At 39.9% G+C, this 72,089-nt stretch overlaps 3 protein-coding genes across 4 annotated transcripts; 2 read left to right on the top strand and 1 right to left on the bottom strand.

Annotated features, from left to right (window-relative positions):
- The first annotated feature begins 23,490 nt into the window (after positions 1 to 23,490).
- On the top strand, positions 23,491 to 30,712 carry LOC143853278 (putative inactive nicotinamidase At3g16190). 2 transcript variants are annotated; one of them, XM_077362999.1, is made up of 5 exons: positions 23,491 to 23,650; positions 23,821 to 23,934; positions 26,405 to 26,639; positions 26,935 to 27,051; positions 30,421 to 30,712. In XM_077362999.1, exons 1-5 carry the CDS (start codon positions 23,603 to 23,605, stop codon positions 30,492 to 30,494), a joined length of 588 nt encoding a protein of 195 aa, XP_077219114.1. In that variant the 5' UTR covers positions 23,491 to 23,602; the 3' UTR covers positions 30,495 to 30,712. The 2 variants fall into 2 exon arrangements, with proteins under 2 accessions (XP_077219114.1, XP_077219119.1); XM_077363004.1 differs by lacking the exon at positions 26,935 to 27,051.
- Positions 30,713 to 39,259: 8,547 nt separating this feature from the next.
- On the bottom strand, positions 39,260 to 40,462 carry LOC143866589 (uncharacterized). The gene has a single exon (XM_077375998.1). It carries the CDS (start codon positions 40,460 to 40,462, stop codon positions 39,260 to 39,262), a length of 1,203 nt encoding a protein of 400 aa, XP_077232113.1.
- A 2,270-nt stretch (positions 40,463 to 42,732) lies between these two features.
- On the top strand, positions 42,733 to 68,663 carry LOC143853268 (putative inactive nicotinamidase At3g16190). Its single transcript, XM_077362992.1, has 5 exons — positions 42,733 to 42,889; positions 43,074 to 43,187; positions 58,167 to 58,401; positions 58,715 to 58,831; positions 68,389 to 68,663. Exons 1-5 carry the CDS (start codon positions 42,842 to 42,844, stop codon positions 68,445 to 68,447), a joined length of 573 nt encoding a protein of 190 aa, XP_077219107.1. The 5' UTR covers positions 42,733 to 42,841; the 3' UTR covers positions 68,448 to 68,663.
- Positions 68,664 to 72,089: the final 3,426 nt, after the last annotated feature.

Below are 72,089 nucleotides of genomic sequence, written 5' to 3'. Positions count from 1 at the left end.
GAAGTTCATAGATTTTAATGACTATTTACAACCAATTCCGGATTTTACAATTTTCAGACCAGATTTTGAATTAACACTACAGCCCATATGAAAACAGATCCAAAACACTTGAAACTTTTACAGTAACAAGAAATATGGAATATAAGACAACTGTAAAACTTTCAAGAATTTTAATGATGATCTGGTGTCAGTAAAAATTCTCACAAAATCCGGTAATTTTCAAAGAAAATATAAAATAATATACCAAACCGAATCCAACAATTCTCAAAAATTCATGGTAGAATGTGTGAGTATCATAGTATTTGTCCACGAAATTTCATTAATTTTGGAGTCTGTTTAGTATATAATTTATTTTTCTTTGTCAAAAGATGTTTTTTTTGAAGAGTTTTCTATTTTTAAAATACAATTTGCGGAAAAATTCGGAAAAATTGGAAAAAAATCAAAAAACAATGTACCTACCTGTGATGAAGATCTCCGCCCAATCCAAGAGTCAAGAAAAATCGCCGCCGCCGATCTACTCCGCCGTCTTTCGCTTTCTCTTAGAGGGAAGGATTGGGGAGTGATTTAAAGAGATAATGGAAGAAGAATATCTTAGAGAGAGGGATTGGAGGAGTGATTGGAAGAGATAATGAAGGATGAATCTATTTTTTTTTCTCCTCTCTCTTATGGATGGGAAGGGAGATATATATAGGGAGAGAAAGAGAGAGAGAGAGAGATATGTTGGTGGAGAGCTCATCATGTTGTCCCTCTTAGTGGAGAATCCATCATTATTGTTCTTAGTGGAGGGCCCATCATGTTTCTTAGTGGAGAGTCCATCATTATTGCTCTTAGTGGAGGGCCCATCATGTTTCTTAGTGGAGAGTCCATCATTATTGCTCTTAGTGGAGGGCCCATCATGTTTCTTAGTGGAGAGTCCATCATTATTGCTCTTAGTGGAGGGCCCATCATGTTTCTTAGTGGAGAGTCCATCATTATTGCTCTTAGTGGAGGGCCCATCATGTTTCTTAGTGGAGAGCTACCATCATTGCTCTTCATAAGAGGCCTCACAAGAGGCCCCACTGAGGCCCCACAACGCGGGCCCCACAATGTGGGCCCTCGGTTGATTCGATTTTAAACAAATGTTCAATGCGGGCCCACCAAACGAGTCCAAATTTAATCAAAATGCATCATGCGGCCCCACCAAATGGGTCCAACTTTCTCGATCCAAATTTAATCGAAGCACCCAATGCGGGCCCACCAAACGGGTCCCAATTCTCTCTGGTTTAGATTTTTCTGAATAATCCTTCTCAACATTTAGCGGGAAAATACGAAACACGACGGAAACGACCAAAAATATTTAGAAAGGTAACAAACGGATGCGGGAAAGAAAGACATTGGAAAACCGACGGAAAACAAACCCTAATTTCTTTATCGATTAAGGTAGAGCAAAATGGGGTGTCTACAGATGCCCCTCTTTGGTAGAGATGACGTAGTCATCGAATACCAAAGTCAAAATGACAGAGCCATTTTGCGTAGCTTTAATCGACAAAAGACTCTACACAAACGGAACTTAGACGCACACATTTACTACCTAATGCAAGGCCCTAAATGAAATCCTAGAATTAGAACATAATAAGAAATCCTGATGCGGTGCCGTTCACAAACGGGCAACGAGAGAATGAGATACCACTTTCGAATGGATTCCGAACAGAAAGAACAAAGATCGTTCTCAAGCGGTTTTTTTTTTTTTTTTTTTTTTTTAAAAAGAAAATGAGACATCTTTCACAAGCGGGCTCAAGGAGGATAAGAGACCATGAAATACCGTATTTGTACGGATTTCAAGGGAATGAGACATCATAGTTGTATGATGTTCAAAGGGGATAAGAGACCATAGTTGTATGGACTCGAAGAGAATGAAAATACCGTATTTGTACGGATTCCAAGGGAATGAGACATCATAGTTGTATGATGTTCAAAGGGGATAAGAGACCATAGTTGTATGGACTCGAAGAGAATGAAATACCGTATTTGTACGGATTCCAAGGGAATGAGACATCATAGTTGTATGATATTCAAAGGGGATAAGAGACCATAGTTGTATGGACTCAAAGAAAAGAGGCACCGTTCTCAAACGGGCTTGAAGAATTTAGAGATTATTCATGAGCTTGAATTTGACGTAGGAAAGGATTTTTTTTTATTTTTTTTTATTTTTTTTTGAATTGGGGATTGGATTTGATGATTTTTTTTTTTTTTTTTTTAATTTTATTTTTGGGAAATGAGACACCATAGTTGTATGATGTTCAAAGGGGATAAGAGACCATAGTTGTATGGACTCGAAGAGAATGAAATACCGTATTTGTACGGATTCCAAGGGAATGAGACATCATAGTTGTATGATATTCAAAGGGGATAAGAGACCATAGTCGTATGGACTCGGAGAGAATGAAATACCGTATTTGTACGGATTCCAAGGAAATGAGACATCACATTTGTGTGATGGTCAAAGGGGATAAGAGACCATAGTTGTATGGACTCGGAGAGAATGAAATACCGTATTTGTACGGATTCTAAGGGAATGAGACATCATAGTTGTATGATGTTCAAAGGGGATAGGAGACCATAGTCGTATGGACTCGGAGAGAATGAAATACCGTATTTGTACGGATTCCAAGGGAATGAGACATCATAGTTGCATGATGTTCAAAGAGGATAAGAGACTATAGTTGTATGGACTCGGAGAGAATGAAATACCGTATTTGTACGGATTCCAAGGAAATGAGACCATAGTTGTATGGACTCGGAGAGAATGAAATACCGTATTTGTACGAATTCCAAGGGAATGAGACATCATAGTTGTATGATGTTCAAAGGGGATAGGAGACCATAGTTGTATGGAATCGAAGAGAATGAAATACCGTATTTGTACGGATTCCAAGGGAATGAGACATCATAGTTGTATGATGTTCAAAGAGGATAAGAGACCATAGTTGTATGAACTCGGAGAGAATGAAATCTCGTATTTGTACGGATTCCAAGGAAATGAGACCATAGTTGTATGGACTCGGAGAGAATGAAATACCGTATTTGTACGAATTCCAAGGGAATGAGACATCATAGTTGTATGATATTCAAAGGGGATAAGAGACCATAGTCGTATGGACTCGGAGAGAATGAAATACCGTATTTGTACGGATTCCAAGGAAATGAGACATCACATTTGTGTGATGGTCAAAGGGGATAAGAGACCATAGTTGTATGGACTCGGAGAGAATGAAATACCGTATTTGTACGGATTCTAAGGGAATGAGACATCATAGTTGTATGATGTTCAAAGGGGATAGGAGACCATAGTCGTATGGACTCGGAGAGAATGAAATACCGTATTTGTACGGATTCCAAGGGAATGAGACATCATAGTTGCATGATGTTCAAAGAGGATAAGAGACCATAGTTGTATGGACTCGGAGAGAATGAAATACCGTATTTGTACGGATTCCAAGGAAATGAGACCATAGTTGTATGGACTCGGAGAGAATGAAATACCGTATTTGTACGAATTCCAAGGGAATGAGACATCATAGTTGTATGATGTTCAAAGGGGATAGGAGACCATAGTTGTATGGAATCGAAGAGAATGAAATACCGTATTTGTACGGATTCCAAGGGAATGAGACATCATAGTTGTATGATGTTCAAAGAGGATAAGAGACCATAGTTGTATGAACTCTGAGAGAATGAAATCTCGTATTTGTACGGATTCCAAGGAAATGAGACATCATAGTTGTATGATGTTCAAAAGGGGATATGAGACCATTCACAAATAGACTCAGAAAATGAAGTACCGTTCACAAACGGGCTTAAGGAGAAGATGGGACCATTTACAAATGGACTCGAGAAATGAGGCACCGTTCACAAACGGGCTCAAAGAAACAAGATAGCTTTGATTGATGAACTCAACAACGAAGAATTTAGAGTTTTTTCATGAACTTGAATTTGACATAGGATTGGATTTGATGAATTTTTGATTTTTCAGAAATAAGGCACCGTCCACAAACGGGCTCAAGGAGGACATGAGACCGTAAATGGACTCAGAAAAATGAGACACCGTTCACAAACGGGTTCAAGGAGAAGACGAGACCATTTACAAATGGACTCGAGAAAAGAGGCACCGTTCACAAACAGGCTCAAAGAAACAAGATAGCTTTGATTGATGAATTCAATAACGAAGAATTTAGAGATTTTTCATGAACTTGAATTTGACATAGGATTGGATTTGATGAATTTTTGATTTTTTTGAACTTAATGAAATCGAGGATGTTATAGATCGTGCCTGACAAAGATATCGGAAACTAGGACTTTGACGAATGATGAAACGGCAAACCGAAGAACCATTACTAACAAGAATGGATTAGAAACACTTTTATGAAACTTCAACAAGATTTTTCTCAAAGAGACTGCTGGTCTTGTCTTTGGGGATTTGGATGACTGAAACCTTGAACAAGACACTTGAAATTGGTAATCTAGAACAACGGCTCTCTTGGATATAATCATGGAAAAGTGGGACTTGCCTCTTGATAGGTGTTTAGATAAACATTTCTTGACCAGGAAAGTATTTAACTAACTGGAAGGAAATTCTGAATTTTAACGGTTCATCTTTCTGAGAAATTGGCTCGACCATCATTGCATCTGAGGCTCTTCCAAGCTTAAGATGCCTTCCTGGGGTATGATCTTTTTACGGAAGCTGGGCTTTCTGATGTTTCTACTTCTGAATTCTTCTGGGTTGATCATCTTTGAAATATAGCTGTTTGACTAGATTCTCGAACTTTTTCAGGTACAATCGCAGGGAGCTGACGAGGCCGGGCCTCCTTCACCGAGACAGTTGCATCATTTGGACATATGGATGACGATTGACTCTTTTTAAATAGAAAACTTAGATAAAAGGCACTACTCAAAGGATTGAGGAGCTCTAAAGGAGTGAACATAGAATAACAACGTTTGATTAACTACACTGACAGACACAGTAATGCTTCTGACTTAGTTAACGTTTTATTTGGTAAGTCTATCCTTTCAAGGAATATTTTTTTCAATTGGTAAACACTGGACTTTTTCCTTAAAACAGTAATGCCTCAATGATTTAATTACAACTCCTAGGATTGCTTAGCTCCAATGCCCCCAGTTTTGAGGATGTCACTTGAATTTGTTTGAACTTCAATTGATCTTCAGTCCTGATACCGGCTGTAACCTTCTTATAAATTTGCTTGAACTTCAGTTGATCTTCAGTCTTGATACTGGCTGTAGCCTTCTTATATCGATTCTCTTACCGTGACCAAGTCACCTCTTCAGGGTTTTTAACTTGGCGGACCGTGGTAGCCTTAACTTTTGCCTGAACCGTCTTTCTAGGTTTTCGATTCAGCAGGCTATCCCCTTAGCTTTTGCCTAAGCCGCCCTTTCGGGTTTTCAACTTAACAGGGGAATGATCTTAAATTTTGCCTAAACCGCCCTTTCAGGTTTTCAGTCTAGCAGATCTTCAAACTCCATTTTTTTTTATTCATCATCATTTTTTTTTTTTTTTCGGGACCTAGATCATTAGTTCTGAACACCGGAAGGACTTTATAGGTAGGATAGGGCTTTTCAAAGAATGGCTTAAGGTTCAACAAAGATTTCGACCGAACCTGTGAATAGGTTGCCTACATATCCCAAGGTAGGAATCAGGTCGTGTATAGTTCAGGGCGAATGCCCCTAGTTTGAAGATAAATTGTTCGAAAGTTTATTGATTTTTCTTTTTTTTTTCTTCTTTCTGGAATAATTGACTTCTCTTCTTTAGGAACTTGTCCCCTTTTTTTTTTCTGAAAGGATTGAATTTCTTTTTTTTTTTGGATTGATTGAATTGCTTTTCTTTTTTGAATTGACCGAACTCAGTTTAACCGAGCTGCCTACGTACCCCAGTGTAGGGATCAGGTCTCGCGTAGTTCGGGGCGAATGCCCCTAGTTTGATGGGTTTTCAAGAAAATTTCATTTAGGCTCGAAGGGTTTGCAAACCAGTATTCTTTTGACGTTGGGTTCTGATTTTGGGATTTATTCGGCCAAAGGAGGCCTTCCGATGTTCAGATTGGGAGTCGATCTAGTTTACTAGAGTCCCTCTGGTACTGATTATTTATTTTTTTATTTTCTTTTTCTTTTTTTTACGGAGTTTGACGGCATTTCCAGGTAAGAGATAATAAATCTTCTTCTTTCAAGATTCTAATACGTGCCTTCGACTTTCATAGAGCGAAACTTGTTCTTCGACATCCTCCATCTATGGATTTGTAACTCTTGATATCTGATGATCACTTTTCAATGCTTGCTCTTGAACTTCTTATCTTGAATTTGATGGCTTCATGTTATGAATTTGAGAACCAAGGTCATTGATTGGAAATATGAAAGTTGTTTCCACTCCATGCCCCTTGCATAGCATATGATATTCACTTCATTCTTTCTTGAACCTTCTATCTGGGTCTTTCTCTTGGCATTAATGGTAACACTTACCGGACCATCTTTTTATCCTCAAAATGGGTTTACCAATTCTTCACACTTTTCAGAGGGTAATGTATTTTCAATCGGCATTTACTGGATCAAGGTTTCAGTGCCAGTGTTTACCACTTTAATTTCATCTTTGAAAGGCTGAGATTGGCGCTCCTCCTCTTGTTCAAGTAATTGTTGTGACTCAAGTGGAGTTTCGCCAATTTTGTCCTCATTTGAGGAGGGAGTCTTACTTTAAGATCAGAAGCATACTTAAGAAACAGACACAAGTGAACTATTGAAACTTGAAATTTTATTTAAAGGAAAGGCTATTACATCTGACGACCTATCCTGAACATGCTCAGGATTCACAACTCTGAATAAAGAGAAAAGCAAACGATAACTTGCCTGGACTAGGCATTAACCTTGAACTGTAAAACCGGACTCAACAATTGTACTGACCATGGTGACTGACTCAACATAAAATAGTAAATGACTAAAACTTTAACTGCTGCAACTGTCTAGCTTTGGAGGCTCGGCGAAAGCTGGCTCATAAATGGTACTTTCAACTTCTGATTCTTTTCATTGCAACCGGACCTGTGCCCCTTTGAGCCTTCAGTTATTTAAGCATTGCGAACGGCTGGCGGCAGTACTGCATGATTCGGTAATAGGTTATTGGTAGCAACGGGACTTGGCTCAAACACAAGGCTTTTATTGTCGAGCAACCTCTGGATTCTGAATTTTAAGGCAATGCAATTATCAGTGAGATGGCCAGAATTTCTATGGTATTCGCAGTGTTGATCTGTTCGCCAATTTGCTGGTAAAGGATTAGGAAGAGCCCTAATGTCGGGTAGGATTATGCGACCTGAGGCTAAACACTCCTTGAGTATCTCAGATGGCGGAAGGGGGAGAGGGGTAAATTCTGTCTGGGCCTGTGGCCGAGGTGTGACAGCAGGTTGGGTATAACCCATCACCATGGGGTTCTGAGGTTTTGAAGGCTGAGGCTTGGAGCGGGAAAGGTTATTAATTTCAGCTGATGGAGGCTTCCTGAATTCTTTGGTATTCGGGTTACTTCGGTTGAACACACCTTGAGCCATAGCCTCCTCTATTTGGGTGCCTGCCACGATAAAGTGTTTGAAGTCCGGATAATACTGCAACGACATGTGATACTGGAGCTGGGGGGAAATATTTTTCATGATTATTTGGACCTGCTCTTCCTCAGAAGGGCGCTCCATCATCTGAGCTGCTATTCTCCTCCATCTTTTCACAAAAATCAGAAAAGATTCCCTTGAATCTTGCTTGGTTCTTTCTAAATCCTTTCTGGTGATTTCTGTCCCATCATCATATGTGAATTGCCTGATGAATTGTTCACCGATATCCCTCCATGTCCTATAATGAGTCTTGTCTAGGACCATGAACCATCTCCTAGCAACCTTGGTTAGGGAAACCGGGAACAATTGAGCCATTTGCTCAGGAGATAAGCCTTGAGGCTGACACATGATGGTGAACATCTGCAAATGAGTGATTGGACAACCCACACCATCATATTTGTCGAAATCTGGCATTTGAAAATTGGCAGGGAGACGGATTTCGGGAAACAGTGTGAGGTCACTTGGATTGAAACCCCCCTGGTCCTGAAACTGAATGTCCTGAACCTTCCTGGTAAGACTTTCTAATTTCTCCATAACTACTTTATCAACCATGGACTGAGAAGGCCTGCTGCGATCTTCGCTGTACTGCTCTTTTTCAAAATCTTCTTCAGTTTTGTCAGGGATAGGAATGAACACTGGCTGGGCAGGTGCGGCTGAAGTAACTGTATGGTGCATGGACCCTTTATCTTTGGACAACGATGGCCCCAACTTTTCAGAAAGCTGGGCCTTGATAACTTGGTTCTCTTCTTTGAGTTCTTGAAGCTGCCGGAGAATCAAGGTGAGAGTATCGGTAATAGCAGCGGGTGGAAGACTACTGTTCTGGTTTTCTGCCATTGGGGAGGATGAGGATGGGAAAGAAGGAGATGCTGGGGTCCTCAGAGAAGGTGGCGGGGAGACAGATTTCCTCTGCAATCGAGAAGAGATCCGAACCCAAGGAATAGTAGGGTTAGCTATGGTGTTTACTGCCCTGTCATGGAAATAATGAACACGAGGTATATGAGCTTGACATTCATGGAGTGTTTCTTCTCAATGACTGAAAAATATTACACATTTAAGCAAGTAATTGGGACAATAGAATGAATCCAAATGATGAGGGGAATGCCATTAGTTCAAGGATTATGAGAGTAAACTCTGAAGGATTTAGCAGAAATATTCTTGAAAAAGGTAGCCCCTAGAGGAGGAAGAGATCAAGGGTACAGGCAAGATTGGATCATCAAGATTGCACGATCAAATGATTGAGACGCAATTTCCGCCAATGAAGACATAATCGAATCCCACAAGAGACGAATGATAGACACATGATCAAAATGTGAGATTGCATAGGATTACTTTCAACGGGTAGATCAAGAATAACTAATCCTATGAGATCTTTAGAAATGATGGGATTTATATCCTAACCCCAAAGGAAAAGTTTTTAGTCTTCGCACATTTTAACAGTGTTACCTGAAGGCATCAACCCTAATCCTAATCTAGCGGAGTGGAGAGAGGATCTCGACTCATGACTTTGTTTGTGTACCTCGGACCGATCGTAGCCATTGGAAGATGGACTACGGCCTAATCTAGACACAAATGGGTAGGATATCCTAAACTAGGTTCACACATGTGGTGCACATGTGTTCGTATACTGCATGCATGTGTGGGTTAATCTAGGGGTAAGGCCAAGAGTCCCCTTAGCGCGAATCCATGTTCGATATACTGTACCAGTGTCCGGCGTATCAGTACGTGAACAAGAGATCCGTTTACGCACCATAAAGGTACTAGGCTAAGGGTGGAATGCTTCTCTAGCACAGAGGCACCAGGTGATGAAATCCCAGTCAACCATGCTAGATAACACTCCGGGTTCCTAAAATAGGATGTGTGTGCATGTGAGATGCAGGGGTTTAGATGAAAGTGATGTAAGTGTGTGCAATAAGTTCGCGCAATCTATGATGCCTTCAGGTTTTGTTAGATTAAGTTTGAGTATATGTGATGAGAAAATAAAGCATACAAACTAATCTAACAAGCATAAAAGAGATAGAGTTTTCATGAGCCAGTTAAAATAGATTCAAATGAGTTATCCTTTGGAATTGTAATGAAGTTAGGTGGTCCCCAGCAGAGTCGCCAGACTGTGGGACATGATCCCGCGAGAGGGGCGTGGGGCGCGAGCCGCCGCGCCTCTCCTTTGGTCTCTCGTTCCCACGCGATTGGCGTGTGCATTTTAATATTGATTTGAATTCGTCTTTCCTGTGGACTTGGGATCACTAAGGCAATCCGAATTCCACACGAAAGAGACTGACAGAGTCGCCACCTAGATGTGGGATCTAGGACCCATAATTAACCAGAAATCTAGACTCGCTACCTGGTTACGAGAATGGAAGGTATGGGGAGTTATCCACCACATGCACCATTCTTGTCCGATAATCGGTCTTCGATTCCAAAAGCTAACTCTTTTAAATTTATTTTAAATGGCTCATTCAACTCTATGTTAATGTGCGAACTAAGTGACATGCATCCTAGAATCTAATTTCAATGTGAATCCTAGATGTGTATCTTGATTTATTAATTTGTCTGGATTCATTCTAAGTGAAAGTTCTCCTAGAATTCTAATTTCATGGAAAACCCTAACTGATTTGATTAAGTATTTACAAGAAAATTAATATACAAAACACCACAATTTGTTGTGGTGCCGACTCGCGGGTGGTATGCCGTCAGACATCCAAGCTGCCTACGTACCCAAGCCTCACTGGGATCAGAGTCGACGTAGTTCGGTGCACCTAAGCTAAGCTACATATGCCTAACTCAACTAGGACACCGACTTAGACGGATTTGACTGTTTCAACAGTTTTAAGAGGAATTATTTAATTCAAGTTGAGGATTTTATTATCTTAGGATTTCATCTAAGATGCTATATGATTCTTATCTGAATGCAAGTTGTCCCTTAGACTAATGCAGGTTTTGCCTACATCCTAGTTTACTAGGCTTGTCCTAGGGAAAGATCGGGTGACTAGTGTAACTAGACCTATGGTACGGTTGCTATTCATAGCAAGCGTCCGTGATGAGGCTGGACTCCTAACTCTAGGACTCCCTAAAACCTAGGACACGGCACGACACCAGTGTTCCTAAATTGGGCTCTAATGGTTCTTAGATTGGAAACCATAATCGAATGGTTCCGGAAGACTTGAGACAAATCGATTCAAATTCTTGAAGTTAACGAATTTCAGATTTTGAGGATTTTCAGTTTCTGGACATTTAAGGAATACCAACGGTTCTAGGGTTCGCCAATTTCGGCTAAGAATGGCATCCAAGGAAGGGAATCATGCTCTCTTTCCTTGTGCAATTTAATACTTAGGTTATAGCATCTTATTGCCTGGCAAATCTCAGGATTTCCGTGGACAGTAACCTCGGAGCCAACAACATGCTATAGCTTAAATATTAAAATTGTCAAAGATCGGTTGCAATTAGGATACGATTAGGGATGCACTGGCCATTTTTCCAGGAAAATCTAAAGACCCTAAAATTTCTGTTTCAATGGATTAAGGAATGAACATGTGACAGAATTTAAGGTTCTTTGGAAATTTTCACAATAATTTTTAATTGATTTCGAATTTTCAATGGATTTTATCAATTTTAAGCATATGAGTGATTTTACAAGTGAAATTATTGCAAACGAATTCGAAATGAGTTGAAATTTCTACAGCAGCAAGATGGGAATGTATGTAGCTTACTGGATGAGTTTTGCAGATTTTTACATTAAATTCACATTTAATCTTGATTAAACAATTAAATGACCAGATTACAACATTAACACAGAAACTACAAGAAATAGAAATTTAAATTCTATGAAATTTCTACAGAAATAAGATATGAATAAAAAAAACATGCTGTGAGAAGTTCATAGATTTTAATGACTATTTACAACCAATTCCGGATTTTACAATTTTCAGACCAGATTTTGAATTAACACTACAGCCCATATGAAAACAGATCCAAAACACTTGAAACTTTTACAGTAACAAGAAATATGGAATATAAGACAACTGTAAAACTTTCAAGAATTTTAATGATGATCTGGTGTCAGTAAAAATTCTCACAAAATCCGGTAATTTTCAAAGAAAATATAAAATAATATACCAAACCGAATCCAACAATTCTCAAAAATTCATGGTAGAATGTGTGAGTATCATAGTATTTGTCCACGAAATTTCATTAATTTTGGAGTCTGTTTAGTATATAATTTATTTTTCTTTGTCAAAAGATGTTTTTTTTGAAGAGTTTTCTATTTTTAAAATACAATTTGCGGAAAAATTCGGAAAAATTGGAAAAAAATCAAAAAACAATGTACCTACCTGTGATGAAGATCTCCGCCCAATCCAAGAGTCAAGAAAAATCGCCGCCGCCGATCTACTCCGCCGTCTTTCGCTTTCTCTTAGAGGGAAGGATTGGGGAGTGATTTAAAGAGATAATGGAAGAAGAATATCTTAGAGAGAGGGATTGGAGGAGTGATTGGAAGAGATAATGAAGGATGAATCTATTTTTTTTTCTCCTCTCTCTTATGGATGGGAAGGGAGATATATATAGGGAGAGAAAGAGAGAGAGAGAGAGATATGTTGGTGGAGAGCTCATCATGTTGTCCCTCTTAGTGGAGAATCCATCATTATTGTTCTTAGTGGAGGGCCCATCATGTTTCTTAGTGGAGAGTCCATCATTATTGCTCTTAGTGGAGGGCCCATCATGTTTCTTAGTGGAGAGTCCATCATTATTGCTCTTAGTGGAGGGCCCATCATGTTTCTTAGTGGAGAGTCCATCATTATTGCTCTTAGTGGAGGGCCCATCATGTTTCTTAGTGGAGAGTCCATCATTATTGCTCTTAGTGGAGGGCCCATCATGTTTCTTAGTGGAGAGCTACCATCATTGCTCTTCATAAGAGGCCTCACAAGAGGCCCCACTGAGGCCCCACAACGCGGGCCCCACAATGTGGGCCCTCGGTTGATTCGATTTTAAACAAATGTTCAATGCGGGCCCACCAAACGAGTCCAAATTTAATCAAAATGCATCATGCGGCCCCACCAAATGGGTCCAACTTTCTCGATCCAAATTTAATCGAAGCACCCAATGCGGGCCCACCAAACGGGTCCCAATTCTCTCTGGTTTAGATTTTTCTGAATAATCCTTCTCAACATTTAGCGGGAAAATACGAAACACGACGGAAACGACCAAAAATATTTAGAAAGGTAACAAACGGATGCGGGAAAGAAAGACATTGGAAAACCGACGGAAAACAAACCCTAATTTCTTTATCGATTAAGGTAGAGCAAAATGGGGTGTCTACAGTACCAAAGACCTCCTTCGTCACAGATCAAGGGACTTACTGCTACCGAGTTATGCCCTTCGGCCTCAAAAATGCCAGAGCTACTTACCAAAGGCTTGTGAACAGACTTTTTCAGAACCAGATCGGCCGTAACATGGAAGTCTATGTAGACGATATGCTGGTCAAAAGTCGGAGTGCGCAGGATCATGCGTCTGATCTCAGAGAAACATTCCAGAACCTGAAGAAGCACAACATGAAACTTAACCCCACCAAGTGCACATTTGGTGTCAGCTCGGGGAAGTTCTTAGGATTCATGGTGAGCCAGCGAGGGATAGAAGCAAACCCAGAAAAGATCAGAGCCGTGATGGAGCTTACTGCTCCAAAAACCATCAGGGAAGTCCAGCGGCTCACGGGAATGATAGCGGCGTTGGGTCGCTTTATCTCCAAATCAGCAGAAAGGTGCCTCCCCTTTTTCAGCGCGGTCAAGGGACTCAAGACTGCGCCCTGGACGGAAGAATGCCAGATCGCATTCGAAGAGCTGAAAAGATATTTGTCCTCTCCGCCATTATTAACAAAGCCGGAGCCGGGCGAGGAGCTATTTTTGTATCTCTCCATCAGCTCCACGGCTCTGGCAGCTGTCCTCGTCCGTGAAGAGCACCGCCAGCAAAAACCTATTTATTATGTCAGCAAGGTTCTTCACGACGCAGAAACAAGGTACCAGCGGGTCGAGAAATTGGCTTACGCGCTGGTAATGGCCGCCAGGAAGTTAAGGCCGTACTTCCAAGCTCACACTGTAAAGGTCTTGACTGATCAGCCACTTCGACAAGTTCTCCATCGACCAGATATCTCCGGGCGACTTGTGAAATGGGCTGTAGAGCTAAGCGAGTTCGATATTCAGTACGCACCCAGGCCAGCTATCAAGGCCCAAGTACTGGCAGATTTTGTAGCCGAGTGCACTATCCCCCAGCAGGTCGCCGACCCTGAAGCATTGCAGCTCCCAGTTATAGAGAAAGTAGTCCCTGAAGAGCGTATGACAGAGGAAATTCGGACGGAAATCAGGCCACCGTCAGCCGGACAGGACTCCATAACCAGCACACCAACTTGGGAAGTATATGTCGACGGATCTTCAAATAAAAACGGCTGTGAAGCTGGCCTCATCCTCACTGGGCCTGATGAGTTCACTGCGGATTACGCCCTGAGATTCGGGTTCCGTGCATCAAATAATGAGGCGGAATATGAGGCCCTCCTTGCCGGAATGAGCCTAGCGATTCAGACTGGCGCCCAAAAATTGAAAGCATACTGCGACTCGCAGCTGGTAGCAAACCAGATCCAAGGGGTCTACGAAGCCCGAGACGAGCGTATGATTAAATACCTCGCCAAGGTTCGCCAACTTTCCAGCCGGTTTGCAAGTTTCGAGGTCATCAGAGTACCAAGAACAGAAAATGCCAAAGCTGACGTGTTGTCAAAACTGGCTGCCTCTGGATATACCACTCTCGGAAGCATACACATGGAGTTTCTACAGAGGTCCATCATCGACAGTAAAGCCATGGATGTCATGCAGGTGGAAGATGAGCCGTGCTGGATGGATGAGATCATGGGTTATCTGCGCGATGCTAGACTCCCGGAGGATAAGAAGGAAGCTCGTAAGGTGATACAGAGAGCTGCCCGATTCTCCCTCAGTGGTGACAATCTATACAAAAGGTCATATACTCTCCCATATCTGAAGTGTCTGAGGCCGAGCGACGCCGCGTATGCACTACAAGAGACTCATGAAGGAATTTGCGGAGAACATCTGGGGGGCAAAGCTCTGGCGATAAAGGTGCTGCTCAGAGGACTGTATTGGCCTACTATCAGGCAGGCTGCCCTGGATCTGGTTAAAAGGTGTGAGAGGTGTCAGAAGTTCTCTCCTACCATCCACCAGCCCGCCGTAGCAAAGGCTCCAATTATTAGTCCGCTCCCCTTCGCAGTATGGGGGATGGACATCCTGGGCCCTTTCCCACCGGCCTCTGGAAAGCGTATGTTCGTGGTAGTGGCAATCGACTATTTCACTAAGTGGGTGGAGGCAGAACCTCTGGCCCAGATCACTGAGCAGAATGTGCAGAACTTCTTCTGGAAGGCAGTAGTCTGTAGATTCGGGATTCCCTGTGTCTTGATCACAGACAACGGCAAACAGTTCGACTGCCGGAACTTTTGAAAGTTCTGCTCGGACCTAAAGATTGAACAGAGATTCACTTCGGTTGCTCACCCCCAGACCAATGGGCAAACGGAAGTAACTAATAGAATCCTGCTTCAGGGGATAAAGAAGAGGCTGGATGAAAAAGCTGGCCGATGGGCAGATGAGCTCTATCATGTTCTGTGGGCTTACCGCACTACTCCTCGCACGACGACTGGTGAATCGCCATTCAACCTCTCCTTTGGTACTGAGGCTGTGATACCAGTCGATATAGGCGCTCCGTCTCCCAGAATCACCAGCTTCAACGAGCAGCTTAACGGCGACGGGCTCCGTGCCGATCTCGACTTACTAGAAGAAATCCGGGAAGAATCTCGAATCCGGGTCGCCGCTTATAAGCAGAGGGTATCAAATTATCACAACTCCAAGATTCGCCCCAGAGAATTCAGGACAGGAGATTTGGTCCTGAGAAAGGCAGCCGTCTCCCAACCGACGAAAGTCGGGAAACTCTCCCCGACTTGGGAAGGGCCATATCGAGTGAAAGAAGTTATCCGGCCAGGAAGCTATAAGCTGGAGACACTGGAGGAGCACTTATTACCTCACGCATGGAACTCCAAAAATCTCAGAAGATATTATCAATAGACAAAATGTACGGCGTAAAAAGGTGACTTTGTAAATTTGTAAATTTGTTGTTATAAATAAATAATCTTTTTTGCAGACTTTGTTTCACTCTTACTCTCTGGAAACCCAGTTCACAAAACTTGGGTACTCATTGGAAACCCAGTTCGCAAAACTTGGGTACTCTCTGGAAACCCAGTTCACAAAACTTGGGTACTCATTGGAAACCCAGTTCACAAAACTCGGGTACTCATTGGAAACCCAGTTCACAAAACTTGGGTACTGACTGGAAACCCAGTTCACAAAACTTGGGTACTCATTGGAAACCCAGTTCGCAAAACTTGGGTACTCATTGGAAACCCAGTTCACAAAACTTGGGTACTCATTGGAAACCCAGTTCGCGAAAATTGGGTACTCATTGGAAACCCAGTTCACAAAACTTGGGTACTCACTGGAAACCCAGTTCTTAAACTTGGGTACTCACTGGAAACCCAGTTCTTAAACTTGGGTAATTGTTGTTCCTAAACTTGGGTACTTGTTGTTCCTAAACTTGGGTACTTGTTAGAAGACCAGCTCGTCACAATTCGACTATCAACAGCCTCAGTCTCAGGTTATCAAAAATAAAAAGACAAGTCGAGCAAATCACTCAGTTGAGAAATATCAGAGACAGAAAGACAAATGTGATTTCATTGATCAGAATATGTGGGGCCTCGAAGGCCATTACAAAATTCATTTTAAAGAGGCTGCTAAGAGCTGTAGGGTCTCAAGGACCATTACAAAATGAGGTCAAAATAAACAAAAAAAAAATAAATACTAAGCATCTGGAAGAGAGGTGATGTCAGCAGAAGCATCAGTAGGAGCATCTGGCTCCTCATCAGTAATCTTCGGCCTGGCAGGGAGAGTCATATTCTGCATCACTAAGTTTGGATTGCAGGCCTGGAGCTCCTGGAGGCAGTCGTAGTATCCAAGACTATAAGCCTCGCTCGACAGGCTGAAAAGTTCAGCCTCCTTCGCCTCTGTGGCCTCCTTCACTGCCGTCTCCTGCCTCTCTTTGGCTCTTCCTCTTTGGGCCTCCATGGCTTCGGCTGCCTTGACCAGTTTCTTCTTCTCTGAGGCCAGATCCTCCATCAACAACCTCTTCTCCTCTTGTACTCGCCCGATGCTCGTTTGAAGCTCCTGCACCTCAGTGGCCAACTTTCCGTTCACCTCTTCAGATGCAGTAATGGCTTCGGAGAACTTCTTACTCTTCTCCTTGAGGTCATTGTAGTAGAGCAAGATCTGCAGAAAGAAACAGGCATCAGTATGGTCAAAGGAAGAAATGGGCAGAAAGTTAGCAAACGGATCACCTCTTCCTTACCTGGTAAGCTGAGGATAACACAGCCTCCTCTCCTGTAGCTGGCGGCTCGTGAAGGACCTGTTGCTTGTCCTTCCGCAGCAGACACTTGCTCATGATCTCTGCTGCTACTCGGCTCTCGCCTAGGGCAGTGTCATCCTTGAGAACGGCCCAATTGGGTCGAAAGACGCGCTCACTAAGCCCCGTAGGAGGACGAGCTCCAGAACCGGTTCCAGTAGAAGCACCACCGGACTTAGAAGAGCCACCGCCCTGGGCAAAGGGGCCTATTAGCTTCACCGTAGTCTTGGCCCTCTGAGATGGGGGTGGAGGAGTGCCCTGTGATGGGGCCGGACTCGCCAGTACAGTCGCCTTTCTCTTCTGGCGCTCCTGTTGTGCCTGTGCAGCACCCTCCTGTGCCCGTGGCTGGGCTCCCTGTCTTATCTTCTCGACAGTCGATTGTTTCTTCATTTCTGCCAGACAAGCGAGCAGTCAGAAGCAAGCATATAAAAGTAAACATATTCTAAAGACAAGTCTAGCTACATACGTTCTGGAGTCGCGGCACTCACGCCCAGTCCAACTAGCACCTCCTCTCCTGAGAACTCTGCACAGCGGATAAGGCCTGATTGCTCAATCTCCTTCCGCATCAAGGCGAAAGTCTCTCTGTCCTCACTCTCGAGGAGCGGCTTTCGACTTAATTTGGAAGTGTCCGGAGTGTCCCACACTAGAGGGACAGGCCAGGGCTCACTGACCTCCTTATCCTCGAAGTAGAAGAACCTATTCTTCCATGAATGTATTGACGAGGGGATGCCGGTAATGATTTTTAGTTCAGGGCGCTGGCTGATGTAGATCCAGCCCCCTTCCTTATGCCTCTTCAGATGTGCACAAGCACGGAATAGCGACAAGCTCACGCTCCTCTCTAACCGGCCGTGGACAAGATACAAGAACCCAGTCAGTAGTCTCCATGAGTTCGGAGCTACTTGAGCTGGGGCCAGTCCGTAGTATCGAAGCACCGCTGCGAAGAATGGGTGCAAAGGAAATCGGAGTCCCGCCCTCATCGACTCCTCATAGATACAGAATTCTCAACTCTCGTTACAGGATCTGTCTCCCTCTATAGCTGCCTTCAGTTCAAATCTTGGAGGCACACAGTACTTATCCCTAATGTCGCCTAGCATGGACCTGGTGAGGTAGTTCTCTTCGACTAGAGCTCGCAGGTTGTATTTTGGGTTGGCATCCATCCGCGCACTAGCGACTACCTCCACCGCCTGACCAGGAAGGAATGTTGTAGACGCCTCAGCAACGTCACTTTCAACACTCCCTTCTGCTCGGGAGAGACTACCAGTGGGGAGTGGAGTGGCGTTCAAGTCTAAAAACACCTCGTCCATGTCCCCTCCGTCGTCGCTATCTACAAGATCTATCCTAGCGGACGTCCTAGCCATTACAGGCTCCTGCGGCGGCCTAAATTCTGAACTACTGCTAGTGGAGGACTCCGTACCGGACTCGGAACTCGAATTACTATCAGACATGTAGTAAAGAGAAGGGCTGAGAGGAATACCGGTGAGTGGAGCTCGTCAAGTCCTTGCGTAACTCGAACTGCGAACTCGAACTGCGAACTGCGAACTGCGAACTGCGAACTGCGAACTGAGAAGTCGGAGCTCCCAGAGCAAGAAAAAGAAGAAAAGATGAAAAGTAAAAAGTAAAAAATGAAAGGGGTAAACCTCCTTTTATAGCTTTTCAGAGGCGGTGGGGCATTAAATGTGATGCACGCATCTCGAGGACACTCGAATGGCGCCACGTGTCCCATATTTATGACGGACACATTCTCCCACTCAAAAATACGATATAGCACGCGCGTGTTCCTACGTGCATGAAAATTCACATCTCCATGCTCCGTACTCCATGCTCCGCACTCCATGCTCCGTACTCCATGCTCCGCACTCCATGCTCCGCACTCCGTACTGGATCTTTAAAGCCGAACTGGATATAACGCGTTTCAACAAAAGGATAAAAATCAGTCCGGTCCGAACCGGACTGGCCGCAAGACGACAAAAATCAGTCCGGCAAAAGCCGAACTGGATATAACGCGTTTCAACAAAACGACAAAAATCAGTCCGGTCCGAACCGGACTGGCCGCAAGACGACAAAAATCAGTCCGGCAAAAGCCGAACTGGATATAACGCGTTTCAACAAAACGACAAAAATCAGTCCAGTCCGAACCGGATTGGCCGCAAGACGACAAAAATCAGTCCGGCAAAAGCCGAACTGGATATAACGCGTTTCAACAAAACGACAAAAATCAGTCCGGTCCGAACCGAACTGGCCGCAAGACGACAAAAATCAGTCCGGCAAAAGCCGAACTGGATATAACGCGTTTCAACAAAACGACAAAAATCAGTCCGGTCCGAACCGGACTGGCCGCAAGACGACAAAAATCAGTCCGGCAAAAGCCGAACTGGATATAACGCGTTTCAACAAAACGACAAAAATCAGTCCGGTCCGAACCGGACTGGCCGCAAGACGACAAAAAATCAGTCCGGCCCGAACCGGACTCAACTTCCAGCCGGACTCCGGACTGGATCTCCGAACTCAACTTCCAGCCGGACTCCGGACTGGATCTCCGAACTCAACTTCCAGCCGGACTCCGGACTGGATCTCCGGACTCCACTTCCAGCCGGACTCCGGACTGGATCTCCGAACTCAACTTCCAGCCGAACTCCGGACTGGATCTCCGGACTCCACTTCCAGCCGGACTCCGGACTGGATCTCCGGACTCAACTTCCAGCCGGACTCCGGCCTGGATCTCCGGACTCAACTTCCAGCCGGACTCCGGACTGGATCTCTGAACTTAGTTTTCTGACTCACTCCCAGACAATGCCTACTCGTTAAGAGAATCGATTGATCACACTTTCCCAAGTCTCTCAATGACTTGGGAAACTAGGGGGCAACTGATGGGGTGTGAAAACACCAGCCTCTCACAGGCCGCCACCTGTCCCAGAGTAGGTGAGTTGCAGCCTCTCACAGGCCGCCACCTGTCCCAGAGTAGGTGAGCTGCAGCCTCTCACAGGTCGCCACCTGTCCCAGAGTAGGTGAGCTGCAGCCTCTCACAGGCCGCCACCTGTCCCAGAGTAGGTGAGCTGCAGCCTCTCACAGGCCGCCACCTGTCCTGGACACCTGTCCAGGACACCTCACCAGATTTTCCTATAAATAGAGGATCAAAGCTCAGACCAATGGGTAATGCGAAAAATCCCTTCTCTCCCTAAAAACTTAGACATCTCCCCTTCACTCCTGCTCATACTGACTTGAGTGTCGAAGGGCCTGTCCGGAGTAAAACCCGGTCTGGTCTTCTGACCTCGCTTGCCTTGTGCAGGACTCAGCCCTCATAGCAGGACTCGTTCTCGACCACCTCACTCCTCGTTCACTCCGGTCCCTCAGGACTCAGCTCCCCTAGTCATCCAGCTCAGCTCTTACATCACTGCTGTACCTGTTACCGATTTTAGGTCTAACAAAATTCAAGCCAATGTATCGAATATATTGGCTAATGAATTGGTGGTTGTTGCCGCTGAAATCTGAACTGGACCTTGGAAATTGAACCTGCTGATCTGGCTATGGAAAGACGACCCGCGACCTGCAACCATGAAGAGCGTCAAAAAGAGGACTGGAGTTCGACTCCGGGGGACTCTCCTATGCCTTAACTTAGACACGACAACAATAAGAGCTGAGCTCTCTCTAAGGACTTAGGAATGTGAAACTAAGATGTTGAATGAGTACCATGGAGTTTGGCTAGAGTCCTCAGCCTTCTCATTACTTGGGACACCAGGTACAGTGTACGGTGGCAATTAGGTCCCTTCTTACGATGTGATGTTGAGCTGCCTCTTTGCAGTCATAGATAAAGCCCACCTGGGTGTTCCAAGTAATGAAAAGGGGCGCATTTATCATTTCCCTTTAGGAATCTTTCCTTTTTGTGACTCTTTTTCCTGATTAAGCTGATTTTTGGTAACGTCAGATTCTGAGTTTATCATCCTGTGGTGGCTGTGAGTTCTAGGGTTTCTAAGGCTTCAGGGAAAGCGAAGAAGTTACCCTTTTACCCTCTCCAGCTTTGAGCCTTTGAGTCTTCAGGTGCTACATGTCGGCTCCTTATTGGTTGATGGATAGTCGATGGCCACTGTCGAGTAGTAGAAAATCAGTTAGGCCACATTTGGATACCCACAAGATTTAGATTTGGATTTAGTTGATATTTTGAATTGGATCAGATCTTTAGATTTCCAAATCAGCTACAACAATGCAAAAAATTCCGATTTTCAAATCTGTTCGGCGAGACATTATTTGGAAATCAATATTTGTGGCAACTTCCTTCACCGTCGTTGCTCTTCGATATTGCTCCGGCAGCAGCGAGACCTCCCTCTCTTTCTCTCTCTCTCCCTCTCTCTCTCTCTCTTAAAACATGATCATGAAGATGATTGACGTATTTTGTATCCAAAACTCAAATCCAAATCAAAATACAAATGCATGAGGTATCCAGATGGGACCTTAATAAATTTCAAAGGGAGATGATAAAATCTCCCCTTTTGCTTTACATGGGACAGACAACGCCAGTGTATGCGGAAGTCAGGCCCATTGAATACTTCCCGCTTAAAGTATAACCAGCCCATCTGTAGTCATAGATACACTGCTGCTGGCTGTCCCAAGTAAAAAAACGGGTGGATTTATCACTTCCCTTCTCAAATTTCCTCGGCTGTAGTACGCCTGGTGGGCAGCCGATGTTGCAATGCACGAGGGCAACCAGCCCACGGTGCAACAATGCCCTAAGCTACAGTGTGCCTAGCCAACCAGCCAGTCGGGCGTGAAACAAGGCCTTAGGGTGCAGTACACCTTGGGTGGCTAGCCCATGGTTCGACGAGCCCTCAGGCCATGGTTTGCCTCGGGAGGGTTGCCCATAGTGTGACTAGGCGCTAGCCCCCGATCAGGCCAAGATGGGGACCAAGTGAGGCAATTTAGTGGTGAAGTTTTTTTAGGGCAGTGATAAATTCATCCCCTGTTACCTATGGTGAAACTCTCTCTCTCTCTCCTCCCCTCCTCCTCTCTCTCTCTCTCCAACATGAGCAGTTGGTGGGCCAACAATTGAATTGTTTAATCTTTCGAGAAGGTAGGCCCCACCCATAATTATTCCTACTACCTTGAATGATTTAGATCTTTGAAGGTAGACACCATAAAGTGTATTTTTAAAAAAGACAAAAAGAAAACCACTTGGCCTCACTTTCTTCGAAGATCCAAACAATTCATTTGTTGCGACCCAACATAAATGGCCTTGCCTCCAAAATATCTCCCTAGGATGATCCTAACTCTTCGATCCATAAATATTCATATATGGTGTCGTCGTATTAGATCGAAGGATTAGGATAATTGAGATGATTTTTGGGACTCTGCTATTTACTTTGAAGCTCAACAATGAACGATTTGGATCTTCGAAAAATAGACGTTATATGATATATGATCCTAAGTGAGGTGGCCCCAATTTATAGAGTGTCTGCTAGTAGGTGAGCATATTTTTTGAAAAATACAATGAAGCTCACCTTGTTCGAACATGTAAACCATTCAATTATTGGGCCCTAGTGTTACTAGACTGTGCCCCCAAAAAAGCTCCATTGGATGATCCTAACCCTCTAATCTATGGATAAATTACACCGTATAGAAATCTCTACAAATCAAAGAGTTAGGTTCATCCAATGAAGAAGATTTTCGTGGTAGGGCCCAGCTGAATGGTTTAGAACTTTGAACAAGGTGGGCCCCACTCTATTTTTAAAAAAAAATGCGTGCCATATAATGCAAAATTATTTGAAAACTCATCCAGTCCCTTACTCCAATATCCAAACTGCTCATTTGATGAGTCCAATGTAAATAGGCTTTTCCCCAAAAATCATCTGTAAGATAATCCTAACTCTCCGATCCTATAAAGGTTGATCGGAGGGTTTGGATCATCCTATGGAGATTATTATATGGGCAGGGCTATTTATGTTAGGGCCCAACAAAAGAATGGTTTGGATCTTCAAATCAGGTTTGCCCAAGTGATTTTTTAAAATACACATTTTATGATACCCACGTTCTTCAAAGATCTAGACCATTCATTGTTGGGTCCTACCAAGGGTTTTGTTCATTCTTGGGCCCCCCTACATTTTGTGCTCAAGGAGGAAAGAGCCCATAGATGTGAGAATAAGTGTAGTTGGAGACTTGGAGCCTAAGTTGTTCAAAGATCTAAATAAGAAGTGATATATCCGCCCCCTTTTTTACTTGGGACAGTCAGCTGCAGTGTATCTAAAGTGTATCTATGACTGCAGGGGCCTGATGACCCTGATGTACTTCAAATGAGAAAGATTCAATCGATGGCTGTCCCATGTAAAGAAAAGGGGTGCATTTATCATTTACTCTCTAAACAATTCACTTGTTAGGGCCCCAACCGGTCAGAGATTATTTTAGATTGGCCGTGACACCCTTTTAGGATAAATTCACCCCCCTTTAGTGGTTTTGGCACAACTTGTACCAACTCTCCCTCTCTCTCTCTCTCTCTTCTGGGCATGGAAGAAAAGTGGAGCCAAACAGCACTGCTCGTCATCGACATGCAGGTTATTTCTTCTTTTCATCAAAATCCCTTTTTCTCCATCTATTTTTTTCTCTACACTTTGCAATCATACAAAGATTCTCAAGCACCCATTAAAGAAAATTTCCCAATTTCTAAAAAAAGACAGACCCATGAAGGAGAATGATCTTTTATTTTTCTGGAATTGCTTTTCAGAACGATTTTATTCTTCCGGGAGCTCCCATGCATGTTGCTGGGGGACCTGCAATCGTCCCTGCCGTCGTAAAAGCAGTGGAAATAGCTAGAGATCATGGTATTTCCATAATTTGGGTGAGTTATGTTACTCTTTTTTGTCACTTTAGTAAGATATTAGTTCTTTTTCATTGTCTTTTTTTTTGTTTCCTTTTTGGTTGTGGGTTATGGTGAGAAGATATATATTTACATGAAATATCACTTCCATTTTATCAGTATGTATTTGCTTGGTAGACTGTACACAGTATTTAATTTTATTAAATTCAATTGATGGAAAAAGGGATATCCATTTTACTAGCAGAATGAAAAAGGTGAAAATTTTTAATTTTTAATTTAAAACTATGTAGGTAAATGATATTTCCAACCCCTTTTCCAGCATTTCTATCAATTGGTCTATGTGCCTTGTTAGCCCATTATGCACATTTCAACTGTTTGATGGTGTGTCTTACCTTGATGCTCAATTGGTCTATGTGCCTAATCAAAAATCAGTTCTGCATACTAAGGCGCTGTTTGTTTTGGACTTTAAGAACGATTATTTATGAGTCCTAAATGTAAATTTGAGTCCAATAATCTGTTTTCGACTCACAATCAGTCCACAAAATCCAAAACAAACAGGGCCTAACATGAATGTCCACACTAGTCTACTCAGCTCCAAACCAAAAGGTTGTCACCGCCACCAGCCTCACATGCTTCTTGAGTTTGTAACAGAATTGACTCATATTGAGCTTGGTCTATCAATGATCTTTGTTCGGCATGTGACGGTATCTATTATTTGTTAAGAGTTCAATTTGATCCATACATTGTGCATCATTCCAATTGAGCCTTAGTGGTATGACAACATGCCTCTCCTGTTTCCTTTGGATAGGAACTTGTATATAGTTGATTCCATTTGAATTTATCGGCATCTGTATGAATGTTCAATTTTATATAAGGATTACTAAATCATTGAAAGCTCGCCGTAGTTAAGTCTAACATTTTTCCAAAGCAAGCTATCGTTCAAAATCATATATCATCAAATATTTCTGAGAATGAGTGTGAGTGAAAACATCCTAATTTTTTTTAGTATGTTGATCCATTGTGCTTGTCATAGTGTTATTTATACTACTGTGTTATGGGTACTAAACCACATCAGTTGTTTGTAAAAGGTTACTCTAATTTCCTATTTGTAAAATGGTAGCTGGTCTTCTTGTTTATCAATTTAGAGTCTGTCAAGATGTACCGTCTTTGGAGCTTTAACCAGTGCCCTAGCTCTTTGTTAGTGTCAAATATTTGTGAGTTATGCTTCCAATTCTGCTCCTAGTTTTCATCTATGATTCTTCAAGACAGTTGTGTGAGTAGTCAAATATTTCTAGAAGTAATGATTTTTCTCTTTTATGTATTTGATGGCCCAATTTCCTTACTTGCTAGCATTTGAAGGGTGTTACCAATGACGATCTTAAGGAGCACAGTTCCATTTTCTGTTGCAGTTATCCAATACATGAATTTAACTTCTGGAAAGTAATGTGGAATTCTTTAGAAATGCTGCATCCTGGCGCCATAATTTGAAATTAGGAGATTCGAGCTCTTGTAATCTGATGTCGACTATCAAGATTGCTTCTTATAACTGCTTCCTTGTTGAAACATCCTTATAACTTCACCATTCTGGCAGCCTTGCCTGGAAGAAGAGAAGAACTTATATATCATTTTTCATGCAATATTTGTTACATATATACTATAACTAACCATGGAAATTATGGATGCAAATGACAATAAAAATGTGTAGTGGTCACAGCTCTCGACAGGCATATGTATAATGCAGAATAGACAACAACACGATGAGCGTAACATTTTTTTAGGAGCTAAACAATTCATTAAAGAAAATAAAACATACATTCCTGAATAACTCGATCTACTCTGGAGAGATCCATTCCCTAATAAAAAAAATGGAGGAAGCTCAATTCCTTGATTTGGCTTTACCAGAAGCTAAAGGGTCGGGTTTTCTATGGGTATGTACAAAATCAACATTGTCTATATTCCCGATAACTTGAAAAATGTCAATAAAAAATCTATCAATGTTTCTTCTGGTTGGGAAGTCAATTGATGGAGACATCTTTGGGATCCACTGCCAATTACATCCGGTCAGCATCTCAAACCAAAATGAAAGAGATAAAGTATCATAAATAGAAAAATCCCTCTCTTCCAATGGACTACATAAATTGCTGGTATGTGACCCATCAATTATGGAATATGCTGCTAAAGACAGGAGTTCCAACATCAGAATTGAATCTTCAAGTCAAATGATTGCAATGTTTCTAACTAGTACAAATATATGGCTTAGCATGCCTTTACAAGGTGATTAATTCCAATTAATTTCCAATGGTTTCACCACTGAATACATTCTTAGTATTGCTTAGAAACTGTCATTGGTTCTCTGTCTTTATCTTTTAAGATGTATAGCATCACCATAACTTTTACGGTCAGGTGACTCTTTTTGTATTGATTAGTTTTGTTTTTTATATTCTAACTTATTGTGTTTGTGCACTGTATTGATAATTACTCATTGGTGTAGGTTGTCCGTGAACATGACCCATTTGGAAGAGATGTCGAACTCTTTCGCAGGCACTTGTATGGTGATGGAAAAGAAAGGCCCACTTCCAAGGGAACAAAAGGTGCAGAGCTAGTTGAGGGCCTTGTCATTGAAGAAGGAGACTATAAAGTGGTAAAGACACGGTTCAGTGCGTTCTTTGCAACAAACCTTCATTCACTTCTTCAAAGCAATGGAATCAAGAATGTTGTTGTTGTTGGTAAGTGAAAACCCTTGATTGGAATCTATTTTACATGTCTCACATATAAGCTATCCAAATCCATTCAAGCATAATTGTTGATCATTACACAAATCATAGCATACTAGTTTTGTCCCGAGTATCTTTTATGTTTCATCTGATCTTTTTGTGCTTAAAATAACAAGTATGTGTTGAACAGGGGAAACAAAAGTGGTTTACTGATGTGATAGAATGTTTTGTTATTTTTATTTCTTGTGATGCATCGACAGTTTTTAATTCTTCTTTGCATCTTATTCCAATATTATCCTTTATTTAGGAGTTCAAACACCAAATTGTATTAGACAGACTGTGTTTGATGCTGTCGCATTGGATTACCAATCTGTAACAGTCATAATTGATGCAACAGCTGCTGCTACTCCGGAAGTACACACTGGTATGTTCTTCTAATGTTGAAAACTGAACCTTTAATATCCTTGTTATGTTTTTTATTGTTTAGTTATGTTTAATTTGATCCTGGGATCTGGATTTTAGCTAACAAAGGCCAGCTTATTTTGTTGTCTTCTATATTTCTTTGGACGTCTGTTAGTGTCAAAAGAAATGAGATGTCAGACTAGTGGTCCTGAAATGCCCAACATGTCAGCACATCCACACAATCATAAAACAATGTTAAAACAAGGCAAAAGGTAAAGAACCATTTATCTTGATAAATAGATATACAGCATCATTATCCAAAGAGAATGCAAGTATTACTGCAAAACAAGACAAAGGTAAATTAAATGTTTTTTCTTATACCTGTGTTGTCCTGTCCGCAAACACATATCACATATCTTTCAGATTACAATTTTTGGAAAACATGTTATATTGACTATAATAAAGTAATAATTGTCTCCCAATGCCCATTCTGCAAGTGATTTATATGGCTATAAATTCTTTTACGTTGTCACTTGATGATACTCATGCCCAACAATTTAACAATGTAAAATACTTGTAGACAACATAAGTTTGGTTTTAGTTCTTTTTTAGTCAACAGAAACTCTTATGGTAAGCTTCATCCTCGTAGAAGTTGGAATCATTACATATTTGGTAACATTGAAGCTTCTCTACATAGATTTTGCTCAGTATGTGACTCATAACATGACCGTGTTTAAACCAATTGATAGATAGGTCTTAATCAATACCGTAATATTTAGTGAAGCCTTTAGCTATTAATCTCGCCTTATACGTTTCCACTGAGCCATAAACATTTTGTTTGACGTTGAACACCCATTTGCATCCGAGAGTCTTCCTTCCCTTTGAAAGAGTCACCAACTCCCAAGTGTTGTTTCTTCCAAGAGATCACATATCCTCTACTATGGCTACCTTCCAATCAGATCCCTCCAGTGCATTCTTCTAAGTTCCAATAGACATAGAACACAAAGAGGATACAATAGCCTGATATGAAGGTGAGAGGGAATGATAGTTCATGGGAATCTTTACAGCTCATTGGTGATATTGATACTCCATTTTGGCGATCTTTCTGTTCAAGGGTTGCGCACGTGCTGTTTGTCATCTTCTTTTCTCTCCGGACACGACGTGATGTTGACGTAGTGTTGACTGTTGCTGCCTTGGGACTGTTCAGACCTTCCAGGTTTCTCCACTACTCTCTTGGGCCTTTGGTATGCGAGATTCGAGGTATGCGAGATTCGAGGTCAATGTGCTAACTTTTTCGGGTGAGATCCTTCCTACCATCATTTAGCCATATTAGACCATATTTGAGCTACCGTGCTCTTAGTATATTGTTACCTTTGCATAATTTGATCCTTGAAGCCTTTTCCTCTTGATTGGTGGTTATTTTTGGCCCTAGATTTCACCTTTTCTGTATTTTCAAATTGTATCCCAACCATACATTTATTGCGTCCTATATTTATCTCGATTGCTATCTTTTGGTGTGGATTGTTTATGGTCTATGTTGTATGGATTCGGATTCACGGGTCGGAATCCGACACGGATTCGAGGCGTCGGATTCGGCAAACCCCAAAAAGTAGGATTCGGATTCGGTAATTTTTGAATAAAATAAAATTTTAAAAAATAAAAATAAAAATTATATATATATATATATATATATATATATATGTATGTGTGTGTGTGTATGTATGTATATGTATATGTATATGTGTATATATTTATGAAAAAATTGAGGATGAAGGGTATTAAGAGAGTCGAAGAAGAAGGAAGGAAGGGGGTCGATGTTCAAGGGTTGAGGCGCTAGGTATTTTATTAAAAGATTACGGGTTGTGCTTTCATATGAAAAAAAAGGTTAAGAAGGAAACATGTTTAAAAAGAAAATATACAGGATTCGCATTTGAAAAGGATTCGCATTTGAAAAGAGGCAATGAAGAATTGGATTTGCCCAAAAAAACAAAATTCGTGCGGGACACTGCTATGCCAAAATCCGGGTGTGTCCCACGTGAATCCATATCCGATTCGCGTGTGGAGACGTGTCAACACGGATTCGGCGTAGGGAAGCAAAGAATCCATGTAACAAGATTTTAAGATCATTGATGAAAAATTCTTTAAAGACTAACTCCAAAGTAAAACCCTAGCGACCAATTGATTAACGTTTTGAAAACTTAATCTGAAATTGGGATTGGTGGTGAGTGTGCTATTTTTTTAACGTTTTGAAAGCTTAATCTGAAATTGGGATTGGTTGTGAGTGTGCTATTTTATGTGAAGATTAACCCATTAAGCTCCAATGCTTCTCTGTAATAACCCCTGGCCCCTGGGTTTGCACGAATTTCTGATTCGCAAACTGCTGCTTCATGACCCTGTGCATCAATTTGAGGGTGAGTGAAGGACATAAGCAACTTATAATACGCCATAATTGGGTGTATAGTAGTTATTGGAAATGTCTAAGTGTATTCCTTTACTTACTGTATTTATTGTTACAAGAGTTTACCACTATTTAACTTCTAAATTGTAATAGGGGTACGTTTGTAATTTTCATTTATTTTACTTATTATATATTGATCAGAGGAGAGAAAAGTGATGGACTGATTCTCTCATTTCTCCATCGTGTGAGTGCTTTTCTTTGCTTTGTGAAAGGATTGCTGATCAAACTGTGAGTGATCTTCTTTCCTTTTGAACGAGGAGAGACAGCCCACCCAAACTTTAAGAAAAATAGAGATGATTTTTTTATGTTTTACATCAGACATGCCTGGTAAGCTTATGTTTCATATCTCAAGTGCTTTGAGGCGTGCGCCTCAATACGCCTTGATGTGTCACAGTGCCTAAAGCATATGCCTCGAGGCGTTGAGATTACCCCTCTCCTCGAGGCACACACCTTTGCCTTTTAAAACACTGGTTATATTTATTTCATTGCAAAATGACTAGTGGGATAGAAAATTCCTTATAATATTAATTTCTGCAGTTGTGGAACTTATTTTCTGGTTTAGGCATACTTTGAAAACTCAATTTGCTATTCAAAAACCTGCTGAATAGGTTCGATCAAACTTCCAGTCAAGGGGTGGTTTCTTTCTCAGAACCCCACAAAAGTAGATTGCTTAGTTAAAAAATTAGATCGAGCACTTGACAAATCCGATCAGCTGTTAAAAAATTATAAACTCGAAAAACTTGGTCAAGTTACTTGACTAAATTTGAATTCAATTCAGACTCATGCCCTAATCAATTTTGCCTTGTGTTACGAATTCTTAAGCTTGCTTTACGGTGATTTAGTTAATTACATTTCAAATTGAAATGCGTAAATAATTAGTTTTTAGTTTTGATGTATTGAAGAACTAATATGGTGCTTTATTTCCTGAACCAGCCAATATTTATGACATGAGAAATGTTGGAGTTGCGACACTAATGTTGCAGGAATGGTGTAGCTCTGATGCTTGATCTGGTTCTCAGTACTGCCAGAAGTGTGCCCCTTGTCGGGTATCTGATACAGATGTGAAATGATGGAGACGTAGGTTTTCTAGCTATCTTTATTTTTTACTCCAGTTTGTTTAGCAGCATAACCTATAAAAGAAAACCAAATACAAATGTATCACAGTTCATCGTATTCTATTGGGAAACATGACATAATAAAAACTTTTAGCTTGGTTTGTCTTCTAGTTTCTAAGTTTATGGTTAATCCCATAGTTACCAGGGTGGGAAACGGAAACGGGAAACGAAACGTGAAACGGAAACGGGAAACGCATTAAAAAAATACAGGGGAAATGAGAAACGAGAAACAATAGAAAATTGTACGAGAAACGTCTTAGGAAATGATGTATTTTTTCCACAATGATTTTCGTAATTTCCACACATGTTTCCTACACGTTTCATTTGCATTTTGTACCAGTGTTGCATGCGTTTATCACGCGTTTACTCATTATTTACATACGTTTTCCATATTTTCCCGTGTGTTTCAGAAATATTTCTCCAATTTTGTATCATATTTTGGAAATGTTTCCGAAACGTGTTTCCTCATTTTAGGGGAAACGAGTTTCCCAACTGCGAGAAACACGTTTTAGGGGAAACGGGTTTCCCACCCGCCCAAGGAGTTTCCGGCAAGTATGGTTAATCGATCCTTAGATAATAAAGAATACTTCGACGTGTTGGCACAATTTCTATTGGAGCAGTTTCTACTTCTGGTATTGTTTTTTCTTCTTAAAGTTTGATGGGTTTATTTGTTGCATAGAAATAAGAAAGGATTAGAGCGAATCATTCGAACCCATTTGATGAAAATCTCTAATTTTTTTATACAGACTAGACCAGTTCTTATTGTAGAACCGAGTTGGACTCAATACTTGAGGTGCGACCAACTGACCAGCCAAAACTACCTCCATCGAATTCCATGTTGCTCAGCGAGTTTTTGAACATTGCTTTTAGCCTTCTTAGAAAGGAACTAACAGATTATCTTATGTATCCCTTAGGCCACCTTTGGATACCTCATGTTTTTGTATTTAGATTTGGATTTGAGTTTTGGATACAAAAGACATCTATCATCCTCATGCACATGTTGTGTGTGTGTGAGAGAGAGAGAGAGAGAGAGAGAGAGAGAGAGAGAGAGACGTCTGGCTGCAGCTGCAGCTAGGTCAAGGAGCAGCAAGGGTGAAGGTAATTGCGACAAATATTGATTTCCAAATAATGTCTTGCAGAACAGAGTTGAAAATCAGATTTTTTTTCACTATTGTAGCTTATTTGGACATCTAAGGATCTAATCCGGTTTCCAAATCTCAACTGCAAATGTGAGATCCAAATCTAAATCTTGTGGGTATCCAAACGTGGCCTTACTTTATTTAGCCCCTGTTCGTTTTAGATTGTGAATGTAAAACGAACACGGAATTAGTCTTTAGTTATTGTTTTACGTGGTCAAGTGGGGAATAGTCCACCAATCTCCTACATGCTCTTGTGGTTTGAGCCAATATATACTCTTGCCATGAGATGCAGGGTTCAAGACTGCTACGAGGGATGCGTAAAGCCCTTCAAAAGTGGGGAATAGTCCTTCTTGTCAACTTTCTGTATAACGTTTTTTATCTTTTAAATATATTCTTCACTGAATATAGATAATTATTACTTTGAACAGTGAGTCAAGTAAGATACAGACCATGATGTAACTGATCACTAAGGGCTGCCATGAAATTTTTTTTCATGATAAATCGGTTTCTCCAAGTGGAGATGAGGAGGGTTGAGTGGCTAAAAGTCAGAAAACAAAAAATAGGAAACTAGTCTCTAAGTGATGAGAAGTGGCTAAAAATCAGGAAACGAAAAACTCTACTCAAAATAGGATACTTTTAGCCACTTCTAAGGCTCATCTCAATTGCGCCCTCTCAAATCTCTCTGTTTCTCTTATTGCCCGATCCCTCTCTCACCACTTGGAGACACTGATTTATCATGAAAAAATTTCAAAAATTTCCTGGCTGCCCGACGTGGCCTAAGGTTAAGTTTGGTTGCACATAGTTACTTCATATATTATTGTTGAATTAATGCTCAAGTAGTCAACAGGTGTAATAGCATAGAAGTAGTCTCCTTGTGGAGTAGTGGTAAGTGTTTGATTGTCAAGTGGAGTAGTGGTAAGTGGGTGTCAACTGAAGTAGTTTCTTGGTGCAGTGTCATTGCCATAATACCATTACCAAAATAAGGGGGCAATAAGGGAGTCATTACCGAGAGAGAGAGAGAGAGAGAGAGAGAGAGAGAGAGAGAGAGAGAGAGAGAGAGAGAGAGAGAGAGAGAGAGAGAGAGAGCTAAATCCTAGATTTTTGCTAATAGTCTCCTAGTATGTCACATGGGCAGACGAGGGAGACAAGACAAGTAGTCTCCTAGTAATATGAATTTAAACATGCAACCTGTTGTGCCCGAAATTGGTAACAGATAAGGCAGTGACGTAAAAGCTGACTTGACGAATCCTGATTGCTGAACACCCTTAAGGACAGATGTAGGCCCAGGGTTGGGTGAGGGGAATACATGATTCCCTCTGTGGGATGGTGCAATGACTGTGATACCCTTTAGGGAATGAGGGCTTTATGGGTTTACCATGGTGCCACGTGTATGGCATGCTCCCCAAAACCGATTAAGACAACTAGTGAACCCCAAAACTTGTGCAAAAAAACAGAAGATCGATCGAATATTCAGCCTAGGCGAGCAGACGATCCTTAGGCGTGATAATTTTGGTTACATGAGTTCCCTTTCTTTAAACATTCATTGTAAACTATCACATCGGTATTGTTCGTCAACATTACACCACTCTAATTGCTTAGTCCGTGTTTGTTTTAGATTTTTGAATCCAAAACTGATTATTGTACTCAAAATTGAATGCTGTTTTGTTAAAGTCCAAAGTGGGGGCCTGTCTAGGAATGGGACTATGTGGGACCCAGCTTATCATGGGATACTTTTAAAGGGCCTAGCCTAATGCTTTCCATCAGCTCTGGGGCTTTAGACGTTGGCTACGTACCTAACAAATTGTGGTCCAATAATCAGATTTGGACAATCCAAAGAAAACTAGACCTTATCATCATCACCGCGAGCTGATTTAAGCTAGTTTCTTTTAATTTCATGTGATCTCCAATCAGACTCCAAGGCAAGCAAAATGAATTGGCTAGAAGCCAAGCAACTATTTTGGAGTTGCCTCTTGAAGACACCCGTTTTGAAATTTATTTGACAAGAAAAAGCTTTATGTAGCCAAAAAAATGTTATTCATAAGGTTCGTACCAGATTTATTAAGCAGCCAACAGATGAACAAAACATGACGTATAAAGTTGTGAGGTCCCCCATATAAATGACTACTGTGGAACCTACCACATCAAAGCATAAGGGAGAATGGTGGGCCTCACTTGATGCATGGATTTGAATTAGGTTAGTGGGACTCACCTATCAAATCATATCACTGACCTTCATGGGTATTTTGGTCATTTTGCTAATTTTCATCTTTTTATATAAAAGGAAATTTTGGTCTTTTACGATTAAAAAAATCATGGGCTTTGGTCACAAATTGATGGCATGACCTGATTTGCAAAATTCACTGAAAGGTGGTGACTCTATTTGCAAATTTTGAAACTACAAGACTGTTTCTTCAAATAAAGCAAAGTAGAGGACTTCTTTTGCAAAAAACACTTTCTTTTATCTAGGAGTAGTATGTAATGTGGACCCCTTCTTCCCTCTATGTTTCTCCTTGCAATTTGATTGTGCACATTCAAGTTATAAATGGACTTTGCCTCCCTACAGGGCTCAACGCGGCCCTGGCCCGCCCTGATTGGCCCGGGCCGGGCTGGCCCTGATTGGCCCTAGTTCAAATACCTATTAAGAGGACCAAAAATAAAGCAACCACATATCGTATAGAACAAAATGATCAATAAACAAAGAAAGGGAACAAATAAGATAAAATGAATTCAACAACATGATGGGCAGCAGAGATAATTAATAATAATATAAAGAAACATCAATCCAAGATAATAAAAAACATTAGCAAAAAAAACATACACAGATGATTCAATTCTAAAATAGAAAACTTAGGGTCGGGCCGAGTCGGGTTGACTTGAGGTATTAACACTGAACCCGATCCGACCCTGAGTCAGGGCCTAAAAAATGAACCCTGACCCACCCTCAGGGTTGGAAAATCTAGCCCAGACCCTGTTCAGGTTCAGGGCGGGTAAGGTCTGACAGGGCCAAACTTGCACCCCTACGTGGGCAAATGATTTCAGCGCTCCAATGTTTTGATAAACATGCGCTCACTTGTTTGTCGTGTAGTATTTAAAGGGTTTTAAGAGCTTTTTAGAACCGTAATATCCTCTGACATCCCTTTATGTACTACACAGCAAACAAGTGGAGCACATCTTTATCAAAACACTGAGAGTGGAGAAATCATTTCCCTATTCGTGGACGTACATTGATTGTTTTCTTATCAAGACGATGCTAGTTTAAAAAGTTTTTCACTTGACTAAAAAAGGAAATGATATATCACCTCCTTTTCAGTGTTTCAATCTTCTCTTGTTTGTCTTTACCTAAAATGGGATGTATTTCTTCCCCTTGAGTTGTTTGTTACTTAGGCCCTGTTCGGTTGGGATTATGTACCAAACGACTGCAATTGTTTCAATTGATTAATGATTATTATAATAACCTATTATAAAAATAATCTATTATGGTAAAATTGTGTTCCGCGGCATCATTTAATAAGTGATAATTTACACATTTTATAAGGATGAAAATACCCTTTGATCCAAAAAATACAGCTCTGCAAAACGGTTATATATTATTAAGTATATTATATTACTAATAATGTATTTTATATTATAAACTATGTTATATTAAAATAATGTATTTGAAGGGAAAGTCAAAGTTTTGAGACCTGTGCAAGTTCCCTCCATTAATTTGAAGGGAAAAATCAAAGTCTTGAGAGTTGTCCAAGTTCCCTCCAGCTTTTTCATTTTGGAATCTTTTCAATTGTTTTGGTGGGAATTATTTGAAATTGTTGAATCCCACATGGAGATTTGGGATTCAAACCCCTTCACTCTTTCATCTATAAATAGGAGATGGTTTCACTCATCTCATTCAAGTTCTTTGGAGCTCTTTCTCTTTGAGAGAGCAGCATAAAAGAACTTCAAGTTTAATAATAATAATAATTATTATTATTATATATATATATATATATATATATATATATATAGAAGAAAAAGAAGCAAGGAAGGAAGAAGAAGAATAAGAAGTAGAAAGACGGTTAGGCCTAACGGCTATAACAGTCGTTTTAAACAATTTAAATTTTAATTGCCGAAACAGTTAACTGTTAAACGGCTATAAACGAAGAGTTGTGCCTCTTCTTTAGAGGGTGCAAGTCTCTTCGGAAAAGGGTGTTCTTTGCACCGATTCTAAGTCTCTACTGAAGGTCTTTGCAGCTATTTGAAGTCTTTAAAAAAGACTCGATTCGAGTTTATTTAATAATCTTCTTCTGGAATTTCTACTGCCTTTCTCTTTTGTCTTCCATACTAGTTTTAAAAGTTTTTCTGAGTGGGTTCTGATTTGTGAGAATACAAGAAGTGCAGTCTTGTTAAAATTCCCAGTGTTGGGCATTGTATCCTGGAGATAGAATTTCAAGAGTCCATCTGCATCTATACTTGGGAAATTACTATCTTAAAGATAGCTTCCTGGAAGTGCCTTGCCAAACTATTTATACTGTTCTGTTTTCTACATTTCTATTCTTCTTCTTTTCTGCCTCAAGTTTAAGATAGTAATTATTCCGACATGGATTCTGCAATTGTCAAAACGCAAGTTCAGAATGTGGAAAGGCTTGAGCAATTCAATGGTCTGAATTACAAACGCTGGAGTGTGAAGATCTTCTATCAACTCACGATTGAAAAGGCGTACCCATTATTTCCGCCGGCATACCCCTGAATTTCGTCGGCATACCCCTGAATTCCGTCGGCGTACACCCTATTTCCATCGGCGTACCCCATTATTTATGCCGGCGTACCGATTATTTTCGCCGGCATACACCTGAATTATGCCGGTGTAGCCCTGAATTCTGCCGGCGTATACCCTATTTCCGCTTACACCTTATTTCCATTGACGTACCCATGAATTCTTTTTCCCTTCTCTTTTGATTCTCATTATTTAAGCTGCCGTACCCCATTGTTTACGCCGGCGCACCCATTATTTCCGTCGGCGTACCCATGAATTCCCCGTACAACCTATTTCCGCTTACACCATATTTCCACCGGCGTACTAATGAATTCTTTTTCCCTTCTCTTTTGGCCCTCATTATTTCCACCGGCGTACCCCATTATTTACGCCGACGTACCCATTATTTCTGTCGGCGTACCCCTGAATTCCGCTGGTGGAAATAATGGGTAAGCCGGCATACCCCTTAATATTCCGGCGGCGTACTCTAAAATCTAGCAGCGTTCTCAGCCAAAAGAGACGTGAGAAATAATAAAATATTCAATAACGTTGCCGTTCTAAACCAAAAGAGACGTCTTCAATAGCGTTACTGTTATAAGGCAAAAGAGAAGTGAGGACCAAAAGAGAAGTGAAAAGTTCTAAGCCAAAAGGGTGGTATTCAATAACGTTACAATTCTAAGCCAAAAGAGAAGTGAGAAAAGATAATGATTGACTTTGGGTTGTCAACGTTCCAAAAAGTTTTTCAACACGTGTCAAGCATCCATATGTCTCTAGTTATTTTCGATGGCCAAGACAGAAACGAACCTAAGGTTCAGTCGGTTCAAATACATACTCAGACGAACCAAAAGAAGCCTCGTGAAACGAGCCAATTTAATGGGCAGTAATGAAAAAGGAAGCTGAATGACGTTTCTGTTGATGTCAGAAGGGTATCAGGGTTTTTTTCCCACCCGATTTTGAAGATTAGCTCGTGTTTCATTCTTGTTTTAAAAGGTGCCCGAAATCCGTAATTCCTCGAAACTTCAGCCCACATTCCGTGCACACTATAGGATGATCCAAATTGTCCACATGATGGAACATAAGGTAAGTAGGTTATGCCCCAAAAATCATTTCAATAGGATGATCCTATCCCTCCGATCTATTGAGGTTTCCATAATATGGAGTTCCACTATAGATCGAAGGGCTGGGATCATCCTATTGAAATGATTTTTTGGGCACAACCTACCTACGTTATGTTCCATCACATGGACGGTTTGGATCATCCTATAGTGTGGGCCGTACAATACTTTTTGAAAAAAGGGAACTATAAGGGCTTACACCCTATAAAAACTCCCTCTCTCTCTCTCTCTCTCTCTCTATATATATATATATATATATATATATATATATATATATATATAGAGAGAGAGAGAGAGAGAGAGAGAGAGGAAAGTGTTGGTGAGCTTAAGCTCACCAAACTTATGGTGAGCTTAAGCGCCCCAATCACATGGGTCCCACATTTTCTATGGTGATCCAAACCATTCATTTGCAAGGCCCTATCATAGATAGGGTGTGTACCAAAAATCAGCTCCATAGGATCATCCTAACCCCACCATTTGTGGAGGAAAAAATGGGCAGATTTGTGGACAAATAATGTCTGTCCATTTTGACCTCCACAAATGGATGGGTTAAGATGATCCTATTGAGCTAATTTTTGGTACACACCCCATCTATGTAAGGGCCTTTCAAATGAATGCTTTGGATCATCCTAACAAAGTAGGCCCCAATGTGATTGGGGGCTTAAGCTCACCAACACTATATATAGAACATTTCCTACACACTTGTGTAGGTAAGTTACCTACACACTACATTAAAATACAGTGGGGGCCCACATTGTTTGGGTGATCCAAACAATTCATTTGAATGGTCCTCACATAGATAGGGTGTCCACAAAAAATCAGATCCATAGGATCATCCTAACCATTCAAACTATGGAGGCAAAAAATGGACTAATTTGTGAAGGTTTATACACGTCCATTTTACCTCCACAAATCGTAGGGTTGGGATGATCCTATGGAGCTGATTTTTTGTGGACACCCTATCTATGTGAGGACCATTCAAATGAACTGTTTGGATCACCCAAACAATGTGGGCCCCCACTGTATTTCAAATGAATTGCTTGGATCACCCAAACAATGTGGGCCCCCACTGTATTTTAAAGGTAGTGTGTAGGTAACATTTTCTACGCGATACCTCAGATAACTTATCTGAGCAAGAGGTCAAAAAAACATATGGGCCCACATTGTTTGGATGATCCAAAGCATTCATTTGGATAGTCCAAAGATAGATAGTGTGCACTCCATAAAAGACAAGATAATTGAAAAGAAAAGGAGAGATTCTTATTTTCAATCTTCCCTCCAAAATTTTGGTTCAAAAGTTTAACTTTTCTACTTCAAAATTTCTAACACCTATGGTTGGTAATGGCTAGATCTATGTAGAAGATGATAGAACAATGGCTGATTTCTTTAGAAAAGATGATGGTTTGAGAAGATGATGGTTTGAGATGGACGCATGGTATAGATGTATGAACAGAATGAGAGATGTGCTGGCACAAAACGATTTCTGATTTTATTTCATGAGAGGGTTTTTTTTCTAAATGAACAGAATGAGAGATGGACGCATGGTATAGATGTATGAATAGTTTTTCTAAATCTGGATCGAAATAAAAAACAGAGAGGGGTTTTTTTTTTTTATGAGTAAGCTGGGGTTAGGCGGGACCCGACCAGATTCATTAAAGATAAAGGAAAATACAGCTAGGGGGGCTCAAAAGCCAGCAACTTGGGGATAAGATCCCAGCAACAGCAAGGGAAAAGCAAAACACAAGAGAGCCTCATGACGGGTGCACCAAAAGAAAACAAGAGCCTGGTATACAAGTGGACAGACTTGTCTTGCTCGAGCGCTCTATGGAGATCTTCATTTATATGAATGAGAGGAATGTTGTCTCCTTTTATCGGGAACGATCTCTTGGAGAGGATATCTGCTGGCGAATTTGCCTCCCTCCAAGAGTGACTTATTTTCCATGATGTGAAGCATTCCAAAGAGGCTCTGAGAGCTCTAATTCTGTTTGTTTGCTTCCAAGGGCATTTGGCATTACCAGCGACTGATTTAACTGCGAATAGAGAATCCGATTCGATCCATATATGATGAGCTCCGAGGGCTGCTGCTAAGCTGACCCAGTTTTCGATAGCTAGAATTTCCAATGCAAAAATCTCCTCCCCAGCAGTAAGTTTGGAGAACATGGCAATACAGGAGCCTTCATGTTGGCGAAGGAGGCCTCCGATTCCACCACCAGATTCGTCTAGGGAGGCGTCAACATTGACCTTGATTTCATTCTCAGGAGGGGGGCTCCAGGAACAGTATCTAGGGGCAGAAGTTTTCTCTTTCAGCTTCAAACCCATGTTGTTTGCAATCTGGTAATTTGCTTGGGTTGGAGTGTCAGATAGATCAAGGCAGCTAATCTTGATTCTGACTTCATCAATGATTTTACTAAGGATTGCAGATTTGTGGGATTTCGAGTTCTCGAATACTCTGTTATTCCTTTCCCTCCATATATGGTATATTGAAGAGGTAAAGCAAAGCTTCATTGCAGTGGAAATCTGTCCTTTCCCTCTGAATTTTTCTCGGGCCCATTGCTCTTCCTCATTGAGGTCCTTTTTTGGCCATCTCCGCGTTCCAAACTTCCAGAGGATTAATCGCCAAATCCACGATGAGAACGAACAGTTGAAAAAAAGATGAGTTGCAGATTCAGCATTAGCACAATAAAGGGGGCATTGAGAGTCCACAGCAGGCATGAATCTAAGGAGGTTATCTTTTGTGAGCAGCTTGTCTTGAATTGCTTTCCATGCCACTATGGAGTGCCTTGGGATGTGTCCAGGGAACCAAAGAGTGATGCCATGGGGGTTTAGGTTGAATGGTTCTAACTGCATTCCAACCACTTTTGGTTGAGAAGTAACCATCAGTGCTGGGTTTCCAAATTGGAAGGTTTAAGTTATCAGAGTTAAAAATAGCCTCTTTTAGGATGGTAAGTTCTTCAGTGAAGGAAGGCTTGGAGAGAGCTCGGTTCCACCCATTTTTGTTATGGATTTGGGAGAGGGTGTGAACCAGAGAAAGGTCAGATCCGTGCAGGGAGATGATGTCGCTGAGAATCCCCTTTGGATGCCACGGTTGGTGCCAAATATCAATCATATCTTCCCTACCAATGTCATAGCATATGAATTTGTTAGCCATCTCCCTAGCTTTGAGAATGCTACAGGCTCCCCATGAGCATTTTGCAGGAGTAGGCATGGTCCAGAAGTTTTTACCCTTACAATATTTTGAGTGAAACCATTTGTTCCATAGGGAGTCGTTCTGCTGAAGAGAGTTCCATAGAAGTTTGAGTTGCAGAGCCTGGTTTATGTTGGTAAGTTTTCGAAGGCCAAGTCCCCCTTCTTTCTTTGGCTGACAAATCAAATTCCAAGCTATGGAATGGATTTTTTTCTTACCATGGGAATCGCCCCAGCAGAAATCTCTGAACATCTTTCGATGCTTTCCAAGACCCTTCAGGATATTGTAAAGCTGAGGACCAGAAGATCTGAAATGAGTTTAGCACTGTTCTGTTGAGCTCAATTCTCCCTGCTTGGCTGAGGTTTCTACAGCTCCAAGCAGAAATTTTCGCTCTGATTTTGGATATGAGGGGAGAGCAGTCACGAATGCTAAGTCTGCAAGTTATCAAAGGGAGCCCCAGGTACCTTATGGGAAAGGAGCCTTCTCTTATGTTCAGAACACTGATAATCTGGTTTTTGGTTCTAGAAGGAGTGCCGGAGAAAAAGATTTCGCTCTTGTCTAAGTTAGGCTGAAGACCAGTGGTATCAGAAAACACTTTCAGACAGTTATGAATGCCCCTATCTCCACTAGAAAAACCATGAGATCATAGAAAAGAGGAGATGAGTGATTGCAATGTTGGAGTAATGAAAGGGGGTGGAAATTTTCTGAAGCATTAGATTCTTTTCTATAATCAGGGAGAGCATTTCCATGGAAATGCAGAAAAGTAAGGGGGAAAGGGGGTCTCCTTGGCGGAGCGCATTTGAGGATGTGAAGTACCCATGGGGGGAGCCATTGATAATAATGGAGAAAGAGGGATTTGAGATACAAGCTGAGATCCAGCCCAGCCATTTCTCATTAAAATTTTGTTTTTTCATGAATTCATGGAGAGCTATTCTGTTGACATTGTCAAAGGCTTTTTCGCCTAGTCAATTTTAAGGCACATAGAAGAATTGGGGGAGGGGAGATGAAATTTATGCAGAATGTCATGGGTCAGCAAAGATATTTTCATGGATATGTCGGCCCTTGATAAAAGCCGATTGAGAGGGGTTTATGAGAGAGTGGATGACCAGCTTTAACCTATCAGCCATGATCTTGGTAATGATTTTATAAGTGAAATTGCTTAATGAAATGGGTTGGTAGTTTGATGGGGAGGAAGCATTAGGGGACTTGGGAATTAAGGCAATGAAAGTAGAGTTTTCCTCTTTGAGCATATATAGCCATGCTTGAAGAAGTTCTGAATTGCCTTGGTGAAGTCGACTCCAATGAGTTTACCTCTTTCAGCAAAAACAAAGACGGTTGCCAGGAAGACGAAAACGCACCGGATCTTATATCGTGACACGTGTGCATAGAACAAAAAAAAGGGGGGCTCTTGACCATGGTTTTAAGTTTCGACTGAAATCTGAAATTTCGGATTTCGGTGGGGACCGAAACTGAAATTTCCCGAAATTTGATATTTCGTGAAATTTCGAAAATTTCGGTAATTACGGTCCGAAATTTTGAGAAAATGACATTTAAAAAAAAAAAAAAGTTACAAAATTTTGGCCAAAATTTCAGATTTCGGTGGGGTCCGAAATAGGTACTGAAACCAAAATTTAAAACCTTGCTCTTGACTAGACAAATGCAAAATTTACAAAATCGTTCACCCGTTATTACCCGTTCTTTATTTCCATCACTGGATTCTGTTTTAAAAGTGTTTTTCAAACACAAAAAAGATGAATCCACCAAAAACGTTTTATGTTTGTTTTTGGATATGCTGCCAAATACACCCAAAACAACATTCCCACTGTATTTTCTTACGTGCCCGTCTCTCTCTCTCTCTCTCTCTCTCTCCATTGTTTTTCTATATGTAGAAACGTTGCCAAACACACCCAAAAGCTATTCACGTGTTATTTTTCTAGGGGATCCCTATTGGCCTCCAATTTATTTTCTTACGTGCCCGTCTCTCTCTCTCTCTCTCTCTCTCTTACTTAAACCCATCAATTTTGGTTTGAAGCAAAAAAATCAGTGACAGTCTCCAACTGGCTCCCTTAAGCATGGAAGATAAGTGGAGCCAAACAGCACTTCTAGTCATCGACATGCAGGTTTTCTTCCTTTTTTGTTTCTTCTTCTTTTCATCAAAATATCTTCTTCTCTACCTATTTTTCTCTGCACTTTGCAATCATACAAAGATTCTGAAGCACCCATTTAAGAAAATTTATCAATTTCTAAAAAAGACTGATCCATCAAGAAGAAAGATGTTTGATTTTTCTGAAGCGGATTTTTCAGAACGATTTTATTCTTCCGGAAAGCCCCATTCATGTTGCCGGGGGACTCCCCATTGTTCCTGCCGTTGTAAAAGCCGTGGAAAGAGCTAGAAAACGTGGTATTTTCGTAATTTGGGTGAGTTATGTTACCCTTTTCTGTCACTTTACTATTTGTTTTCCCACTTCTTACGATATTAGTTCTTTCTCATTGTTTTTTTTATCCTTTTTTGGCTGTGGGTTATGGTGATGGAAACTTTGGTGGAAAGTGAGCGAAAGATATATTTACATGAAATATCATTTCCATTTTTATCAGTATATATTTGCTTGGTATATTGGACACACATTATTTAATTTTATTAAATTTAAAGTATGGCAAAAAGAGACATCCATTTTACTAGAAGAATCGAAGAGGTGAGAATTTTCTTTTTTTATTCTTCAAACTCAAGTAAATGATATTTCCACCCAGTTTTGTTTGTTTTTCCTTTTTGTCTAAGGGCACGTTTGGCTACCATGAATTTTTTTCATGCTAAATCGGTGTCTCCAAGTGGAGATGAGGGTGAAGTGGCTAAAAGACAAGAAAAAACGGATTGATATATCCACTCCTTTTGATTACTTGGGACACCCAGCAGCAGCGTACATAGCAATCAGCCCCTTTAAATGCTTCTGACGTGAAGTATATCAATCCCTCTGTAGTAGTCATTGATACACTCTAGCTGGGTGTCCCAAGTAATTAAAATGGGGGATTTATCAATTCCCAAAAAAAAAAAAAAAAAAAAAACAAGAAACAAGTGTCTCCAAGCGATGAGAAGTGGCTAAAAATCATGAAAGAAGAAACAAAAAAAACTATACTTAAAATAAGATGGACTTTTTCTTCAATTTTAGCCACTTTGCAGGCTCATCTCAACCGTGCCCTCTCAAATCTCTCTCCTTTTTTTTGATAGGTAAGCTAGCGTTTGGCGGGGACCCCTACCGGTTTATTAGATAAAGATAAAGAGGATACATAGGAACAAGATACAATCGTTAACTCGGATCACATGAGAGATGGAGAATCAAAACACGAAATAGAGCACTAAACATATGAGATCGGGCTGTTCAAAAACCTTAAGTTACATAATTGGCAAGTTTGAGGGGGTGGGGGGGACATTTTGGTTTGTTTGAGAACGTCTTCAACGAGGAATGCGGGAGCACTCCTTCTTTCTAACTGCCTGCTATGGTTCACCTCCAAAGTCTGGTTCTGAAGATGTAGGAGAATCGTTTTTCGAATTTGCTTGATCCTGTTTATCTGAAGGGGGTTGGCTATTGGCTTGATGGTTTTCTTTTCTGTCACCATCATCTGCTTCCTTCTAGTAAAAAATTGAGTATATGTTTTGAAGCTCATTGTGGGGAGTGATGGTTCTTTTGGGGGTCCTTTCCATTGCTTGGGGCTATCTGTAGACACCCCATTTTGACCGAACCCCAAATAACTTGGTTTGATTAGAAACCCTATTAGATTAGTGTTTTAGAGTCCCAAATTGTGCTTTAAAGTAGTTTAGGATCCCAAGTAGGTCCCATTAAAATTTTGTTTAAATCCGTTGAGAATTGCCTAATAAGACGAGCCGAGTTAGATAATGCAAAAAGGGAGTGAAATATCCTGTAAGCCAGCCAGTTTTTGCACTAGAGCAGAAATGGGGGTGCATTATCCCTGTAATGTCGCCCATGAAAAGTTTTACTTGAAATTACCCATTTTCTTTAGTTAAAATACAACATATACATGAATAGGGGTTGTCCAAGGTTACTTAAGGGGCGAAAAATTTCTTTTAGTTAAATTTTCATTAAATTTTTTCCAAATGGTCACCCTTTTGCAACCAAAATCAAAGCAAAATTTTTAAAAAATGATTGTCTAATAAACTAATAGGGGACAAAAATTAAGGAAAAACTCCATAAATAGAGTATTTAGGCTCTCATTTGAAAATAATTAGGGTTCTTAATCTAATTTTAGAGAGAGGGAGAGAGAGCTTTCTAGAGAGAGAGAAGGAGATTTAGAGAGAGAAAGAAGGAGGAGAAGAAGCTTTCAAGGAGATATCCAAGAGAAGAGCACAATGTTAGCAGATTTTGAGTTTATTTTAAGTTTTCTTTGAAAGTCTAACCTAAAATAGGAAATCTAAGTGGAAAATGCTTAAAAATGGTTAGATCTAGCAACCTAGGGCTAAAACCTATCAAAATATGTTTAAAAATATGTCTCATATAAAGATATAAAGCAATTCACCTAGATTTTGAGTTCTAGTTGAATTTTGATGTGAATACATTAGATTTTGTGTTCTAGTTGAATTTTGATGTGAATACATTAGATTTTGAGTTCTAGTTGAATTTTGATGTGAAAATGGCAAAACTAGGTGCTGTCCTGCTTCGTTTTTGCCATTCATTAAGTTTTGGTTAGAATTCATGAAAATTTCTCACGTGGAGGTGTAGAGATCTTCGATTTGGCGTATTATGGCCCAAAATCAACTAAAAACCGAAGAAGTTATGACCGTTTTAAGATTTCAGCTCAAAGTTCAGTGCAAAATAGTGAATTTATGTGTGTTTTTGTGAAAATCCATGTAAGATTTGAAATCTGATCTTAAAATTGGTAGATATAGGTTTAAATAAGATGTTTTATCATAAATTTGATTGAAATTCCCGTAGCTCTAATATTTGGTTGCCTTTTAATGCGAAATTTCATGAAAAGCTTGAAAAATGGCGAATCTATGCATTTTTTGTGAAGAATTCCTTAAAGACCTTCAAAACTGAAACTAACATGGTTAGAGCTAAGCCTAATCAGCATGTATTATCATATATTTGTGTCAAATTCTCATAGATCTTGTGTTAGGATGAAATTTTGATGTAAGATGTCATGAAATTGTGTTGAATTACATGCTGTTAAGATTTTAATTTCAATTTTTCACTAACATTGGGGTAGATCTAGCAAAAATAGTACACATAGAAGTTGTAGATCTTTCTGAGATCTTTGATTTGACCTCTTAGGAGTCCCGTAACGATTTAAAATGAGAAAGTTATGATGATTTTAAGATGTCAGACAAAAACACTACATTTCCAGATTTGGACTTGATCAGAAAGGACTGTTTGTCGGCCACTTTCGGCAAGATCCAGCCGAAATTATCAACAGAAAAAAGTTTATTTGATTAATTTTCCAAAACTTCGTAGTTAAACACTTTTCTAAAAATGTATTTTTGATCCTCTGTTTTGCAAAACCAAATCAGAAATTTTCAAAACAAAACTGCATAATTGAAATCTGAAATAAGCCTAGAGATTGCCATTTTCCGGTCACTTCCGGAGAAAACCAGCCAAAGTGCATAACTAATCAAATGTTCCCTGATGGTGTCCCCTACAACTTTGTTGTTTATCACTATTGCTAGTTTTGCCATTTGCATAGAGTGATTTTCAATACAAATTTTCATCTTCCATGTAGAATGCAAATGCGTGCTTTTGATGCTTGATTTATGCTTAGCTTAGTTTGTCATGGATGAGATGAAATGCTACGATTTTTTTTTAGTTCTGAGGTTTTGATTTTTAATACAAGCACATTGTGAGATTTTGCTTAGATATCTGTGGGATTACTAGATTTGGAACATTGTTGTTAAAAAAATAAAATAAACTGTTACATACATGCTGTCCACTTTTGAATTTTCCTCTTTTTCGACCTCAAGTGCTCAAAACATCCAAAAACTAACATATCAATCTTGTAGATCTCATCGAGCCGGTTAGTTTGACATATGGCAACCCAAATTTGGCCAAAGGATGAGAGAGTTATGCTCCTTTTAGGTTTCAGTCATTTAATGTGTTAATTTTTCCGAATTTTTTTGGAAGTTTATCGCGTTGAGTAACTTCTGGGCTGCTTCTGGCCGGATTCGGTCGGAACCATAGAAGACGAAGTTGTTCGTCATGAGATTTTTTAAAATGTTGTCAATGGGTACATTTTTCCAGAAATAATGTCCGGTGTATAAAAAATCACTTTCAAAATATCAGTTTTCTAGTAGAACTGCATTTGCTGTAACAGCAGGTTGTCGACCTTTTTTGGGGCACTTTCGGCTGGATCTGGCAGGAGCGGTAGAAGACACAGTTGTTCCTTGAATGATTTTCTAAACCTTGAACAAATTTTTCAGAAACGATGTTTTGAGTGTCAAAATTGAGCGCGAACTTTCAGCTGAAACACTAATGTGCTTTTTAATGGTGATGAGCCGGAAACAGCCATTTTCCGCCCACTCCTGGCTGGATCCAAACTAAGTGGTCAACTGAGAGCATGTCACTCATGCTGAGATCTACAATTTTGATTAGTAGGGTTTTTTATGGTTTTGATATTTGAGGGGTTTGAAATTCAATGCAAAGTTGCATTTTTCGTACCATATGACATAACTATGCAATTCTTGAAAATCATGGACAACTTGAGCTCTATTCAATTTTAATGATTGTTTTGGATGTTTCGAGCTTGCTAGCAAGTCATGAATAATATTTTGGGTGTTTTCTACGATTTACTCGGTATTTTTGGACATTTTTTGTGAAAATTGCATGTTTTGTGGAAATTTTGCCTTTTCTTCCTTTTTAAGTTTGTTTTGAGTTTAGATTAATTCAAATGGATGCTTTTGATTATGTCGAGCATGCTAGCAGATTATAAATCATATATAGAGTAATTCTTGTGATTTATTTTGAAATTTTGTGCATCTTTAGTGAAATTTGCATGTTGTCTTGTGTGCTTTCACTGCCTTTTCAATGCTAAATTATTGAAATCAATGATGTTTGCAAACAAATGATTTAATTATGATCAAACCTTAATAAAATATGCTGAAAATATCTAAAAGAAGCTGAAATTAAGCATTAAAAGATGTTAGGACCTTCTTAGAGACACACCACGAACAAGCTTGTTCCATTCTTCCGGTTCTTGAACTAAATGATAACTTAGCATTTAAAAGTCACAGGATCACTTCTAAAACATGTTTAAACCTTTCAAATCTTTCTTGGAAACATGTCATGTCTCACTCCGTCTTTGAGATCCATTGCTTACATCTCTTGCCTCTCGGTTGCATTATTGGCCATTGATTACATCTTTTGCACACATCAATAATTTTTTCTTTAATTCTTCCCTCATTGCAAGGGCGATGAAGGCGTTAGCCCAAGCCCATCATTAGGAGGACTTACTAGGATATGGTAGTACCCCCTATCTTCTTCTTCCCTCTTCTTTAGGTAGAGAGTATTCATTCTTTTAGATGTCTTTTGAATCTTAGATAGCCCTTCCCTTTTAAGGGCAATGAAGGTGTTAACCCAAGCCCATCCTTAGGGGACTTGCTTAGTTCTAGTAGCACTCCCTTCTTTTATTTAGTATAAACGTTAAGTCTTTTAGACCCCTTTAGAATTTGTTCTTTCATTGTAAGGGTAATGAAAGAGTCATCTAGAGCCCCCTAGAGCCCCCACTAAGAGACATACTTTGTCTCGTGAGGTAGTTCTCCTTTGGAGACGAGCCTCATTTAGATCTTACCCCTTAAGGAGTAGACCTTGATTTTAGTATAGAGTTAACATATAGGAGGCATGCCTTGCCTGATTAATAGAACCCTCTCTAAGTTGTACCTCAACTTGTACTCTCTATTAGTTGGAGACCGACTTGGTTTATTAGTCACTTGTACCCTTCTTATTCATTGCAAGGGCAATGATAAGGTTACTTGGAGCCCACTATTATGCTTAGGAGACTTGCCCAGTCTCACTAACACCTTTGTTTACCTCCTCTTCATAGAGAGTCTTTGACTTATTTGTACCCCTTTAGAATGTGAGTCATGTTTTGACTTATTTGTACCCCCTTTAGAGTGTTAGTCATACTTTGACTTGTTTGCACTCCCTCTTTAGTGTTGATTGTTTAGGGGTCCATCTCATAGACTATTAGTTGGTTCTCTAGTTTAGGAGTTTATTTTTTTTAGATAGGAGTATATCCTTTAGCGTTGTTGTCACTCCCCTTTAGAGACTTGTTTAGCCTTGTTGGAGTTTTACTTACTTGGCTTCTTAGCTTTTATAGTGGGACATTAGTTTACTTGTTTTTGGATCATTTCACTTTTAGTGAGTTTGTTTGTTTGGGGTTTCTTCTTTGCTCTAGGGTTTTGCCCTAGGGTGTTGCTTTGTTTGTTCCCTTTGGCCTTTGACCAAAAGGGTTAAAACATTTTAAAAATCTCAAAAACATCATAAACTCTTAAAAACTAAAAAAAAAAATATTTGAAAACTTTAAAACCATAAAAAATATTGAAACATTTGGAAGCTTTAAGATTTTAGGAGCATAGTAGGATAGTTTGTTTCCGAACTACGTTGGCTTGATCCTCTTCCACGAGATACGTAGGCAGCTTGGGATTCTCATCCCAAGTCCAGTTAAACCTTTATAAATAAAACCTTCAAACTTTGTAAATAAACCATTTAAACCTTTCAAAATAAACATTTCAAATTTTGTAAATGAACCGTTTAAACCTTTCAAAAATACAAAAATATTTCAAAGCTTTCTCGATAAATATTGTTTTCAAAAAGCTCTTCCTCAAGAGTTAGGAGTTTGTCTTAGATAGTGTGTTTTGGTTGTTGTGTGTTTGTGTTAGAGTTAGGAGTTTGTCCTAGCTAGAAACGCTTCCATCCGGTCAGTTGGCGATCCACATCGCCAACTGATTACTAGAATAGGATGCGTTAGTCTGCCCATTATTTTTCTTAGGACATACAGCCTATTTACACATAGAATATAAGAACTATTTGCATTAGCTTAGGGTTAAAAAAACTTGCATTTAGTTAGGGCATATAGGGAGTCATAAAATTCACAATTCACTTAAATTTAAATAATCGCTCAAGAAGCTTTAAAAATCAGTCTGGTCTTTTAGGTTGAGTCTAGTTTAGTGGTTTAAATGTGTTGGGCATCATAGTTTAGAATATGTACGAAGAACTATGTTGCCTTGATTCTCGTGAAGGTAGGGATACGTAGGTGGCTTTGGTTGAATACCAGATCATCCAAAGAATCGGACGAAAAGTTTAGAGTTTTAGGGCTTGTTATTAGTGTTTTAGGATTTGTGTTTATTGTTATCATTGTTTCTAGCTTATGACTATGATTTTGTGTTTTATTTCAGATTGTGATCATCTCTTCATTTGTTTTATTTACATGCTTAGTTGTAGTTCTCACATGTTTAGCTGTAGCTCTTTACTGCTTACTTGTATACTGTTTACTGCTCATATGCTTAGCTTTAGGTCTTTATTATTGCTGATTATTATTTTTGCTATCATCTACCGACGTTTGCTCACTGTGCAGGTTTATCTAGTTAGTTATAGATGTGCATGCGTATGTTACTGTTTTCTTAGATGTGTTGCTATCATTTCTCTTTAGGACTTGTATGTTTTCTTTCACCCATCCCCGGGTCATGCATGCTTAGGTAGACGTTTACTCGGGGATATTTGTTCCCCTTTCACATGATTTTTGCACAAAACTCTTCAAAGTTATAAATAAATGGTATAAGAGACCGGGTGGTTGCACTTGGGCAGATGGAGTGCTCTTTGGACCTTTCTCATTCGTAATCAGGCACGAGCCCATATATATATATATATATATATATATATATATATATATATATCTTGTTATCCATTGCACAGAAGATTTGTTTTCGAGTTCCAGGGCTGACTTCCCTGGATGGCGACTCTGAGTTATTTTAGGTACGTCTTGGTTTCAAGCCCTGGCTCTGGATCAAGAGGTATCTTATTCATTTATCGCCACTCTTGCTATGCTATGAGGGTGGCACCATTTCGAGAGTTCCTTGGTAGAACTCTCCTTCATGTGGATGATCCAAAGGACCGACGGGGGATTCGTCTCCCGCTGCCTCATCTCAAGATCGGGGTTCACACTATCGTGTCAAGGTTCGTTTCACTTCATCACAAGTTGTTGCTGGGGATGCCTTTTGTGGGCTTGCTGGGAGGGGGTCCTTTGGTTTGGTTTCCTTCACATGGTTTTCTTCAGCCTGCTCTTCAGTTTTGGAGGGTTTGTTTTGTTGGTGGGATCTGCTACTGATGAAGATCTAAGATCAACAAGTATTGATGCTTCAAGGTGTGTAATCGCTTTCCTTAAGACAAATTTCGCCCCCACCAGTAGTGTGCAAAGGGGATCTGCGAATTGCCTCCAAGATACAATGAAGCCTTGTAGGAAGTCCTACAAATGTTTAACGACCCTTTGCACAGGCGGAATCAAACCCAAAACTCCCTTTGAGAATTACAAGCCTTAGAGAAACTTCTAAATACTGTTTTTGCAGTATAACAGTATTTAGAACACACTTTGTATGAAAAAAAACTTGAAAACAATAGAGTGGGGAATTAAAAGAATAGAGAATGCTACAACAATAACTAACTATTTTTCATATTCTATATCTCTTGAAAATGACAGAGTTCTGCTCCTTATATAAAGCCATAGATGTCTTTTCAATGTGAAAAGCATCCCTTCAAAGTACCCTTTAGATTGGTTTCTATAATGGTTGTTAGATCGCACCTCTTCGCGATAAAACCAATTTGGATCATCTATAAAGTGTCCCTTGAGTTTGAAATCATCCATGACTGTTGAGAAGCAAAAGGACACGAAGAGATTCAAATTTGGAAGTGAAAAGATGTGTCGATTTTCACCCCAATGGATAGATTTTCGCACAGTCGCGGTCGGCCGGGTTAGGGTCGGTCGACCGCCTTTGAGCTTTTTGAACTTTTTTGTTTTTTCCGATCCAATGAACCGCAGTCGACCGAGCTACTGCGGTTGACTGACCATACCTTCCTGGAAAACCATTAATTTTCCAGTGACCAATCTGCGGTCGACCGGCCCTGAAATATGATCTTTTCCTTTTTTCAAAGTTTATTTTGATAAAACACTTTCAAATATTTCAACTTGACCCAAAACATTTTGAAAACCTCTAACATGTTTTTCACTAGATTCCACACCTGTTTGGCAATGATTATTTGCTCCTCGTGTCCTTTGGATAGGTGACATGCTTCAGTGGAATGAATGAAGTCTTTGCAGTTTGGGCACAATTGAGGTTTCCACCCATATTCTACCTTCTGACCATTGTGCTTCTTGGGGTGACAATTTGGATGAAATCAGGGAGAGTTTCTCCAGCATTAATCTCAACACTAACCCGTGCATAATTTAATCTTGTGGTTTCTGCCGTTTGTGTATCCATATAGAGAGGTCTGCCTAGGCCACTTGCAATTTTGCTAATCCCATTTGGTGTCCACAATTCTAGAGGAAGGCTTGGGAGTTGAATCCAAATGGGGATTGAAGAAAGGCTTAGTTTTTCCATTGGCATATCAGGGGTCCATTTGCAGAGGATCAGTGCTCTCCCTCCATAGTTGAAGTTGATTGCTTCGAGGACTTGCACACAGTCTTCGTTGTTGCTGAACTTGAAGAGCAGAAGTCCATTTGAAAGGGCATAGAGCTGCATTTCTCCCCTTAGTTTCCATTTCCTCTGAAGGTGTTCCATCAATGCTACGAAGTTTTCTTCCCAAAAAATATCCAACTAAACAGTTGGACCACTTTCTTTCTTCATCCTTGATTTCTTCCTCTTCAAAATCAATCTTGTTGTTGACTTCTTCGTCCTTGTTTGGAGGGATATAGTTCAGAGATGGAGAGTTCTGGGTTGGCATATTTTGAAAAGGGTACTCCACTAGAGAGGGTGCCTCTGAACGTCTTCTTAGTTCTGTCCGTTTGCTTTTCATGAATCAGCTTGCTCTGTTTAGTGATTTCCCTTCCCTTGATAGGTATCAGTATTTTAGGTATCCTTTTGGGCTGTCAAAATTTGAATATTGTTTAGAATTTGAACTTGTTCCTTTTTCCTGCTCTTCTTTTTGGTTTTGTGGAGGCTTTTCCCAATTCTAAGGGGAATGATGGCACTCCGATGTTTCCTTGGAGGTTTTACATGGCTTATCAGATTGACCTTTCACCAGATTTGAAAATCCATCATTAGCATATATTCTAAGGCGGTTTCATGATCTGGAAGAGAGATTCCCTGGCTCTAGAAGGCGGTATTCGCCTCTAAAAGTGGTTTTTCGATAAGGTTTGTGTCCTTGAGGTACTGCATACGGGCTTTGAGAATGTTGCATTTGTTTTCATCATCTTATATAACTTGCTGAAGGAGGGTCTTAGTCTTCTGATGATTTACCTTTTTCTTTTTCATCTTGGACGATGAACTATTCGATTGAGTTGATGTGGTACTGAGTTCTTCGTCAACATCTTTGAGGATTTGCAACTTTTCATGAATAGAAAAGTGCTCATCAAGATTTCTTTTGTCAAGAATCTTCCTTAATTGTTGCATTCTTTCACTTGGTTTTGGGGTGGATTTTATCTTGTGGCTAATCAATTGTGAGATTGATAGTGCACCATTGTCTTCATCAGAGTTGTCTTCTCCTTGGTTTGCCATTTCTTGCCAAAGAGACATGTCCGGAGTTCCAGAACCAGTTCCCCAGTTATCCCCTGACCATCAGTAGAGAACCACACCCCCCACCACCACAGATCTTCACCCTTCTGTTGACTTTGCCAAAATCAATCGACAATAGCAATATACAGGCCAAGAGAGAAACCTAAATAACCGAGAAATCCTAAAACCCCATCAAAAAATCAAATGACAACAGTTTGTCTTTCTCCTTTGAAGAACAAACCAGAAGAGAGATCGCTGCTTTGAGAGAGATGGAAGAAGAAATACCTGTTGGAGGCTGAGTGAGACAGGAAACCACATTAATGGCTTCAGGAGCACAGTCAACCCTGGAAAGCAGAGAGAGATGGAATTGCAGGCCCTAGAGAGTAGAGGGAGTTGGTCTCGCCGGATTTGCCAGCCCTAGAGAGCAGAGAGCACGTCTGCGGCAGAGATCTGTTCCTTTCTAGGGGTTTGAGATGTAACAATTTTCTCCTGTTCTCATACTTCTCCCACTGCCCTACGCCTCTCTCACCACTTGGAGACACCAATTTATCATGAAAAAAAAATTCCTAGCTGCCAGACATGGCCTAAAAGTTGGTGTATCCTTGGCTACGCGTGTGTGGGAGTTCTACCAAGGTTGAAAAGAAATCACACTTTCTTGTGCAAATTGGAGAAGAAGATAAAAGAAAAACGTTCACATTTCTCCCTTCTCTATATTATTTCATAAAATCAATAAAAGTCCCCTAAAGAAACGTTTACACATCTTGTACATTAAACATAAATCCTCATCCTAGCAGCTTTCTAAAGATAACCTCAAACCTCTAAAAGTAGGAAAATATTTAATAATAGACTTTTAATAAAATTTAACTTTCCAAACTACTACAATATAGAATCTACTAAAGATATAAAACTCCTAACAATATATCATAGAATCTGAAATATAATTTGTTGCTAAAGATAAAGGTAACTATTAGCAACAAAATCCCTTAGCTCCAATTTGCTAAAGATGCAGTTGCATCAAAAGTAAAGTCATTTGATGCATGCCTTGGACATTGTTTTTGTTGGCCCACTATGCTAATGCCAATTGTTTGATATTGATACTGTGTCTTACCTTGATGCTCCATTGGTCTACATTCCTTATCGAAAGTCAGTTCTGCGTACTAACATGAATGTACACACCAGTATAGGCCTTGTTTGTTTTAGATTTTGAGAACCGATTGCGAGGCCGAAGCTGAATAATGGACTAAAAATTAAGGCCCTGTTCGTTTAAGATTGACAATCGATTGTGAGTGCTAAACCGATTATTACATTCAAAGTTTTCATCTCTGATTGTTTAAGAAAGTTGTGGGAGTGCTCTACTAATTCTTTCATCTCTGATTCCAATTCTGCTCCTAGTTTTGATGACCCAATTTCCTTATTTTCTGGTATTTGAAGGGTGTTACTAATGATGATCTTGAGGGGAACAGTCCAAGTTTTCCTCGCAAATCAATTTAAATTGCAATAAATGAATGCAACTCCAGAAAAGTTGTGCGGAATTATTTAGAAATGCTGCATCCTTGCGCAACAATATGAAATTAGGAGATTTCCTTCACTTCTGATATCAACTATCAAGATGGCTTATTTGAACTGCTTTCCGAGTTTCAACCGAACTGCTGGCACCCGTTTTCCAAGGATGCAGCGCGTGCTCGAAGATTGGTATTTTTGTGCTTTTCGTTTCCGGATTGAGTGTCCTCGCAAGTAGGATGATGGCGAAGGACTAGATATGTAGGCCATTTTGGTTGAGGCTAGCAGGATCTATTTCAACAGTAATTTCATTCCCAACTCGACAGATCCTCTTTTTAAAAAAATTGATGTACAAATTGGTGGAGGAGAATTGCTTAGGTCTAGAGTCAATTGCTTGGGTAGACCGGTTGCTTTATGCGATTCCGTAGATGAGTCAATTGTTGACAACTCTTGTCTTTCTTATCTTATATAAGTAAATCTTATCTTATAACAAGAATACTTAATTATCTATTCTTGATTGACCAGATGCGATCGGGAATGGGCAGATCCGCCCAGACGGACTCCCATCAAAAACCCGCTGCACAGAAAAATTGGGCAACACCGGTCTCACTTCCTCCTATTCTTTCATTCGTTAACCACACCAACCCTAGCTGTTTTAGTTGTGCCAGTATTGGTTCCTTAGGTAAAGCTACTTTCGAGTCACTGAACCCAAGCCTTCATATTCCCTTGGGGAGAATCCCGCTGCTACTTGTTTAGTCAAGTCAAGAATGAACTCCAGATACTCGACCAGCCGGGAGAGGAGTGGACGGGTGGGCATACCAACCATTCCGATGGGATCTCCATTACATACGTACCCCGGAGCGATGGATGAACCAGATAATAGTAGTGGTGCAGGGATGGCGGACATTAGACACCTGCCAAAGGGAGATGTTTGAACCCCATAATCTAGTAGAGGGCCGACCCTGAATCCCCTAGCCAATGGAAACCTCTTCCGTCAAAGGATCCATGAATGAAATCCGGAGATCTATCTGTAACTGATAGGCTTTCAACCCCACCCAATTGGTGGTTCCCGGATTCAGTTGTTTGGGAAGGATCCCCATTTTTGACGGGCCCGCCGAATCCTGAAAAATGGGTTCTTGGAGAAGAGTGGTAGGGGAGGATAAGGGGCTGTCGCCGCCTGATAGAGGCAGAAGCCGGAGCCACCGGAGCTATCTGCGTTGAGTGTGTCGATTGAAAGAGGAGGGGAGACAACTCAAATGCCAGCGCAGAAATAGAAAGAGTCGTGCCGTTCAAAGTGGAATTTTTCTAAGATCCATTGCTCGATTTTGCATGCTCTGCTCCCAAAATGCAGAGAGACTCGCGAGGGCAGATCCGGGTTGGTTGGTCCGGAAAGTCATGGGAGAGGCGGGCTAAGTGGGGGCGACATGCGATGGAGACCACGAAAGTGGTCTCGAAGAGGGACAGGCTTCCACGCCTCAAGCACTTACACAAGGTCCGGCGGGGGAGCCTCTCGCGCCCCATGGACCTGTGGTGCCTGATCTCAACCTTCCCCCTGCTAGCATCCGAGCACACCGTGGGATATGAATCTTCACTCCCTCGCGCTTGGGTCCCAGCTTTGGGATGAATTCGTTCTTTCCTTTGGATGTTAGTGCAGATATAGTGAGTTTGCACTTAGCCTTTTTTTCACTAATCTCTCTTCATAAGTTAGATCAGAAGATCGAAATTACGTAAGATCAGAAGAGAGTTTCGAGAATGGGTTCAGAAAGTCGACTTCATTTTCATTGACTAGCAACTGTTGACTCTTTACGGTCTTGCATGAGCCTTGAATGAGAGTTAGGGTTCGACATATTTTGTATATAAGAGAAGAGATTTCATATATAAATAAGATTTATAAGATTTTTTTTACTAGAATGAGCCTTTTCAAGTAGTAGCTCTGCTCCCGTGATCTCTTTATAGATAGGTCTTACTCGGTATCTTGGGACCTTTGGTCGATGTCGCGTGGTTGTGATTCTTGATTAGAAATTCCCTTGTTTGCTCAGAGATGGTGTGTATGAGTTCGGCGCTTCCTACCTTTGCCACTGGTTACCCACGACACGCCCACCTTAGCTTTTTTTAGTGGGCGCCTATTGGATCAGCATCTTCTGGATCTTCTTCACCAGTGGTTTTTCCTGCGCCTCCCGTGCATCAGGGGAGTCAGAGTCCCAAGGGAATCAGGGTCGCATCCCTCTATTGAGCAGTCAGCACTTGCACCTCACTTGGCCTTTCATGGAAGAAGTTAACAACCCATGTATCACTTTTCATGTAATATTTTTTACAAATATCTTGGTGGTTATGGATGCAAACGACAATCAAAATGTGTAGTGGTCACAACTCTTGATGAGCACACGTTATGGATACAATGAATGTCTACACCCCTTCCTCTGCAATATCATCCATCTGCAATGGTATAAAATAATAGGTAAAAAAATTCAAAATGTTTCATGACCTTACTACCGAACCAGGAAATTTTTTTTAGGGGCTAAACAATTGATTAAAGAAAGAACACACATGCATGAAAAAGTCAATCTACTTTGGAGAGTTCCATTTCCCTAATAAAAACTTGTGGAAGGTAAATTCCTTGATCTGGCATTATCTTAAGCTACGGGGCCGTCTTTCTAACAATATGTACAAAATCAACATTATCTATATCCTTGATAACTTGAAAGATTTCAATGAAAGAAATATCATTGTTTCTTCTGGTCGGCAATCAACCATCTTTGGGATCTACGACCAATTACATCCTGCGAGCATCTCAAACCAAAATGAAAGCACCTCATTATCATAATTAGAAAATCACTCTATTCTAGTGGACTACATAAATTGATGGTATGTGACCCATCAATTATTGAATATGTTGCTAAAGACAGGAGTTCCAACATCGGAATTGAATAATACAATTTGTCTAACTTGTTCAAATATATGGTTTAGCATGACATCACAAGGTGATTAATTCTACTTAATTTCCGTTGGTTTCATGAAAGAATGCATTCTTAGCATTGCTTAAGAACTGTCATTGGTTTTGTCTTCATCTTATAAGATGTATAGCATCATCGTAACTTTTAATTTTGGTGACCTTTTGTGTTGATTAGTATTGCTTCTTTACATTCTAACTTATTGCGTTTGTGCTATGTATTCATAATTACACAATGGTGTAGGTTGTTCGTGAACATGACCCATTTGGAAGAGATATCGAACTCTTTCGCAGGCACATGTATGGTGATGGAAAAGAAAGGCCCACTTCCAAGGGAACAAAGGGTGCAGAGCTAGTTGATGGCCTTGTCATTGAAGAAAGAGACTATAAAGTGGTAAAGACACGCTTTAGTGCATTCTTTGCAACCAATCTTCATTCACTTCTTCAAAGCAATGGAATCAAGAATGTAGTTGTTGTTGGTAAGTGAAAATCCTAGATTGGGAGATAAGATATGTGTCTCTTGAATGTCTTTAATATGTCTCATATATAAGCTATGAAAATCCATTCAAGCATAATTGTTGATCATTACACAAATCATAGCATACTAGTTTTGTCCTGAGTATCTTTTATGTTTCATCTGACTTTTTGTGCTTAAAATAACCAGTATGCATTGAAAAAGGGAAACAAAAGAGGTTTACTGCTGTAATAGAATGCCATGTTAGTTTTATTTCTTGTGATGCATCTTGTTTTTTTTTCTTTGCACCTTATTCAAATATTATATCCTTTGATTAGGAGTTCAAACACCAAATTGTATTAGACAGACCGTGTTTGATGCCGTCACGTTGGATTACCAATCTGTAACAGTCATCATTGATGCAACAGCTGCTGCTACTCCAGAAGTACACACTGGTATGTTCTTTTAACGGTTAAAACTGATCCTTTAATATCCTTGTTTTACTTATGTTTTCTAATTTTTCGTTATGATTAATTTGATCCTGGGATCTGGAATTTAGCTAACAAAGGCCAGCTTATCTTGTTGTTGTCTATATTACTTTGGGGGATTTGCTAGCGTCCTTTGCAAAAGGCATTTCGCAGTTTGTCTGTCGCATGTCAGAGCAGCCATAGAGGCTCACTTTTCAGCATTTTTCGTCATCATTCACTATGTGGCTGCTCTGACATGCGACAAACCAACTGCGAAATGCCTTTTGCGATGGACGCTAGCAAATCCCTTACTTTGGACATGTATGTTCGCGTCAAAAGCCATGAGGTGTCTGACTCAGTGATTCTGAAATGCCCAACATGTCAGCACATCCATACAATCATAAAACAACATTAAAAATCTATTAATGTAAGTATTAGCTCATAGAACATAAGATGAAGAATAATGTATCAAGATAAATAGATATACAATATCATTATCCAAACAGAGTGTAAGTAATACTTTAAAATAAGACAAAAGGTAAACTAAGGGTTTTTTTTTTGACTTTTTCCTTATAGCTGTGTTAACCAGTGTCTGCAAACACATGCCACATATCTTTAAATGATAATATTTGGAAAACATGGTATATGGGGTATAATAAATTAATAATTGTCTCCCGATGCCCATTGTGCAAGTGTTTTGTTACTCATGCACAACAACTTAACAATGTAAGAAACTTGTAGACCACGTAAATTTGGTTTTATTTTTATTTAGTCAATAGAAACTCTTATTCTAACTGCATCCTAGTACATGTTGGAATCTTTATATATTTGGTAACTTTTCAGCTTCGCTACATAGATGAAACGACATCAATTCAAATCCTGGATCTTCGAATTGAGAGAGATATTGAGAGAGATCAATAATTCTCACTATTTCTTTGATTCATGGACCAAATTCGATAGATTTCACTTTAGTCTGCGACTAAAAAGATTTCATTCCAGTCAGTGGCTCATAACATGACCATGTTTAAACCTACTGCTAGATAGGTCTTAATCCATATCTTAAGATTGAGTGAAGCCTTTATCTAATCTCTCCTTTTATCTTTCCTCTGATCCATCAACATTTTGTTCAACGGTGAACACCCATTTGCATCCAACAACTTTCCTTCCCTTTAGAAGAGTCACCAACGCCCAAGTGTTATTCCTCCGAAGAGATCACATCTCCTCTACGATGGCCCTGTTTGTTTGAGATTGTTGCAACCGATTGTAGGAGTCAAAACTACGTTTAATTTTGAGCCCTCTAATCAATTGAGGCCTACATTCTGTTGCCACAATCTCAAACGAACAGGGCCTATGCCATATAGGGGACCACAATCGGTTTCCACAATCTCAAACGAACAGGGCCTGTGTCTGCATTCTACTTAGATTCCTCTAGTCCTTTTTTCCAAGTTCCAACCCTAAGGAGTAGACAGAAGACAAAGAGGATGCAGTAGCCCGATCTGAAGGTGAGAGGGAATGATAGGACAGTGTCTGCATTCTACTCAGATTCCTCTAGTCCTTTTTTCCAAGTTCCAACCCTAAGAAATAGACAGAAGACAAAGAGGATGATGCAGTAGCCCGATATGAAGGTGAGAGGGAATGATAGGACATGAAGTTAGAAATGATGATGTGGATCGAATTCGAGTACGGACATCAATAGAGAGATCAAAATCATCAATATCAATAATTAAAGGAGTGGATATAAGGTTTTACTCATTACCTGAACTTGCAGAGTGCAAAGTAGATGCAACCAACAGATGATGTAACAGGGAGAAAAGCGAGGAAGAATGTCAGCAATGGATAAAGCGCTGATAAATTTGTCTCCATAAATATCCCCATCCTCCCCCTTTAACGGTCCCATCTACCCATCTGTCTCCTTTAACGTGGAAGTGCAAGTCGATTACGGGCCAAACCAATAATCTTATTTATCTTCTTTTTTTTTGAAATGAACCAGAAACCTTATAATTGTTTAAGAAAAGAAAGTTTCTCTTGGTTCCAAAGGAGAAAATGTACAAGGAGAGACGACATTCAAGAGGCAGAAGTCTAGTCGTTGCAATGCTGCCAAAAATCCTTCCTCAATTGTAATTGTATTGAAGATTTCATGACTCCAACCCTTGCCTTCTCCAAAATCCTTTCTTTTTTTTCTCAAACTATCAATTTCTATAATCACACGAAACTTTATAATCTGCAGCCATTGAATTTAGCCTGCAAGATCAAATTGTCCGCAATGCTGACAATTTATAGAAACTGGTTACCATAGTCGTTTAAAGAATATTTGAGAAATCAGTGTCTAAAAATTCTGTTAAGCATGTATTGATACTTTCTCTCAAATGGAGGAGAGGAAGCTTAAGCTTCAAATTCCATAGAAGGTTCTTGTCTAAAATCAATAGATCCAAGAGCTCTATCCATCTCCTCGGTGGTTGACATGAAGCATAATGTATCAGACCCCAACCAAGGAATATGCTTTGATATGAGATTTCTGAGGACGATCGGTTCCCTAGAGAATCAGAGAGGGGGAAGAAAATGAAGATAAACCCGATAATGAAAGGCAGGGAATATCATCTATTAGGCAAACATTTTTTGTGCCTTCAGTTTCCTGTGGTCGGGTTGGGATGAGTTCTTGGGGAGATCTAGCAAGAGCTAGATTTGAGAGAGCAAGAGAAGGGGTTGGTGGAAGATTAAGAGGAGTGACGTCCCAGGAAGGAGTTAGAATAGGGTGGTGTCTATTCGGCAGAGGGCTGGCATCAATTGGACAAACCTAGTTGTTGTTGATTCAAGCAAAGAGTGCTTGAAGCATTACACCCTAGGTATCTAGTTTGGAATACCTAGTTTGCTGCCTCCAGCCCCTATGTATATAGATACACTAGGGTTATTGACTGGTTAATGGACGATAGCCAATGTAAGCCCACTACACCGGTCCATTATCTTATTGGGCTTATATTAGAACATATATAGGGTTATACTATATACCCAACAATCTCCTCCTATGTTCTACATATAGCACAAACCAAAGGATAGATAATGGGGTGTCTAAGAAAAATATTGAATCATCCATATCACAATATCAAAAAAGATCCATAATCCAACGAAAAATAAGAATACTTTTAAGAATAACCAAGAGTTTTAGAAATAATCTAAACTCAAACAAAAAAGTTTCACATGTAAGTGAACTTTTATTCAACTGAAAAGAAAATAATAGTCCCCACTGCTCTAGAAGAATTCATTCATCAAGTAAATCATCCTCACAAGATCCAAATCGAGACAAGCTCCTCCATTTTTGCCAATCCCTGTAAATTACCAAATATGAATTTCATGAATGAAATTCTTTGAGGCCCTAGATGGCAACCCAAGAGCGGGGGTGAATTGGGTTTCAAAAACTTTTCCCAAATAGTGCGGAATTAAAAACAAATGAAAAAACTAACCCTTAAGTACAAAACAAAGTAAATGCACACACAAAAGAGATAGAGAGAGATATAGAAAGTGTGCACCGGATTTATAGTGGTTCGGTCCAATCCAAGGACCTACTCCACTCCACCAAGAATCCTTCTTGATGCCTTCACTAACAACCCCCTTAACGGTGAGGATTAAACCAATTACAATCCAGAGAAAAGGCTCTGTGTCTCCTTCACTTGCCTCTGTGGAGATGGCTCCGCGACTCCAGGCACACTCGCCAAAATACAATCTTGAATGTAGAAAGAAAGAAAAACAAAATCCCTCACATGGGTTACAATGATTGAAGAAGATATACAAGGTTAATCCTATGATCCAAATCCTTGATCTAAGATTAGAGAGGCATAAACAAGTTTGATTTACTCTTTAGGATGTTCAAGATGTGTTTAAGAGTGTCTTAGATGCTTTTAAAAGCTTTGGGAACTCATATATATAGAGGAAAGTCAAAACTAGCTATTTGAGTGGAAAAATAGTAAATACTGTGAAGTTCCTGCAACTAGCCGTTAGAGTCCAACGGCTCTTTTTCTGTGACTCGACGTCTAGATTCAAACAGAATGCTAGACAGGTTTTCCAGGTTATACCCATTAACTTGTAAAATTCGTATCTCCTTCGTTTTTTATCGAATTTCAACGTTCTTATATTCGATTTGAATGGAAACGACGAGATCTTTGTATGAAAAATATTTTCAAAAATATTTGAAAATATTTTGCACCAATTATTATCAAACTAGGGTCTATGGTCACTAAGTGAACTACTAAGCAAGTGCCAATGATGTCTATCTTTTGGGTGTGATCTCGAAGGCTTGTCCCAAGATATTTATCATGTTTTTAGACCTTATTTGTGACTTATTTACGCCTCAATAAACCTCATCTAAGATTGGATCTTATACATTGTAAAATGGACTCAAACACACTTGATCTTCTCTTGAATTCTCCTCTTCAAGTCCACCATGCTCCTTGGATCTCTAATGACTTTGGCATTCCAAATATGGTGCAATTAAAGCTTCATGACCTCGATCCAAGCTTCCTTGAATACACATTAATGAGAATCTACAACTAAAGACAATCAAACACATTAGTGACTAAAAATCACTTGTGTTTGGAATCATCAAAACAAGAAGGAAATGCCAAGGGTTGGAACCATTGGGCTTCCAATGAAAAATGAATTCAATCATTTGTGTAAAAAACTAAAGTATCTAGTTCTACGAGAAGAACTCAGTACAATATCATATTGGCTGAAAAAATAAATATCAATATCAATAAGCATCATTTTAAAGTTTCAATATAAGAACAATACCTAAATAGTTTCTTCTACAAAGAACCATTCCATGTTTCCATTTAGAATGTTACAGTCATCTTATCCAAATTCGAGTTAAGTTGTATCATCAAGTTTGGAAAGAAACAACTTTCAAAAAAGGACATGTCATCAAATGTGGAATGACACAAAACAACTGTAAACATCATTGAAACATATCAAGGGCTTCTCTTAGCCAAAAGAGAGAGATTCAAAAATTTAAAATAACATGGATGTAGGCTAATACCTGTCTATACAGTCTTTAACCCCATCGCCCCCACAATTTTGAATAATCGATCTTTGTTCAGTCCTTTTGTGAGAGCATCGGCCATATTATCCTTCGATCGCATATCAACTGAAGTGATAATATCTTGTTCTATAAGATAATTCAGCATGGCATGTTTCAGCCTCAGATGTCTCCTCTTACCATTAAAGAGTGAGTTCTTTAAAATCATAATTGTAGCTTGATTATCACAGAATACACTTAAAGAATTAATCTTTAAACGAGTCAGTGGAATGTCCAGGATCAGATCTCGTATCCACTTTGCTTCATCTCCTGCAGAAGCTAGAGCATAAAGTTCTGATTTCATAGAGGACAGAGCAATGCAAGTCTGTCTCTTTGACTTTCACGCAACATCTGCTCCACCCAGTGTAAATATAACCATTGGTAGATTTACTGTCTCCTAATTCTAAGCCTAACGATGCATCAGAATATCCTTCCAGGATAGGAGGATGGCCATTATAACATAGAGCATAATGTAGAGTACCTTTAAGATATCTCATCAGCCTCATAAGGGCATTATAGTGCTCATGGCCAGGATTACTAGTGAAACGACTTAGCATGACTACTGTAAAGGCTATGTCTGGTCTAGTGCAACTCATCGCATACATGCGATTACTAATCAGTTTAGAATAATCCAACTGATTCACGCTGGCTCCTTTATTAGGTCTCACCTTTTTGGTTAATCAAATGGTGTCTCAATCGGTTTACACTCACTGTATCCCCGTGATGAAAGTAGTTTCTCAATGTAATGAGCTTGGCTAAGAGTGATCCCTTTCCTTTCAAAACTTACTTTCATACCAAGAATGGTGTCTACCACACCAAGATCTTTTATGTCAAATTCTTTAGCCAATGTTGATTTCATGTCATTCACTACAGATTGATCGGAACCAAGAATCAACATGTCGTCTACATACAAGCAAATAATTGCAACCATATTCGACACAGAATGAAAGTAAAGGCATTTATCTGAGTAACTAGTCTGAAAACCAAAGCTCTTTACTATCTTGCCGAATTTTGATGCCACATTTTCGGTGCTTGTTTAAAACCATATAAAGATTTGTTTAACTTACAAACTTTGTTCTCCAAACCTTCCATGACAAACCCTTCAGGTTGGTTCATGTAGATTTTCTCTGTGAGGTCTCCATTAAGGAAAGTCGTCTTTACATCCATTTGATGCACAACATATTGCACAATAGATGCCAAAGCAAGAAGAATTCTTATCGTAGATAAATGACAAACCAGTGAGGAAACATCAAAGTAGTCTATCCCACTTACTTGAGTATAGCCCTTAGCTATTAAACGTGCTTTATACCGAGCTATGGATTCATCAGGATTAAGTTTCTTCTTTAAAGCCCATTTACAGTCCACAATCTTAGCCCATTTTGGCAAATCGACTAGCTGCCAGATTTGATTTTGTAACTGAGAGCCCATTTCATCATCAATGGCTTCTGCCCATAACAAAGAGTCCCTCGATCTCATCGCTTCCTTATAGGTTGATGGACCATTCTCTAAATGGTAGGTCACAAAGTCCTCACCAAAGTTCTTGGGTACTCGATCTCTTGTAGATATTCTTAAAAGTTCTGATTCAGAAATTAGTGTGGGACGGGTGTTAGAAATATTCTGTTCAGACTCTACATGTGATTCTGTAACCCTCTCTGAATCGCCTGATATGGTCAAACCATGATTTCTGAGAAATTTATTCTCAAAGAATACTGCATCTCTAGATTCTATAACCATATCAGTAGATAGATCCAAAAACCGATCAGCAACACTATCTTCTGCACCACCTAGATACACACAAGTGTTGGTTCTCGGCCCCACTTTAGGTCTTCTAGGATCTTGTATTCGCACATAAGCAATACAGCCCCAAGTCTTAAGAGTGTCATATCTATAAGGATGTTTATGTCATTACTCATAAGGAGTCGAGGTCAATTTAGAGTGTGGCACTCTATTCAGGATGTGATTGGCAGTCAAAGCTGCTTCCCTCCAATAACAAGTAGGCATGCGAGCTGTCAATAACATAGAGTTTAACATTTCTGTTAACGTCTTATTCTTACGTTCAGCTATGCCATTAGATTGAGGCAAGTAAAGAGCAGTAGTTTCAAGTATTATGCTCAAAGAGGCACATAATTTCTTGAATTCTGTCATAGTGTATTCTCCTCCTCTATCACACATAAATCTCTTAATTTTCAAGTTCAATTGATTGATTTTCAACACGATTCTTGAAAATTTTAAATTTATCAAAAGCGTTATCTTTCGATTTTAACAGATAAATATGACAATATCTTGAAAAATTGTTTATAAAAGTGATTAAATACTTCTGACCACCTCTAGTAGTGAAACTTTTAAAATCACAGATGTCAGAATGTATGAGCTCAAGAAGTTGTGTGCTTCTAGAAACCGAACGAAAATCCCACCATTCTGACTACGGCGAGAAGACAACTATTGGGTATATAGTATAACCCTATATATGTTCTAATATAAGCCCAATAAGATAATGGACCTGTGTAGTTGGTCTACATGGGCTAGAGTCCATTAACCAGTCAATAACTCTAGTGTATATATATATATATATATATAGGGGCTGGAGGCATCAAACTAGGTATTCCAAACTAGATACCTAGGGTGTAATGCTTCAAGATTGTTGATTCAAGCAAAGAGTGCTTGAAGCAATACACCCTAGGTATCCAGTTTGGAATACCTAGTTTGCTGCCTCCAGCCCCTATATATACAGATACATTAGGGTTATTGACTGGTTAATGGACTCTAGCCCAGGTAGGCCCACTACACCGGTCCATTATCTTATTGGGCTTATATTAGAACATATATGGGGTTATACTATATACCCAACAGTTGTCTTCTCGCCGTAGTCAGAATGGTGCAATGGGCTCTGCATGTAGTACTCTGGCTATCAATCGCAATGTGAGAGAGAGAGAGAGAGAGAGAGAGAGAGGGAGATGCAAGCACTTGTTAGTTTCTAAAAGTTCCAGCAGGTTATACCTACTGACGACTCGGGTCAAAGTTTAACGTTTTACGTTAAAGGGTTTGATGAGGAATGCTTGGGGGAAAATTTATCACCTCCCAACTGATAATAAGAGTCCCATTCAGATGTAACAGGAATAAAATAGACGCTGAGCACTCGGTGGAACCGGGATTTATCTCATAGTTTGGTATATCCACCGGCTCCGTTCACTCCTATTCATGGCAATAATAAGATTACCATTCATATGGCCATCAGTCTCGTTATTGAAGTGGACTGCCACTACATGGGTCAGTGCTAAGACAGTTAGGATTACATTATCTTCTGTCTTCAACAAATTAGGTTCCTAATATCTTCACCAAGGCAATTTGCGAAATTTTTTATTCGCGAATTGTTGTTACTTGACCCTGTACATCAATTTGAGGAGGGAGGGTGGGGCATAAGTGAACTTATATAGACCATGATTTGGTTTATATTACTCATAGGAAATGTCTAGCTGTTTTTCTTTACTGACTGTGTCTAATGTTGCGAGATTATTCTATTATATAACACATACATTGGGAAAGGGGTAAGTTTGTAATTTTCATCTATCTCACTTATATAATATGGATTAGAGGAGAGACAAGTCATGGACTGATTGTATCATTTTTCCATTCATGGACTGATTCTCTCATTTCTACATTTCGTGCGAGTGCTTTTCCTTGTGAAAGATTTCTTCTCAAATTGTGAGTGATCTTCTATTCCTTTTGATCGAGGATAGACAAGCATCCAAATTTCAAGGAAAACTAGAGATGGTTTTTATGTTTTACATCAGACATTCCTGGTAAGCTTATGACTCATATCTCAAGTGTTTTGAGGCGTACACCTCAATACGCCTTGATGTCCCTCAGTACCTAAAGACTATGCGTCTATGCATATGCCTCAAGGCGTTGTGGTAACCCCTCTCCTCGAGGCACACACCTCCTATGCCTTTTAAACCACTGGTTGTATTTATTTCATTGCAAAATGACTAGTGGGAAAGAAAAATCCTTATAATAATAATTTCTGCATTTATGGCTCTTTGTTTTGCTTTAGGTATACTTTTAAAACTCAGTCTACTGTTCAAAAACCTGGTGAATAAGTTCAATCAAACTTCCAGTCAGGGGCGCTTTCTTTCTCATAATGCCACTAAGTTCGATTTAGTAAAAACTTGGGTCCAGCACTTGAGCTGTTGTGAAACCAGATTGGCTGTCAAAAAATCATAAACTCGAAAATATTGATCAGGTTACTTAACTGAATTTGAAGTCAAATCAGACTCAGGTCCTCATTAATTCTTCATTGTGTTACAAATTTGTGAGCTTGGTTTAGGGTATTGATAAATCGACTCCCAAATAACTTAAATCGACTCCCTTGGTTCAAGGTGATTGAGTTAATTACATTTCAAATTGGAAATGGTAAATAATTTAGTTTGTAATTTTGAGTAATTGAAGAAGAGCTAATATGATGTTTTATTTTTTGAACCAGCCAATATTAATGACATGAAAAATGTCGGAGTTGCGACACTGATGTTGCAGGAATGGTGAGGCTCTGATGCTTGATCTGGTTCCCAGTACTACCAAAAGTGTCCCTGTTAGATGTGTGATACAAATGTGAAATGATGGGTTCTATCTCTATCTTTTTTCACTCCAGTTTGTTTAGCAGCATACCCAATAAAAGAAAACCAAATACAAATGTATCACAGCTCATCTTACTCTAGTGGGAAACATGAAATAAAAACTTATAGCTTAATTTGTCTTGCAGTTACTAAGTTTATGGTTAATCCATCCTTAGTTAATAAAGAATACTCAGACATGTTGGCACAATTTCTGTTCGAGCACTTCCTACCTCTAGTATTGTTTTTTCTTCTTAAAGTTTGGACTTATTTGTTTCATAGAAATAAAAAAGGATTAGAGTGGCTCATTTGAACCCATTTGATGAAAAACTCAAATTTTTTTATACAGACTTGACTAGTTCTTATTGTAGAACCGAGTCCAACTCGATGCTTGGGGTGCGACCAACTGACTAGTCAAAACCGCGTCCATCAAATTCCATGTCGATCAGCGAGTTTTTGAACATTGCTTTTAGTCTTCTTAGAAAGGAACCAATAGATTATTTTATGCATCCCTTCCTTTATTTATAGTCTTCTGTTATTGTCTTACATGGTCTGATGGGGAATAGTCCTTCCTGTCAACATTCTGCTTAACATTTTTTTATCTTTTAAATATATTCTCCACTGAATATAGATAATTATCCCTTTGAACACCGAGTCAAGTAGTGTAACGCTCCGAATCGAACCACACAACAGGCACGTCATAGTGCCACATACCAGCAGACGATCTCACAGGTATGCATGGCAAAGTAATACAGAAAATCCACAAGGCAGAAGTAAACTACTTTACTCCATCAAATTATAATCCACCAACAAAACAAACGAAATCCCAAAGCAAAAACATTAACGTGGTTCTCACATTCATCCCAGATAAAATAAGCAATAATTACAAGGTTCTTTCAATACTCATGAAAAGCAAATAATGGAAATAAAACGAATCCAGAATCTATCCACGGTGCTTGATCTCCGAACTCTTGAACATAATCCCAGCTAACTCTTAGGATCTGCAAGATATTACAACAATCAGCTAACAGCCTTGTGTGTTTATATGAGGATCCATGACGGATCCTAGCATTGCACAAGAATACAAAGGTCACAAGATAATAATAATCAATAGGTGCAATGATAGGATAATCGTGAAAGGATAAGCACAATGCAAATATCCAACATCCATATAACCTTTGCGCAGTCGAATCAAGCTAAAGAAGCACAAAATAATAACTACACAACTCCACCTAGGTGCCCAAGCCATGGACGCATTGTTGTCAGTATTCAATACGTAGGGTAACCGCACAAGCCATGAAGGCCAGACCAAAGCACCCCACGTGTCAGGTTTACCGCACAGACCACTAGAGCCCAACCAAAGCAACTTGTGAATACTGCTATTCAAATATAGGGAATACCGCACAAACCATGAGGGCCCGATCAAAGCATCCCATGTGTCCAAATATCCAAGTATACCGCACAGACCACAAAGGCCTGACCCAAGTATACCGCGTATCCAATTATCCAGGCATACCGCACAGACCACGAAGGCTCGGCGGAAGTATACCGAGTGTCAAACACAAACCACAATACTACCCATGCATCATACAACATGAAAAGGGAATCCATGTATACCAATAGCAACAGAAATACGCATCGTAATGATGCAGAACTCATGGTGTTAATCTAATCTTTTATTTTTTATTTCTTATTTTCGTCATTTTATTTATAGTATTTTTTGGGGCGTCAAAACTTGTCTATTTAGCCTGATTTTGGTGTTTTTAGAAAGGTTTTTCGATTACCTATCTAAAGAGCCCAAGATTACGCGATTTGAACTTGATTTGGCTAAGTTATAGTCAGTTTTAGGATATGGTAAGTGTCTATTACGGGATTACTATTTTAGGATTGTCTTAGAGATATTTCTTGCTTTTATTTATGTTGCATTAGATAGAAAATGAAGAATAATTGTTAGGCAAGTATTTAGGGTTGCTATTCTTAGGTTTTGGATCTTTATATTATGTAATGGCATGAGAAAAGAAAGATAGATTTGAATAAAGTTTATTTTTGGGATATCACTTGTGAAGGAGCCTCACTCCTTTCACGTGTTATATTGGAGTTTTTCTCCAAACCGTGGCATGGGTTTTCAAACCCCCACGAGATTATTTTAGTTGCTCTTTGTGTGTTCTCCATCTTGCGTTGCCGCTCTCACACTCCCTGCATCATATATAATGACTTAACAAGTCAGAACCCACAACATATACTAACATGGATTTCTCAACTATGGAACTTGATAATTTCTGTGTGTGTTCTCCATCTTGTATTGCTGCTCTCAAGCTCCCTGCTTCATATATAATGACTAAACAAGTCAGAACCCACAGCATATACTAACATGGATTTCTCAACTATGGAACTTGATAATTTCATAATGGCATGCCGGGTCCTAACTTAGGAAGATTAGTGTAAAATCATCATCGGAATTGATGACAAAGAGGGATAACAAATCACATATCCAATCTATCCGCTATTCAAAGAAATATAGGTTTGGTTCTAAGATACGTATCGATCATAGATCCACCACAAAACATACCTCAAACAAAGATTTCGTAGCCTCACGAATCCGAGGGTTGATCACCTATCATCACGTATCACTCCAACATTAGAAGGGTTTAATGGCAAAAACTTACATGGGGAAGAATCCAAAAACCAAATCCAAAATTTTTGGAAAACCCGAGAAACATCAGGGCGGACAGCGCCCTCCACGGTCGACAAGGGGGTCGGTGGTCGATCACCCAATAGTATTGTTTACCAACAACGTGTACTGTGGTCAGTTGTGCCCGCCCCTTTGATCTGTTTCCAACTGTGCGCACATTGCAGTCGACCGGCGTTCGTCCATCCCCTTGATCTGTTTTCAACAACGTGCACGGTCGGTTGACCGCAGGTTCACTATTCTGGCTTTTCCGATTTCCATCCGATTTTCATTTTTTTTGGGGTACCAGACACACTCTCTGACCTCCAATTCGACCTTGGTTTGGTCCAATGGATTCCTCATGACAAAGGGAGTTTGTAAAACACAATCTGGTTGCTGAAAATATACGGGACAACGATCGGAGCAATCTAGGGTTTAAATGGAACAAATCGTTGTATTTCCTCCTCCAAGACTTAAAAACAAATATTCCCAACTTTTGTGGGATTTCTTCGACATGAGAAACCCCATGGAACACCGATCTATGGACAAAAACATACTTAGAGAAGAAATACGATAAAAGTTCCAACCATTGAAGAGCAAAATCCCAACCCAAGAACATGCTTTAGAGATGTGGGAGGAGTTCTTACTGTTAGACTGAAAATCGGTAACAGGTACGACAGTGACGCAAGAACTGAGCTGGATGACCAGAGGAACTGAGTCCTGAGGGACCGGAGTGAAGGGGAGCGAAGTGGCTGAGTCCTGCTATGAGGGCTGACTCCTGCACAAGGCAAGCGAGGTCAGAAGACCAACCCGGGTTTTACTCCGGACAGGCCCTTCGACACTCAAGTCAGTATGAGCCGGAGTGCAGAGCTAGTCTTAAGAGTTTTGGGTGGAGAGGGTTTTTCG

This window comes from Tasmannia lanceolata, unplaced genomic scaffold (genome assembly GCF_043159265.1).
Source record: "Tasmannia lanceolata isolate RefF3 unplaced genomic scaffold, GAP_Taslan_0.1 ptg000003l, whole genome shotgun sequence".
Taxonomy (NCBI): domain Eukaryota; kingdom Viridiplantae; phylum Streptophyta; class Magnoliopsida; order Canellales; family Winteraceae; genus Tasmannia; species Tasmannia lanceolata.
The sequence above is the reverse complement of the archived record's forward strand: the minus strand, read 5'-3'. Positions and strand labels throughout refer to the sequence as shown.

What these genes read in the sequence shown, in the direction of transcription:
- LOC143853278 (XM_077362999.1), top strand. Translation starts at nt 23,603, where the DNA reads ATGGAAGAAAAGTGGAGCCAAACAGCACTGCTCGTCATCGACATGCAG. An exon ending in ATGGTATTTCCATAATTTGG is followed by an intron (nt 23,935 to 26,404) that starts GTGAGTTATGTT and finishes TCATTGGTGTAG; the next exon opens with GTTGTCCGTGAACATGACCC. An exon ending in TACTCCGGAAGTACACACTG is followed by an intron (nt 27,052 to 30,420) that starts GTATGTTCTTCT and finishes TTCCTGAACCAG; the next exon opens with CCAATATTTATGACATGAGA.
- LOC143866589 (XM_077375998.1), bottom strand. Translation starts at nt 40,462, where the DNA reads ATGGTTACTTCTCAACCAAAAGTGGTTGGAATGCAGTTAGAACCATTC.
- LOC143853268 (XM_077362992.1), top strand. Translation starts at nt 42,842, where the DNA reads ATGGAAGATAAGTGGAGCCAAACAGCACTTCTAGTCATCGACATGCAG. An exon ending in GTGGTATTTTCGTAATTTGG is followed by an intron (nt 43,188 to 58,166) that starts GTGAGTTATGTT and finishes ACAATGGTGTAG; the next exon opens with GTTGTTCGTGAACATGACCC. An exon ending in TACTCCAGAAGTACACACTG is followed by an intron (nt 58,832 to 68,388) that starts GTATGTTCTTTT and finishes TTTTTGAACCAG; the next exon opens with CCAATATTAATGACATGAAA.